Raw genomic sequence first — 71,819 nt, forward strand, 5'->3', positions numbered from 1 at the left:
CCAGATGCTCGAAAGGTTAGCCGGTCATGCTTTTTACTGTTTTCTTGATGGATACTCTGGATATAACCAAATTGTGATAGCCCCGGATGATCAAGAGAAGACCACATTCACATGTCCCTTTGGAACATTTGCCTATCGTCGCATGCCATTTGGCTTATGCAACGCACCAGCCACTTTCCAAAGGTGTATGGTAAGTATATTTTCCGATTTTGTTGAAAAGATCATTGAGGTTTTCATGGATGATTTCAGTGTATTTGGGAGTTCATTTGATAATTGCTTGGATAATCTGACCTTAATTTTGAAACGATGTGTTGAAACTAACCTTGTCTTGAATTGGGAGAAATGTCACTTTATGGTGAAACAAGGTATAGTTTTAGGACATATTGTTTCAGAAAAAGGAATTGCAGTAGATAAATCGAAAATAGACCTTGTACGTCACTTACCCTCTCCTACTTCGGTTAGAGAGGTACGTTCGTTTCTTGGCCATGCAGGGTTCTATAGGCGTTTTATCAAGGACTTCTCCAAGATGTCCAACCCTCTTTGCCGATTGCTTCAAAAAGATGTGCCATTCAAGTTTGATGAAGAGTGTAATTCGGCATTTAACCAACTCAAGGAGAAGCTAGTCTCGGCCCCCATTATTGTACCTCCAGATTGGAGCCTTCCGTTCGAGCTCATGTGCGATGCATCCGACTATGCATTAGGAGCTGTTCTAGGACAAAGAAGAGACAAGCGGCCGCATGTCATATACTATGCCTCTCGGACTCTCAATGATGCCCAATTGAACTACTCCACGACGGAAAAAGAACTTCTAGCTGTGGTTTTTGCTTTAGATAAATTCCGTTCATATTTAATTGGTACTAAAGTAATCGTTTATTCTGATCATGCAGCTTTGAGGTACTTGCTCACGAAAAAGGAAGCAAAGCCGAGGCTTATCCGTTGGATTCTTCTTCTTCAAGAATTTGATATTGAAATCCGGGATAAGAAAGGAAGCGAGAATGTAGTGGCTGACCATTTAAGCCGAATGATCCACGAGGAGCATGAACATGCCGTACCTATCCCTGAAACTTTTCCCGATGAGCAGCTACTTTCCATTGAGGTAAGTGAACCATGGTATGCAGATTTAGTGAATTACTTGGTGGCTAAACAAATTCCAAATGAACTAAACAAGCACCAACGTGATAAGCTTAAAAATGATGCACGTTTCTATGTTTGGGATGACCCTTATTTGTGGAAGTATTGCTCAGATCAAATTATACGTAGATGTGTGCATGATTCTGAATTTCACTCAATTCTAAGCTTTTGTCACACATATGCATGTGGTGGTCATTTTGGCACACAACGCACTGCCCTCAAGGTTTTAGAGTGTGGTTTTTATTGGCCGACTATATTTAGGGATGCTAGAACCTTTTGTATGTCTTGTGATCGTTGCCAACGAATGGGTAACATAGGTACCAATGACCAAATGCCGCAAACCCCTGTCTTTAATGTTGAAATTTTTTATGTTTGGGGCATTGATTTCATGGGCCCTTTCCCTCCATCTTATGGTTTCACTTATATCTTGCTTGCCGTTGATTATGTTTCTAAATGGGTGGAAGCAAAAGCCACCCGTACTAACGATTCTAAGGTGGTTGCAGATTTCGTGAAAACTAACATTTTTGCTAGGTTTGGAATGCCGAGAGTAATCATAAGTGATGGAGGGTCTCACTTTTGCAATCGGACCATTGAGGCGTTGCTAAGAAAGTACCATGTCAACCATAAGGTCTCCACACCTTACCATCCTCAAACAAATGGCCAAGCCGAGGTGTCTAACCGAGAAATCAAACAAATTTTGGAGAAGACCGTTGGACCAACAAGGAGGGATTGGAGCTTACGTTTAGATGATGCACTGTGGGCATATCGTACGGCATACAAAACACCCATTGGGATGTCACCTTTTCGGCTCGTCTATGGTAAGCCATGTCATTTGCCCGTAGAGTTAGAGCACAAGGCACATTGGGCCGTGAAGATTTTCAACATGGACATAGATGCAGCGGGAGTTCATAGGAAGCTCCAATTGAATGAACTTGAGGAGATTCGGAATGAAGCCTATGAGAATGCCCGGATGTACAAAGCCAAGACCAAAGCATTCCATGATAAAATGATTCGAACCAAGACCTTCACAGTTGGGCAGAAAGTGTTACTTTTCAACTCTCGCCTACGTTTATTTCCTGGTAAGTTGCGTTCTAAATGGATTGGCCCGTTTGTTGTTACTAATGTTTTCCCTCATGGTGCAGTGCAAATCAAAAGTTTAAGGACGCAGCAAGAATTCAAAGTGAATGGGCATCGATTGAAGCCCTATTACGAGATGTTTGAGGAGCATGTCGTGGAGGAGGTACCCTTCCATGCCGTGGAACCTAGTCAAGCTTAAACGGAGGTACCGTCCGGCTGCAAGACGTAAAAGAAAGCGCTTCATGGGAGGCAACCCATGCATCCGAATAGAGAAGAACTTGGAAACCCCTTTAAGAGACTTATTTTTATTCCTTTCTTTTTCTTTACTGCCTTTACTTTGCTTTCTTTCCCGTATTTGTTTATTTGCTTGCTCTGTTGTGACTTTCTGCTTAAAACATTGAGGACAAAGTTTGATTTAAGTGTGGGGGGGTAAACAATTTGTATTTGCATGAATTTCGTGGGATTTATTCACCTATCACTTAGAATGTTGTTTCTTGCTGTTTTAAGCATTTTTAGAGTGTTTTATAGTGTCTTGGTATAAAACTTCGAAAATTTGATAAAAATTAAAAAAAAAAAAAAAAAAAAAAAAAAAAAACTCTTCTCTTTGTTGCTATTTCGTTTCTGCCTTGTTAGGTTGTTTAGTTGTTATTGTTTGTTTGTTTATTAATTGTGTGAGTCTATGATTGTAACATTGAGAAAATGTTTGATTTATTGATAGGCACGGCTAAACAAAGAAAGATGGTGCTTCACAAAGGTTGTTTGCTTGAGGCCCCACTACGTGGCTTTACTCTTGAAGCGGAAGGCGTAGGAACAGAAGGCATCGGAGCGGAAGGCGTAGGAACAGAAGGCATAGGAGCAGAAGGCATCGGAGCGGGAGGCATCGAAGATAGAGCATTCCAGGCCTCAATACTTGGCCAAGCGCTGGATGAGCCAGGAAAAAGGTGCCTCTGGAGGAAAGACGAAAACCTTTGACGGTCACTGTGAATCCGACCTTCAGACTCTTGCAGCTCATCAAGCTTCCTCTTCATGCCCGACGAATAGTTATTTGCAAGCACATGCAAACTTCTATTCTCATACTTCAGCTGCTGGATCTCCTGCTTGAGACTTTCCACCTCTGCCATCAATGATTCCACCTGACGGGAGCGGGCAAGCAGGCGTTGGCCCATGTTGGACACAGAACTCGCACACTGAACACTAAGTGCGAGGGACTCTTGAACGGCCAACTCATCGGACCGTCCTGACAGCAGCCTACTATCTTTTGGTGTGAGGAGGTTCCTAGCTACTATTGTAGCTGTTGTGGCGTCCTGCATCACAGAGTCTTCACCTGAAAGAGGACCGTTAGAAGAAAAGAAAGAAGGACGCCATACGTTACCTTGACGCGGCGCGCCCGTATCACTGCTAAGGCTCAATTCCAAGCTAAGGTTCGATGAGTTTGCCATTTTTTTCAAAAGTGTTCAAAGAGAAGGGATGGAGTTAAATTTCAAAGGGCCGGAGTCGATTTTCAAGAATGGGAAATCTTCAGAGTGTGTTTGTGGCGGTGATCGATACCTCAATAAGAAGCCAAGGCGACGCGTCCACCGATTCAAAAAGCCGGAATTTCCGGCGTAATTTAGGCGACGCTTTCTCAGCTTTTCAGAAGACGTGTTCAACTTTGTCAAAAGAGTTCTTCTTTTCAGACAACACGTGGAGGCCATCATCGCAACTACACATCTTTAGCCGACAAGCGCAAATTTCGGCGACACTTTCTCAGCTTTTCTGAAGACGCGTGCAGCTTTGTCAAAAGGAGCCGCATCTGCACTACCACGTGTCGTTCAGCAAGCGAAGGGACGTCGTTCAGAAATCGAAGGGGCGCCTGCTCAGCAAGCGAAGAGGCGTGTTCAGAGATCGAAGAGGCGCCATTATTTCAAAAAGCCGGATTTGCGGGATCAAAACGTTTGTCGACAAAGGTAAAAAGTACCACCACTTGATATTATCTCTATATATGTCGACCTTCGTCTTTTATGGCAGGGTAAACCTGAAGAAAATGCCCAACTCTCTCTCACCTCTGAGGGCGCACTCCCAGCAAAGCCTTTCGAAATACTCAATTCTTTCTTCTTCCCCAAAGATGATACCAGATGCCTGGAGTACAGATGACCCAGGAGGAAGCAGCACAACAAATACATGTGCTGATTCATTCACCGCTTCTTCAAAAGCAAAGGTATCTCATATCATCAAGGTCAAAAGCAAAAGTATCTCATATCATGCTCTTTCCCTGTCTTTTTCTTTGTCCTTGTTCTTACTCGCATGGCAAAGTAAAACAAGCAATCAGCCGGCACTTGGAGTCAGTCTTCCGTTCTGGAGCCAACTGTCTGGAATCTATTCCTGATTGCTTACCTAGCGTTGCTCTCGAGTAGTCATCTTCAACGGTTGATACACTTCCGGAGAAGGGACCACTTCTGCAAAGGGGAGCGAGTAAGGCAAGTGCAAATGATACATTGAAGCATGTGGAGACAAACATAGGCTGAGTTATCCTCCAACCCTTTTCAATACGAATTGGAAAGATTGAACAAAGAAACAGATAAAAAGGATAGGCTCAGACCTTCGGGGGAGACCAAAAGAACCATCCTGCTGCCCAGTTCAAGAAGTAGCACAAAGGAAAATCAATGATGGGCAGAAACCAGTTCAAGAGTAAGCCTGTGGAATCATCAAGATCAAGCCTCAATGCAATCAACAAAGAGAAGATGGAATTTACACTCTATAACCAGATTTGCATCTCTAAACTCTTCTCTTTGTTAATTACATTATGCCATGTTTAGTATGTTTAAGTGCTTTTTGTGTATTTACTTATGCTTTGTGTGAATCTATGCTTAAAACATTGAGGACAATGTTTGATTTAAGTGTGGGGGGGTAACTAAGTATATTTGATGCAAATTCGTTGGATTTTATCATCTATCACTTCACATGTTGTTTCTCACTGTTTTAAAACTGTTTTAGTGTGTTTTGTCTTAAAAATTCGAAAATCCCATAAAAATTTGAAAAATTGTTTTGAAAAACCCAAAAAGAGTTGTTTTAAAGTTGTTTGTGTGTGTGTGTTTGTGTCTTAGGATACCTTCCAACACAATGATAAGGATTTGGTTTGTAATTGCATGACTGTTAAAAAGAGTTATTAACATAGAGAAAAGTTTGATTTACTCTTGGTATATGCTTGGTTATGGTTATAATGTATAACTTCACATGCAATCATAAAAGAAAATTTAGTTTTTGTAACATGCCTGAAGGAAGGAACTCAAACAAATGCTACAACCCTGAGAGACTTGAGCCTATAACGTTCTTTGGAGAGTATAATCTGTGATTTCTTGTTTTCTAAAATCGTTGCATGATCTCATTATTCTTTGCTTGGTTACTACTTAGAAGGCGTTTCATCATATAGTTCCAAATGCTAGAACTCATGCCCATTTCATTCAAAGCATGTTATTGATTTGCATAACATATATCAAGATGAAGTTGTGTAGTTGCCACCATAGCCAAATAGCCTCGCTTCCCATATTTCGTATATGTTGTAAGTTTTACCCCCGTTGAGCCATGTTAACCCATGTTCTTTGTTTACCCACTTTATCTTCACCTAACCTAGAATATGACCGTCCTTACCCTTGTTCTTAAAAGATAGTGAGCATGACTTAATTGAATTCCTTTTGAGTTACATTATGAAAGAAAATAAGTGTGGGGGAGAGAATGTTTAAGTGTTTTTGTTTTGAGATTCAAAAGAAAAAAAAAAAAAAAAAAAAAAAAAAAAAAAAAAAAAAAGAGAGAAAAGAATAAGTGATTGAAGAAAGGTTCCAAAACACCAATTCTGGGCGTAAATTGTCTAAATTCTCCCTTTTTGTTCAAAAGTTGAGTTTTCATTCAAAAGTGAATTCTAAGTTGATTAAAATGCTTTGCTCACTATTTCTTTAAGAACCTTTGTTTTCCATATCCCTTCTTTATCCACATACCCCAAGCCCCGTTACAACCCTTGACTTCTATCTTGAGTGTTGTGTATTTCAATTTGTGGAGTTTGAACTTGGTATGAGCTTATGGTGTCACTGGTTCTCGCGTCTAAGTAGTAGCATTCCATTCATGAGATCATATCTAAACTTGATTATTAACTCCAGAATTTGCGTTCTTTGTGATACATATATGTGAGTGTCGTTTTCATGTTTACATCAATCTTCTCACATATGACTAGATTAGGGTGTGTAGTTAGAAAATCTGAGTAAAAATTGAGTGCATATCTTGAAAGGAATTGAGCAAATTCTCTAAGGCATGTTACTACATTCAAAACATGGTTTTAAATGCTTAATTGTGAACTTGTATATGGTGAATATGATTAAGAATGTACTTAAATGTGAAGATGACTAAAATCTGTGAGAATGATGATTTTTAACTTGTCATGTGCATTGGAAATCCCTAAGACGGTTGTTGGAAGGTTTAGGTTGTGTTTTACGTGTTTAGTGTCGTTTTGTTTATTTGTTTTTATTCTGTTTTGCTCGAGGACTAGCAAAAGCTAAGTGTGGGGGTATTTGATAGGAGCATATTCATGCGACTTAAATGGCTTGTTCTCGTGAATTTACGTTATGTTTCTCTCGTTATTTTAGTCCTTTATGCTTCTTTTGTGTGTTTTCAGGTTCTAAGGGCCTAGGGAGCAAGAAAGTGCATTTTGAGGCCATTTGGAGCATTTTTGGGCATGGATTGGATAGCTTATCCATGGAGCCAAGAGGATGGACGAATTTGAAGGCCTTGTATGCACTTGAAGACACAAAACAATGGCTCTAGCCCAATCAAACACATTATGCCATACAAACCAACCTATTTTAGGCCCATTCTATGTACTTAAACCCTAGCCCTTTAAACTAATTCATTTATCACTTATCAAACCATTCACTTATCACTCACCACATATCATTCACTTATCACTTAACATATCATTCATTTATTTCACTTCCATACTCCTCTTAATTCCACATGCATTCTCACACATGCACATCATTCACTCACATTTCCACCATTCATTCTTTATTCCTTTCCAAACATCTCACATGCATTTCCACCTTCCTACTTCATCATTTCACCACATTCTCCCTCTTTAACTCACATGCATTCATCATAATTCACAACACAAAACAACTTCATTGCCGTGGGTTCCCATTTCCTTTCCAAACATCTCACATGCATTTCTTCATTATATCCTAACCCTACATGCATTATTTATTGCATCTTCACATGCATTCACACACACTTTACACATTCAAACCGTGAGCTCCCATTCCTATATGCCATTTTCAGATTTCCACCCACTAACCTAGTCATCAACACATGCACTTCCACCTTTCATCCACAATGATTCATGATTCATTCACTTTGCATCCTTTAAATCACATACTTTTCCATCATTAATTAGCCACTTGCATCTTAAACAAACAACCATATGTTCCCTCCACTACTCCTATAAATACCCTTGCATTCATTCATTCAATTCATATCTCATATTTCCATTCACAACACTTCACACAACACAAATACCATTCCATTGCCGTGAGTCCCACTTCCATTTTCTGCATATTTTCTCTTCATTCTTCCATCTCCAACCACTCCCTACTCCATTCCACATACACCTAAAGCCCTTAAGCTCACCTTAGACTTTGTGCTACAACAACGAGGAAGAAAAGAGTGCTTAAACGTTCATACAATTCAAGTTTGAGTTGTTGGAATGTTTAGGTGTTTCTTTGATTTCAAAGTTTAAATTTAATTCTCTTTGTTTTGTACGTATGAGAAGGGAAGAGAAGAGTGCCTAAACGTTCATACAATTCACGTTTGAGTTGTTGGAATGTTTAGGTGTTTCTTTGATTTCAAAGTTATGAGGAACTAAACCCCCTTTAGCTAGGGGGTGATTCGAAACTATGTTTATATTTGCAATTTGAATTGATTACGTTTGGTTGGAATTTCATAAGTTGTGGATTCAATTCGTTTAACTGTTTGATTGATAACTTATTTATGTATGTTCATTGAGATTGCAAGCTTAATTTTCATGCATAAATATGACGCTAGAATATAAGTGCGTTAAACGAATTCTTGGCATAAGTTTCATGCGTATTCCATAGTAACGAATGCCTCGTCGATGTTTATGATTTCCGTTGAACTTAATGATCTTTGTTGAATGTCTCTATCATGCGTATTCCATAGTTAGGGACTTTGATTAAGAATAATTTGGTTGTAATGCGTAGTCCATTCAATCCAACGAATTTAGGGAAATCTGAAAGTTAATCTAAGCGGATCTAATTAACTTGGAGCATTGAGTTTCACAACTTATCGAAAGACCAACTGAGAATCAATTTTGTTTGCAAGTGTAACATGTGTGGAGAAGAACCCCTTGGCTATTCCATCATCCATATTTTTATCACATTCATATTTACATTTTGCCTTTAATTATATTCTGTCTTTTTAATTTAATATCGTCCAACCACAATTCCCCCCCCCCCTATTTTGTTAAGTCTTAATCATTCGTATTTGTTTTATTTTTGTATCTTTAAGCTTTTGGAGTCATAAACAATTGCAAATTCGTTTAAATCAAGTTCTAGCTTCTATTTGAGTCAATTTGATTGTTTTAGACAATTTGAGTTTTTCAAAGCCATTCTGAGTCATAGTAGTCTTGTTAAGAGTATTTTAATTTAGTTTTTATGTTTTTAAGTCAATTTAGAAGGTTTTAGCAAGCCCTCCTAATCCCCGGTCTAGAACGATCCCTCACTTATCCATTCTACTACAATTGTCAAACGAGGGTTTAATTTGAGTGTCAAGTAAATCTCGCATCAATATCGACCAAGGTCCATCCTATGGCTGTTTTGTGCTCTTTCAACACTCGAACCAATTTCTCCTCCTTCATTGCCGTGAGTGATGAAGAAACAATGACGGGCAACGTTTCTTTGTCTCCCAAATAGACATACTTCAAGTGACTTGGCAATGGTTTAAGTTCAAGAACGGGTGCTTAAATCACTGAAGGTAACAACTTGTTAGTAGAAATGGGAATTGAAATTGGGTTTGGGGGCTTACTTTGATATTGTGGCGATGATTCAAGTGCAGCCACCATCTCGCTAACTTCATCATCATGCACGGCCAGGTTGGGTGTTAAACCCAATCCTTCGGCAATTGTTGTTTCAAGTGGGTCTTTGTCCAACGAATCAAGAAAGTCCTATGCCAATGAATCAAATATATCAATAGAGAAACAAGAATGATCATCTTTAGGATATTTAATAGTTTCAGAAAGATTGAAATCAATAACTTCCCCATCAAATTCCATCGTTAAAGTCCCTTTGAACACATCGATCTTGGTGCGGGCTGTTTTCATGAAAGGTCTCCCAAGTAAGATTGGCAATGGTGTAGAATGGGTTGAATATTCCATGTCAAGCACGTAAAAGTCTACCGGAAAGATCAAATTGTTAACCTGCACCAAAACATCTTCTAAAACTCATTTTGGATAGGTATTAGAACGATCGGCCAATTAAATAATCACACCATCGTTTTTAAGCTCCCCTAAATTCATAGATGCATAAATTGAGTAAGGCATGACATTAATTGAAGCTCATAATGTTCAAACTTAGTATTTCCGATAACACAAGGAATTGTAAAACTACCTGGATCTTTGCATTTAGGTGGTAGTTTTCTTTGTAACACTGCCGAAACATTCTCACTTACCTGGACCACTTCTTTGTTCGAAATCCTCTTCCTTGTTGTGCCTCTTTCAAGAATTTAGCGTACTTTAGAACTTGCTTGATTGCATCAAGGAGAGGAATATTGACTTGAACTTTCCCAAAGGTTTCCAGAATGACCTTCTCATTCTCTTCTTTCTTTGATTGCCTAAATCTGCTAGGAAATGGCACATTTAGTGGAATAGAACTTGACAAAGTCCAATTTGGACTTACCTTGGTCGTGTTGGACGGTTTTGGGATAATAGGTGGCTACGGCAAGGTTTGTTCCACCCTTGCCATGGCTTTTGCTCCTTGTTCATCCTCTTCTTGTAGCAGTATGTCCTCTTCTTGGCTTGTTTTGGACGGTTTTGGGGTGGTTCCAACCTCCTTACCACTTCTCAACGTGATTGCCTTGGCGGTTTCAAAACCTCCCTTCGGGTTGACGATTGTTGAACTAGACAATTTACCTTTCTCTCTGAATTGGCCCATGAATTCCGCCATTTGCCCTATTTGTTTCTTCAATTCTCTCATCTCCTTTGCTTGATTTTGATAGCCCTGCGACAAGGTAGTTAGTAATTGAAGAACATTATCATTATTCATTGACAAACTTAAATTTGGTTGAGTATGTTGAGATTGTGTCCCAGGGGGTGGTCGAAATCCTCCTCCATTGTCGTGAGTTTGGGGTTGTTGAGGCTCCTAAATTTGGGTGATCTCTCCATCACGGATTGTATGCATTTGAGTATAGATCATTCTTTTGTGGATTTTGGCCTTGATAACCTATGGCATTGGCACTTTCCCATCCTCCATTCTCTATCAATTGAGGACATTGATCATTGACGTGCCCTTGCATAGAGCACACACCACACACACTTGGTGTACTTCCTTGCACTTTGGATCCTTCAACAACCTGAGACACAAAATAAAGTACACACACTTGGTGTACTTCCTCGCAGGTCACCTACGAGTCGAAACCACATAAAGTGGTCTGTACGATAAGACTATGCACCTAACTTGGATCCAAGGTGAGCATATGGTACGGGAGGTGAACATCACGTGAAGGACTGTGCCCTAACTCTCGGCGAGAGCACTAACATCAGGGTGCAGGTTTATGAGTTCTCAACACATCTCACATAATCATCAATCAACATAAACAATATACAACTCACCTGGTACTTACTTGAGCGTCCACAGCATCAAATCACATTTATGCACATATCATACAAATTCATAGTCTAAGCATAAATCAATAAATATGGCATTTCAACATAATTTCATTTAAATAGATTTTCTGGGAAAAATCTCAAGTATATAGGTAAATACAGAAAATCAAAAGTCCACTCACTGATATGTGGAAGGTTCATAGCCCCACAAGCCTCAATTGATTGCGCTCGTCCTGAGGATAGGTTTCACCTATATGCAAAACAACTAAATAAACGTTAATTTAAAGCACATAAACGAAACTAGCTAATAACTTCTCATACATTGCTCAAATGGGGTGTTTGAATATACTAACGTGACCTACTCAACACCACGAACATCCCCATATTTTTAGAAAAAAATTTTGACCATCTACACGCCGGGCACGTGCAGGCATGTGCCTGGCACACGGACGGAAACCCTAACAGCATTAGGGAATATTCCGTCCAAAAATGGAATATACCGTTATATATACCTGACGCCATTAGTATATTACGTCAAAGTTGACGGAATATTCTTCGTCTTCTCCGGTGATCATCGCCGAAGCCGCCGCCAGCCGCCGTCTGAGTCACCGAAAACTGGAAAAACTTAGAACTTCAATATCTTCTTCATTTCTCAACCAAGTTCCATGAAATTTGTACCAAAATGAAGCTTACAATGAGAAGAACATAATTATACCACTTTGGGGGACCTAAAACCAACGGAAAGTTGCCTGAAAAACCTTCGATATTCCGGCCAAACCTGTAACTCGCTAAACATGGGCTTCCCGACATCCAAATCACTTCAAAATTACTCCCCGAGCTTTGTGAAGATGTTTTAAGGCTCCCTATAACCTTAAAACTCCTTGAAAACTTCACGATCACGAGTGCATGAATAGTACTCCAAATCGGGGTTCTTGGTTTCTCGAGAAAACGAAGGTTTCACGTCCAACCAAAGGTGTCAATGGGTTCCTGAGCTTGCAAGGAACTCAAAGGCAACCTCCTCGACGTCAATCCATGGTTTGAGAGCTGAGTTCAAAGAGTGACCGTACAACTTGTACGGACAGTGGATGGAAGCCAAGAGAAAGAGAAAGAGAGAGAGTCAACAGGATGCTTGGGTGTGTGAGTATGTGTGTGGTCCAGTTTGCAGCCAACCAAAACAAAGAAAGAATAAAACCTAAATCCTAAATAGTTCCAAAAGTCTAGGAAAACTAGGAATTGGACCACAACCAAAAACATATCACACATAACACGTCTCAACATCCAAGGGCAAATTAGACATTTCATATCGTCGATAAAAATAATTCGGGACAGGCTATCACAATATACAAATAAGTTTGACAATTAAATCGTTGAAACTAGTTTCATAGAATATATATCTCCGTTAAATTTGTGCCTAAATTTTGAAGTGGGAAAAGTAATTTGTGCTAAATTTTTTTTTATATTTTTTAAGTATTGATTAGACAATATTTAGTTTGTGTGATGACATTTTCATTGTACAATTATCTTTTTGTTTCTTTATCGCATATTTTACATGGGTTATTATCTATTAAACCAAATAATTTTTTTTTTTTAAACATATTCTATTTAATACGTATTATTTATTAAACCAAACAATTATTATTTTATTTTTTTAAATTGTGACAAAGTTTTGGAGGGAATTTTGGGTGGGATATTTCCCCCCATTCTTTACATGGAAAAGAGTGTTGTTGGTTATTTCTGACGGCAATAGGAAAGTGTGTTGGATAAATTTTTTTTATATTTTTTACAAAAAAAGATTGATGTCAATTTTAATCGACAATACTACCAATTCTACGTAATTAAACCTCTATCTCTTCCTTGCGATGTTGCCTTCTCCCTTCCCCAGTGTCTTCTCCTTCCCGATGTATTCCTTCCCCATTTCCTTCTCCTTTCCTCCTTATTTCCTTCTCCTTCTCCCCTTCTCCTACTCGCTTCATTCACCATGGATGAACAATTTGAGGAGCAACATTCTGAAACCAGTACGTTTTAAATTATTTGTATTACATTCAGTTTGTGTTTAAATTTTGATTATGTTATTAAATCGAGTTTGTATTTTGAATCTTGACTTGAGGTACCTTATCAAATATTATGCATAAATTGAAAATTGATCTTTGTTTACAGCTTTTATGTAGGTTTTATTTTTGTAAATATGCATCACAAAAGCAATACCTCAACGGACAACTCGGAGTTGTGGAATCCCAAAATGGATAGAAAAACATAATTGTTCATTTGATTCCATCGGAAAATGCATAAGTTTGGATAAAGGCCATTTTTCAAAGTTTATTGCTTTTGAGGTCAACAATCCTCAAAATATTCCTTTGACGAAGGATTGGTGCTTGATTAAGGAAGATGAAATGGAAGTCAAATGTAGGTATATTTTTTTTTTCTTACAAATTGTGTAATCAGTAAAAGATTATAAACATAATTAACATATATATATATATATAGGGATTGGATCAAGGGACAAACATTGTGACGAATATTTTTACACTTTTTTTAAACCTTTAGATTACAAAACATCCAAAGGTTCATATTCATTCATTAAATGACATGGATGCTTAAGTGGATTTTAACTAATATTAAACATAAAAATAAAATTCAAAAAGCATAAAATATGGAAGGTAATTAAAAATAAAATTAAAAAGGAAGAAACCCTAGTTTTAAGCGTGCAAACAAGAAATGAGGTAGAACTCTATTGATTCGAAGTATTGTAACCTCTATCTCCCTCTTTGCCGATGAGGTTTGCAACTTTCATAGGATTGATATGAAATTTCGATGCCTTCTACAACGAATCAAGCTATTAGTCTCTTGAATCTTCATTACGTAAGCAAAACATACAAAACCCTAAACCGTACATTATTGTTCATATATGTAGGGTGATTAAATTAGGTTTTGCAAAATCTTTTTAGTTTTGTCGATTTAGGTCATTGATTATTTATCTACTTTTTTTACTTTTCGAATCAAACAAACAACTTGATTTCATTCGTTTGCGCTTTCTTTTTTTTTCTTTTTTTTTTATATTATAGGGTTCATTTTTTAGATCATTCGTTTTTTGTTATTTATTAGGGTTCATTTTTTATAAAATGAAAGATGAGATTTCATTCAAGGCATTGCAGAGAGGGAGATGGAGGTTACAGTATTTTCATGTTTTTGTTTTTCTTTTTTTTCTTTTTTTTTAATGCTAGGTTCAAAGTTCAATTATTGGTTTTTTCAATTTTATCCTATTAGATATTAATTTTTAATTTAGATTAATGTTTTCTTTATTAGTTATAATCCACATTATCATCCAAGTCATTTAATGTTTAAAACTCTCCCTATCACTCTTAATCTAGACTATTGAATGTTATAAAATCTTAAAGCTACAAGGAAGTGTAAAAATGTTTGTCAAAATATTTGTCCCTTGATCCTATCCCATATATATATATATATATATATATATATATATATATATATATATATATATATATATATATATATATTATGGCGGATAATTATTAGTTTTGTTTATGTTTATTTAAATTGTTGTTTTTATATTTTTTTTATTGGTTAATCTCAGTTTACTACCCTCAAGTTTCTTGGTTTTCAACATTTAGTACATGAAGTTTTTTTCATCCCAGAGTGGTACCTAAAGTCATGATTTTGGGACACTTTCATACCCCCGTTAAGTTGCTGTTAAATTTGTCGTTAACTGGTGACATGGTACTCACGTGGATATTAAAAAATTAAAATTTAAAAATAAAACAAATTAAAAATAAAAATAAAAAAATCTAAAAACCTGAATACATCGATCATTCCCCTCCCTCTGTCCTCCCTCCATACACGACTCACCTCTCCCTCACCACCATACCCCAACCCCAACCAACCAATTTTTAGATTTGACGGAGGTGACCCTTGGCGCCGACTTAAAGGCGTTGGGGTACACTGACTATGCAGGAAAAGATCGAAATTGGGATGATTCTGGAGCGAAGATGGACAAACTTGGATACCATGGCTGCCTGCCCAGTTGTTGTTGGCGGAGGTCAGCGGGGATGAAGATCGACAAACCAAATCTGAAATGGAAGTAGGATGTATCCGTGTAGGGGTGGCTGGCTTTTGAGTTTTCACTATCCACATTTCGCTGATTCAATTATCTTTCATCATTAATCAATCAGTTTTCCTCCTTACAGAAATACATATTCTGGGTTTTTGTATAAAAATTCGAGGTGGATTTTTTGGTAGGGGTAGATGAGGGAGTTGGGGGTTGGGGGTTGGGAGGATTTAGGCGGAGGAGGAGGAGGAGGGGAGGAAAGGAGGAGGGAGAGAGAGTGGTTGCGAGAAATCTGCAAAATATTAATAGGGAGGAGAGCAGGGAGGTAGGAAAGTGAGTGTTCTATGAGGTGGGGTAATAGATCATGGAAACTGCGAGAAAACAATTGCATAATTAGAGAGAAAACAATAACTGTGACAGCCCGTCCCAGAAACATTTTAACGTACATGTGAAAAGACGAAATTGCCCCTAGTTTGATTTCTTTACGTTCATTTGTTGTTTTTGAGTTTGGTTGGCATGTTTGGAGCCACACACACACTCCCATACTCCACATTTTTCTGTCCCTTTCCCTGTGATCCTCCCGAGCCCCATTTCCCTTCCCTTTCACCATATACGTACGGACACACGCCCAAAACCCATCAAACACCCACAGATCGAGGAAACCAAGGCCATATTCGAGCTCGTGAGGCTCATGGGAGTCCAACCGTACCATTTTCAAGTAAAAACACTACCGTTTTCACGTTGAAACCATAACGTTCGATTTCGAACACTGTTCATGCACACGTGATTTTTCACGTTTTAGGGAAATTGAAGCTTGTAGGAAGCTTGGTGAGGTCCCAAGGAGGCTCGGAGTGGTTCGTTTGAAGGATTTGGACGTCGGGATCACTGGTTTCGAAGTTGGCCAGAGTTAGATTGTTTTGGCAGGTGAGATTTCGTGGTTTTTAACCCTTAAAAGTGGTATAATTGTGTTCCCCTAGTTCTAAGCTTCATTTTGGTACCAATTTTGTCAAATTTGGGTGAAAAACAAAGGAGATATAAACGTTTGAAAATTTTCCAGTTTTTCGGCGCCGGAGAAGGAAACGGAATATTCCGTCAAGTCTGACGGAATATTCCTGACACCGTTGACGGAATCTGTCAAAACTGACGGAATATTCCCTACGGCGTCAGTTGATGCCGTCAGCGTGCCAGGCACGTGCCTGCGCGTGGCCAGAGCGTGGGGGCGCGTGCGGCGGTGGAAAATTTTTCTAAAAATTTGGGTGTGATCCTGAGGTGGAGTAGAGCACGTTGGTATATTCATTTGCCCCATTTGAGCATTGTATGAGAAATTATTACGAATGGTGGGTTACGTGCTTTAAAATTAACGTTTTTATAGTTGTTTCGCATATAGGTGATACATATCCCGAGGACGAGCGTGGTCACTCGAGGCAGGGGGGCTACGACCCTTCCACATACCAGTGAGTGGGCTTTTGGTTTTCCGTAAATACCTATATACTTATATTTTCCCAGAAATTAATTTGAATTGTTATTTGCCATATGCCATGCATTACATTATCGTTATTCATGCATCGTTGGTAGCATTAGTAGTTGCATATATATATATATATAGACATATGCATATCAGGTGCTGTGGACGCACAGGTAAGTGCCAGGTAAGTGTTATTCATGTTTACATTCAGTAGCGATTCGAGATGCTTAGAGAGCTCATAACCTGCACCCCCGGTGTTAGTGCTCCCGCCCAGAGTAGGGCACAGTCTTTCACGTGATGTTCACCTCCCGCACCACACGCTCAGCTTGGATCCAAGTTAGGTGCACAGTCCTGTCGTACAGACCACATTAGGTGGTTCCGACTCGTAGGTGACCCACGATTATTCGCACAGCCTTCACGTGATCATAGCACTAGAGCGTTTATATGTTACACCCAGGCCTGTCGTACAGACCACTTTAGGTGGTTCCGACTCGTGGGCAGGTTTAGTTATTGAGATTGAGATTTGAGCTCTAGATTCAGCCGTACATGTCACGTTAGGTGACTCCGGCTGCCAGATTATGTGTTATTGACATGATTTATACCTAAGCACTTGCATTTCATTATGAGGTTCCGACATGGCATATTATTGAGCATGATTGGTATATTTATATACGTATATATGTTTATTTTCTGGGAAGTATACAGGTTTTACGGCGAGGGGTTAGAACTTATTTATTAAATGGTTTTCGAAAAGCTTTGTTTTTGCCCACTCACGCTTTTGTTTTGCGCCCCTCCAGGTTCTAGTTGTCTAGCAGGTTCGGTGGTTTCCCAGAGGGCTTTCCCGGCATTTCTGACAGACGATCACCAGCGTAGGGTCACATTCGGGTGTACTGTTGTCGCATTATTTTTCTTTTGGACTGCTGTAGACTTATTGCTCTGAATTTGTGTCTCACTTACGCTAGCACTTGTTTCTATTACCTTATGTATGCTAGTTTTTATTTATTCGTACTATTTATATTACTATTTTATTAGCTTCCGCACCGTGCACATGGTTACGTCACTCTCACGTGACGGCCAGCACGCCCTGGTCTCGATCGGGGTGTGTCAATAACTAGGTTCAATCAATTAAAAGAGAATTGCAAGAAAAATAAAAGGAAAACTAATGAAAAGGGCTTGAAAACTTTGAGTTTTAACGATAAGGACAAAATAAAGGGTAAGGTGAATAGTACCAGGATTGACTTTTTAGTGTAAAAATGTGGTTTTTCGTTAAAGTGAACAATATCGGAAGCTTTTTGTTAAAGTTCTAAAAAATAAAAAGATGAGGGAAGAACAGAAGAAGGGGGTGAAACCTGGGAAGAACAGAAGGACCCGGTTCAGACGAAGGAGTAAGAGAAGACATACCTGAAATTCAGATAAGATAGTGCGCGTGAGAGGCAAAGAGTGCAATGAGATGACCCTTTTCTATTGTACTCAACTAAATAATACATCGCTTTTGGAGAGTATAAGTAAGTCGACGTATACCGCATAAAATAGGTGAGGCCGAATTATTTATTTCAATGACTATGTAATACAAATGGACACCAAACACTAGGCTCTGTATTATTAGTCCTATCCATTGAGTTATACGGCGTACCAAACGAGACCCTAAAATCCTACTATAATCCAAACTCTCTTGCACAAAGAGACAATTCCTTCACCTACATCACCTTCTCATCTCTGCCTCACCCCTCTACCATAATTCTCTACATTCAACTATTGCTAGAATTCAGAGTTCTTTCTATCTTTGTTTTATTTAGTTTCAATATTTTGTTATGAGTTGCTTTTCAATTATGATGAATATGTGTAAGTAAGTTCTTTTTAGCTAAAGGTGAATTCAAAGCTATGAAGATATGTTTTATTTGAATTGATTACATCTAGTTATTGTCTCATAAAATGTGAATGTGATTTACTTTAATGGTTTATTGATAACTTATTTTTGTATGTCTATTAAGGGTGCACACTTAGTTTGCATGCTAGAATTTGATACTACAATATAAGTGAATTTCACCTAATTATTATGAACTTGTACTCACAAGTAGTAAAAATCAATGGACGTTGATTAAGTTACTTTAAATCCTTTGCAAGAGTATGATGACATTCATAATTACAAATGCTTCATCAATTCTTATGATTTTCACAAAACTTAATGATCTTTGATATGTGTTTCTATCTTTTCATAGTTAAGGAACTTGAAAAGAATCATTTGGTTGCGACGTTGAGTTCAATTTAATGAACTTAGAAAAATATGAGAATTAATTAAAGTTGTTCACAATTAATTTGGAGCAGTCATTTCACGGTTCGTAAGAAAAATAATTGAAAAATCAATTTGTGTGCATAAGTTTCAAGTGTGCAAGACAATCTTTAGCTAGCCTTTCATCCATATCTCACTCACAACTTAGTTTACTTGCTACTTTTGTTTTAATTTCATTTTAGTTTAGTATAATTCATTTGAATCCCCCATTGTTTCATTGTTTGTTTAATTTAGTTTTTTAGTTTGTGTTGATTAACAGCCATTTTAATTGCCGCAATAGAACGATCTATATTTACTCGTACCCCGGTCACATTTTCTACAGGGTTTAATTTGTGAGTTAACTTTTATCACATCAACTTACTATCTCCCCATTAACCACATATTTTTGACATTTTTCCTCCAATTGTATTATGATATGTGAAATACCGTTTAAAATAGATACTTGGAAAAGTTTCTTACTCACTCACTATTTTTCTCTCTGTATTTAATTTTTCTCACATGACTTATTATCTTTACTATTAGTTGTCATCTATTTTCATGCTTTTACAGAATCCTTGTATCTTCTCTCCGTTGAATTGCTCCCATTTAATCAATTTCAACTCCTACTAGATCAAAACTTCCGTCCACTACCAAGCGGTAACTTCCCAATTTTCACGCACAATTCTATTTTTTCGTTTCTCTCCAATATTTTATGTACACTTTATCATTCCCATATATAAATTCAAATGTTCTAATTTCTATGTGCTCCATTGTATCTTTTGGATAAGTTTCTGTTAAGTTTTTCAAATTTTAATTGCACTTTTTTTAGTCTCAATTGTTGATGTTGCAATACATGCAAACGAAATCTAACATTTTATGTGATTTAAAAATATATATTTCAATTGACGTTTGTACTGTTTTCTTCAAATTGTAATTTCATGTCAAATGACTTTCATCTATAAAAACTTGTGCCAAGTTGTTGGTGCTTATGCAAATTGCTTGCAACCCTTATATCTATGATGGTACATTATAGTGCATTATTCACATCTTAATTAGTTAAACTTCTTATTTTATCATTATTACTTGCAGATTAACCATGAAAATTTGAAACATCAAGTCCAAACAAATGGGCGGCAAGCATAACTTTGACATCACAAGTAGACGTTATGTCATGTACATATTGTTCATATCTTTTTTTGCTTGATACATTAAAACATACCATGATTAAAGAGAGCATGATTTGGTAATGGCAGCATCACGTCGCAAGTAGAATATGTTTTTGTATGTACATATTGTTCATCTTTCATTTTGGATTCATGTATCAAAACAGACCTCATTTGATCATGATAGCTTGAAAAAATATGAAGTACGTTGTGTAATTAAATATTAACGCCATTTTGTTTGGTCATGGTAGCTTGAAAAAATGTGATAAAAAAAGGTCTTTTAGACACGCGTACGTGCATGCAAAAATGCTAGTAAATAAGAAAATGCATGATTTTTTAATGTAAAAAGTTATTCTTCTTTAAAATTATAAATATTGTTTAACACATGTACAAAGGTAATTCAATAAAAAGTTATTCTTCCTTAAAGTAAATAATACTGCAGATTTTTCGTTAAATCTTCCACTTTTACAAAAAAATTAAAAAAATTAAAAAAAAAAAAAAAAAAACCTCTACCCCAAGAGACTAGGAGGATTTTTTTTCTTAGTACATTGATATTTTTATATTAAGGGGAGGAAAGTTTGGCAAAACTACACAATAAACAACCTAATTTCATATCAAATTCGTCATCCATAAGATTCGAACTTAAAATCTCTCACTTTTAACTACCAGATCATAGTACTGAGAGACAAGAGTAGGAGGATGTTAGGTATAAAACAAGTAATTCACCCATCACTAAGTTCACTGAATTTAAGACAAGATATAGATATGATCTGTCTCCTGATGGAGTCTTGAACTCTGGAGTGGAATGGATAAAATCATAAGTAAAAAAATCACAAATTAGAAAATACTTTTCCGAAAAAAGGAATCAGATAAATACCACCAAAAACAAAAACAATCTCTCTCTCACACACAGCACAAGGAGAGCTGAAGGAAACACACACTCAGAGAGAGGAGAGCGAGAAGGGTAGATAGTTGGATTCACGAGCTGTATCCTAACGCCTCTGCAACACCAATCAGTGTGCTAAAACATCCAGAAATTTTTTGACATAAATCAGAGAAACCCCCATTTCTGAGTTGGGTGGGAGCTTCACGGGGACGAACACATCTCAGTCTTTTTCTCCACCCACCAGCTTTTCCCATCAATCCAGTGGTCCAGGCACTGCCACCTGACCTCAACTACCGCCCCTTCGGTTGGTTTGATCACTGCTTTGCCCTTCCCATCTCTCTCTCTCTCTCTCACATTAGAGAGAATCAGAGAAAGGGAGGGACTTAATTGGGTTTTTGTTTTTTGGGTTTTTCAGAAGGTGTTGATGTATATAGAGGGAGGGAGGGAGGAGATATATGAATCGGTCTGTGCTCACAGTTGGGCCAGCCATGGACATGCCGATCATGCACGACAGCGACCGGTACGAGCTGGTTCGGGATATTGGGTCGGGAAATTTCGGGGTTGCACGGCTTATGAGGGACAAGCAGACTGGTGAGCTTGTTGCTGTGAAATACCTAGAGCGAGGTGAGAAGGTTAGTCTTTCAATTTTTCTCTTCCTTTTTTTTAGGAAATTGTTATTACCATTCCAAAAATCACATTCTTAACTCCAAAATTTTTATATTAGAAAAGAAAAATACACTTGTGATGAGTGTGTAGATAGAGATTTTTGAAGTGTCAATAACACTTTCCTCTTTTTGTAATGTATATATATATATGTATATATATATATATGGATATCATTTTTGAAATGGGTTTTGAGGCTTGAATCATTTGTTGGAAGAATGGGAATCGAATTGAGCAGATTGACTTGGGTAAATCGTACCAGCGAGATAAATTTATAGAGAGACTGTGTGTTTTCTGTGCGTTGCGTGAAGGGATACGTCGGCGTCTTACAAATTCAGAATTTTCTGTATTTTAGGAGTTGATTGCTTTCTTGGGCATTTTTTATTTATAAATTATTTGGTTTATAGGTGAAGGTTGATGTGTTTTTTAGTTTATGGTTGATTGTTTGGTTTGGTTTCCTCTTCTGATTGTTCCCAAATTGTTTTTGGATTTTATTAGTATTTCGATGGGAGTTTGTCGAAGTTGATTATCTACTCTTTTCCTACTGAAGTGTTTTTAAACTAGTTGTTTTTAGTTGGATTTAAATTCAAGTGCTAAGGACTGTGTTTGGTGAAAAGCTGAACTCGACAACTTAATGGAGGATGGAAGAAAACAATCACGCGCCGTCTGTTAAATTATTGAATAAACCAAGGAAAAGGAATAAGCAGTGAATTTTAAACTGCGAATTTTTTTACCTTTTTGTTATGGAGATTGTCTGCTGAGTGGGAGGACTTGTTGTCATTGATGCCATTTGAGGACTGCAGACTAATGGTTCTCATTAGTGAATCAGAAGCAGAAGGACTTTGGCTTGATGGGTTTTAACAATCGCATGCTTGCATTTTTTTTCTAAACCGCTTAATAACAATTTTATTTTATGTTCTTCTTATCCATAGTGTGAATGAATCTTGAATTTGATCTTAAAATTAATCATATAGCAGCAAACATTGCCTGATTGAGATCTTTTCATTTATGCGAAGATAAGATTTTACTTTCATATTATGGTTTGTATTGGCCGTTGTAGGGCTTGGTAATTCCAATTAATATTCTCCTTTTACCGTTGATTTACCCTACGTCTATGCTTTTGTCTGACAGATAGATGAAAATGTACAAAGGGAAATTATAAACCACAGGTCGTTGAGGCATCCGAACATTGTCCGGTTCAAAGAGGTCTGTTAAATATTAACATCTAAACACACATTAATTTCACCATGGAACTCAGTTTCGTTACTTTATAATTTTAGGTAATATTAACACCAACTCATCTAGCTATTGTGATGGAATATGCATCTGGGGGAGAGCTCTTTGAGCGGATATGCAACGCTGGGCGTTTCAGTGAGGATGAGGTTCCAAATTCTAATCCAACACATTGATTTTGTTTATAGTAACGAGGGCGTTTCAGTTAGATGGAAGTCCAGCTCCTCGTTTAAAAATATGTGACTTTGGCTACTCAAAGGCACTACTCTCTCTCTCTCTCTCTCTCTCTCTCTCTCTCTCTCTCTCTCTCTCTCTCTGTGCATGCACAGAGGCCTTCATTTTGCAGGAGTCCGGTGCTAAATTATGACAGATCTCTGGTGATTAAACTCAAAACAGAAATGTGTTTGGAAAATGCATGTTCTATGTTCTTCTTTAACTGGTAGATACTGCACAGCAATTTGTCTGCCTCTTTACTCTTGTGATAATGGTTAAGCGTCAGCTATCTTTCATTGCTAGTTTTACTGTCTATATTTATCATATCCATCTAATTACGCTCGTCTCTATTCTCCAGTCCTCGGTGCTGCATTCACAACCAAAATCGACCGTTGGCACCCCTGCATATATTGCACCTGAGGTGTTACTCAAGAAAGAATATGATGGAAAGGTAATAGTACTTTTCATCTACATCGATGAATCTATTTAAAGTCAGGTAGGATAATTTGTTGGTTAATTGGTTATATTTGTTCCACTTTGATTTAATTTGTTTCACTTTTTTTCTTATTCATATCTGCATATAATAAACTAAGCTTAAGACATTCTGGAATATAAGTTAGCTTACAACTTTTAATTGTTTTGTCTAACCGTATATACTCCCATCCTATAGTTTGAGCATATAAAGCTGTGCCATTTCTCTCTCGAAACTCTGAGTACTCCAACCACAACCGTAATCAGTTCCCAGTCTGGTAGGTACCCCATGCAGCTCAAAACAAGTCCACCATTTCATACACGGAGTCAGATATGAGTTCATCTGGCAGAAGTCTAATACACCATGATCCATGGATGAGCAAGAAAAGATTGTATTGAATCCACAATTATAATCTTTGGGTATCTGAAATTTACATCTAGATATTTGCCAACCTTTTTTGCTTGTTTAATCCTTGTTTTCGGTGGAGTTGCTACCTGAAGCAAATGCAATTTCAGGGAAGCGAAAAATAAAACAGTTTCATGCTGGCAATTTGATTACTCACCAGTCACCACTCCCACGAAGTTTCAGCGTTGGAATTCGATCCTGCATAACTGATTCTATACTGTGCAATGATATTTTTTTAGTGGCATAAATACTGTACATTTCTGCACAATCACACTAACAGTCTCCGTTTTGATCTACCTTTCCAGATTGCAGATGTATGGTCTTGTGGGGTGACCTTATACGTCATGTTGGTGGGTGCATACCCATTTGAAGATCCTGGGGAGCCTAAAAACTTCCTCAAGACAATACATGTAACTTTTTGAACCGTATTTTCTACCGAAACTTGGTAGCTATGATACTTAAGTCTAAGGTTTTTCCTCTTGTGCAGCGGATAAGGAATGTCCAGTACTCTATGCCTGACTATGTTCATATATCTCCAGAGTGCCGCCATCTAATATCAAGGATTTTCGCAGCTGAGCCTGAGAAGGTGCGTGATATTCTTCATATTATACTTTCATTAATGCAATAAATGCATTGCCGGACAAGCGGCATTTGTGCGTAATACTATATTTCTTTAAGCTTCACTAGTTGTGCCTTCATTAGCTTGCTTCCCCGTATTTGATTAGGGGTTAAAGAAGAATGTTCTGTTTCGATTTTTGTGTGCAACAGAGGATAACCAACCCCGAGATTAGGAACCACAAATGGTTTCTAAAGAACCTTCCTGCAGATCTAATGGTTGAAAACACCATGAACAACCAGTTTGAAGAGCCGGATCAAGCCATGCAAAGCCTTGATGAGATTATGCAGATAATTGCCGAGGCTAAAATACCTGCGGCCGGGGCCAACAGTCTCAACCAGTATCTTGCTGGCAGCCTGGACATAGATAACATGGAGGAGGACCTCGAGTCTGATCCCGACATTGACACCGACAGCAGCGGAGAGATAGTCTATGCAATTTAATTGGTACAATGTCTTGAAGCAACGGAGGGTTCGCCCTCCGCCTGTGTTTCTGTCTCTCCTTTTTAGTGGCATGCTTCACTTCATCTGTATTGTTTTGTTGTTACAAACAACAAAAAAATTTACTTTCATAGCTCATACGGTGCCACTCCGTTACAAATATTTCATGGACCTCCGGAACTGAGAATATTACGAAATTAGATTCAACGTAAAACTAGTGATCCCGAAAACAGCGAATCATGGACAGCCGGTTGACGGCTAACCATCATCACATACGAACATAATAAACGGCTGTCAAGATATTCCTACATTTTATGACTAGAAATAGGGTTGACGGCTAACCATCATCACATACGAACATAATAAACGGCTGTCAAGATATTCCTACATTTTATGACTAGAAATATAATGTTCTGCAGCCACACAGATGGCATGTGAGAGCAAGTATCAAAAATCATTCCAAGTTAGAAAAAGCAAGAGAACATATGGGAAAACTGTAAGAGACGACATCCTTTACCAGCTATAGTATCAGCTTTCAGAACCAACGGTCTCTGTTGCTGGGGCCAACGCCTCTCCATCTGATTTCTTGTCACCGGTTCTTTCAGCTCCGTAACCTGATGGCTCTTCGTATCCATTGGTTGGAAGCTCTGAATGGCCTTCTTGCTGATGCTGTGACTCTCCGTTGTTTGTAGGAGGATTCACTGCTGGGGCATAATGTGAAGGGTCTGGCTGATGGTGCTCACCGTGTCCATATGCTGCGGGCTGAGATGCGGCAGAAGGGTCTTCGACCCCCTGCTGCCCTCCATAACCTGCTTGGTAATAACCAGGATGTGGTTGGTGGCCTGTGCTGCCTGGATGAGTCCAATACCCAGCTTGAGGGTTTGCCATTGGCTGGCTGTAAGGAACTTGATAAGCAGTTGAAGGCTGGGTACTTTGGGAAGCAGTTGCATCCCCAATGGATGGCACCGCAGATGGTCCATACCCTGAAGTTGCATATTGTTGCTGGTAATCAGATATTGGAGCTTGGCCTCCATAACTTGGTGGCTGCTGAGCATACCCCTGATCATAACCATGGCTGGCAACGGGAGGTGTCTGATTGTAGTTATAGCTAGGATTTTGAGGTTGTTGTCCATAGTAATTGTATCCACTACCATCCTGAGGTGGTTGAGAGGTGGCTAATTGGTTTGACTGATCCCAACCTGCTACCTGTGTAGGATAGTTGCCGTAGTATGAAGCAGGAGGTGCATAACTTCCTGGTTGTGCGTACCCATAATGCGGCTGCTGTTGCTGTCCTGGTGGGGCCCAACTACCAGGGGGGAAAGACTGCTGGACATAACTATTCGTTCCAGAGGAGTTTACCATATGCTTCTGCAGAAGTGAAACCAAGGTGTTGAAATAAGATAATATTTTGATTAGTTTTGAGGAAGGACATCATGAGAAAGGTAATGGGAACTGGATGTTTCGAATGCTAGACAAGCCAGTACGAGCAGAAGTTGACCAGAAACCCAGGTTCGAATTTAGGCCATGATATCTGACATTCAATTATATGTTCACGTATATAAAAGAAAGATTATAAGCAAAAATTAGTGAAAAAATAAAGTACAAAGTGATGGAAATATGATGAGTAGCCCAACCAAACATACGTATGGCTTGAGAAAAAAATCATTGAATTACCAAGTGTTCCTTTTTGCCTTCCCCATTCCCTCCCAAAGGAAACTTGTGATTATTTCAATTCTATCCACCACTTTCTTTGGGATTTGAAACAAAGACGGACAATAGGTAGGAATGCTTTCAAAAAAATTTATCACCTCTCAATTACTCAAACCACAAAACAAATCAGTTCTAGGGTTCTCCCACATTTATAACCACAATAAGTTAGTCGCCAATCTTTCACCACATCTAAACCTATTTGACAAGCTGTGCAATTATCCATCTCTTATGAAACCCTATTTTTTCTTCTTTCCCATAAAACTGGCAAAAGTTGCTAGATTAAGTACAAAGATTCAAATCTCACTTCAAACATGGCAGGAGTGCATAAAATCGAGATTCATGAAGACCATAAAACTCCTGGAAATCTGACCTTGCTAACCCAAACAAGATTTTGTTCATCAGATTAAAAGGTCAATTGTTGGAAAAGAAAGAAATGCCAGTTCTTTATAGGTTTGTGCATTTTAATTTTTATTGAACTTAGGAAAGGAAAAAGGTCGAATACTGAAAGAGGTACCAACAAGCACTGATGACTCACCCCGCTGATTACTTCATTGACCAATTCTTTGGCTGCTTCAATTTGCTCTGCCGTTCCATTTATATGTACTGATCTTTCAGTTGACATATCACCAGGAGGAGGATGCAATGGTACCACCTGAAACAAAATTATGTCTTAAATATAATGGAGATAAGATACAAGAATACAAGAGAGAAATAGCATGCGAGACTTGTTCCATGTGTGAGACGATAGCCATCCTGCAAAAATGCCTATGCTGTTTTTACTGAAGACCATAATCTCCAATATGATGCAGAAAGGTTCAAGTCATATGACAACTTTAGGATTAAAAATAGCAGATAAACATTTAACATAAATACAAACCTACAACTAAAAGAAGCAATGCTAAAAGCTAGACCAATCATTGAGCAAAAATAGAAAGAGGGTCAAGGTTTAAGGTTCAACCATGGTCATACATGGGCTATAATAACAGTACAATTATATTTTTTTTATATTTAATTATCTCATGAAAATTAAAGACAAAACTTAAGAAATAAGGTACTCTGTAAGTCTAAAAATTAAGGGTTTTGAAAAGAATATGTATTTGGAGTAAATGAACTCAACTATCTTGTATTTCTTTTCGAGTATAAAATATCACTATGTAAACATACAATCCACATTTTTGTATTGCATAATTCATGTCATTGGGTTTAGCTCTTTTTCTGTAGAGCTTATATGTGTGGGTGCACGGATAAAAAACGAACATATTTACATATTTCTTATTATGGTTTTCGTACTTTTCTTTAATGGACCTTGTCCCCGAATAATTGGAGGTTCAGTTTTTTTAAAACAACATATGATCATTTCCAGGATTGTTTCAAAAAGAAAAATTATACAAGAGAAATGAGTACTGGAATCTAGTAAATCAATTCACACCCAAAAAACCAGCAATCTTGGGCCCCATACCAAATTTTTAGAATTGGGGCCAAAAAGCCTCAATTTTCGAAAACATCAAATTGACCTTAACACAGTAAAGAATGCAAATAAGAACCAAGTTTCATAATTGCATTTACTATTTTGAGAATGTTGTTATAAATTCAATTTGAAAATAAAATGTGACCAATGCCAATGGATTTGTAAGATAGTATAAGTGGAAGTCCATATTAATATCACTTCCAATGACTTGTCCTCCCCCCCCCCCCCCCCCACCCCCCCTCTCTCTCTCTCTCTCCCCAACAACCCCCTTCTCTCCTTCCCTCTCTCCTCCTTTAAAGTGAAAGTGCTCACCTGAATACGAGCTCCTGACTTGCTTTGCATAGTCCTGATCGTCTCACCTCCCTTGCCTATAATCAAAGCAACCTACGACAATCATGAAAGCAAATATGAACATTAGTACATTACCATGTGCATCAAATATAGAAAAATAACTACTAATGATCTAACCTTATTAGTGGGTACTTTCATTATAAACTGTTCTGATCCAGGTTGCATTGAGTTGAATCCCTGATTTGTAGATGGAACCCCTGCATCTGCCTGTACATCAAAAATATCAGAACGCCTTTTTAGAGACTGATACCTTTTGGATTTATGAAACAGCAAGAACATCAATGCAAAACAAATATAAACATCAGGTTTTACCTCTGCTAGGACATCACTGATAAGTTGTTCTGCCCTACTGATCTGCTCAGGCGTACCGGTCAAGTCCACATCCCTCATAAGAGAAGTAGGATCAGCTTCTGAATCCCGGGTTATCTGGATTTTGGCCCCTGACTGAAGTTGTAGACTTTTTATCGTTTCTCCTTGTTTTCCAATAATTACCCCAACCTAAAGGTAGAATTACCAAAAAAACAAAAAGAAATATCATCAGTGTTATGCCATGAAATAATTCCGAGCAGCAAGAAACCAACAAAGTACCTTCCCATTTGGTATAGTTATTTTCTTGCTTGTGCTTGGAGAGCCATAAGACTGTCCTGATTGCGAAGTAAAAACTGGACCAATTTTTTAGTTAGAAAGGCGAAGACCAGAAAAGGTCTCAGGCACTTCTTTAAAAAGGGATAATTGTATAAAAATAAACACCACGAATTCTAAAAGCAACGGGAGAGGATCTGTATCATGTATATGAATTACAAGAAACAGGCAGATACCTTATTTTTAACTACTGTATCATATGAATATAAAAATGAAAACTTTAAGCATTTCCTTCCACAGAATAATACAACAATTTGGATACGTGCACAACGGTCCCTAAGTAAACAAGAGGGCATTGAGCACTCGTGGAAACCGAGGCCAATTATCTAGAAGCAACATTACTCCTCGAAATCTCAAGAAGTCATGGAGCAGAGTGTAGACATCGAAATTTCAATTTCGTGTTTACACAGAGTAGTTAACTACTTAAACTTTTGGGGTCATAACAGGGAAAACTGAAACTAGTGCGAAGCCCGAACCCCAAGTACTCACTATCACTGAAATTCCCTAAACCTAAAGTTTTAACGACCTTGCTACTTAATATTCGGTCTGGTATTCCTCTTCACCCACATTCACACTTAATTCAATCCTAAAATCTCCAAAAATATTGAGCTAGGGATTACAATTATCTTCCTTTCAATTTTTGTAATTTTCAATTAACAATGGAAGAAATAATAATAATAATATATTAATAATTAAAATAGAATATTAAAATAAATATAAAAAAAAATCTAAAACCCTAGAAAGTAGAAAGTATAGGGATAAAGAAGTAGTACCAGGGTAAGGAGGAGGGTTGTAGACGGGGCTGGGTTGGCGGTAGGGATGTTCCTCCTCCAGTCGAGGACGCTTTGACTCGGCGTCGCTAACAAGTCGGGCGGCGATTTCCTGAGCTTTCTGCTTGGCCAGTAGGATGCTGATGCTGCTGTCTTCCAGCTTTCGCTTTTCGCCGGTAGCGGCTTCTCGGTATTGGTCTTGGTCTTCTTTCATGGCGGAATAGCTCTGTGACTCGGTGAATGACTCGACCACAAATTAGAGAGAGAGAGAGAGAGAGAGAGAGAGAAGGGGGCAGCGACGAAAGGAGGAAAGGAATTGGGGAAGGAATTGGTTAACGGTTCACCCCGCGATCGGGACCGTTGCCTCTCCAGGTAAAACGCACCGCTTCACAGGTCTCCAGATATGTGCAATTTCGGTATTACGCTATCGCGGATGCACACGTTATGGTTCGGTTCTTGTAAACTCAAAACCGAAACATAAATAAATAAATTAATCAGTTGGGTTTGGTTTGGACTTTAACCCATACACATTGGAGGCAGTTGTCTCCGCTCAACTTTTTTTGTCTGAAAAATTAAATCTTATCCAAATACTCAACTCAAAATATCCTTTGGCGTTTCGATTTTTCTTACCCCTCATCCTTTTCTAATCATGTATTTTCTCTATTAGCTAATAGTTTACAATTTTATCATTCCAAACACCAGCTATTCAAAATTATGTTATTAAGTTAATACCATTATATTAAAATTTTAATTTAATCAATCATTCAAAGTTACCGCAACTAAAAATTATTTCTCACTCATGCCTCATTTGATTTTAAGCTGAAGCCTCAAACACAGTTTCACTACATGAATTTATTAACGAACTCAAAGAAATACCAAAAATAAAGGAGACGAGGGAGGTTTTTTTTTTTTTTTTTTTTTTTTAATTAACAATTTGCATTATTTTATTACTGAAATTGGTAAAATGCGCATGCAACAAGTTAACAATTGACGGAAGGAGGTAACGGGAGACAGATACAAAGATGAAAGCATAAGGAAAGCGTTACGGTAAAAGCACATAAGGTGTTTAGATAAATAAGTCTAACATATAGCTCATTTGGATGTACTTTTAAAATATCTAAAAGCACTTTTAGAGAAAATGTTTTTGGATTCCAAAAATACTTGAAGTGTTTTCTGCAAGAATCACCCGCTTGTAATTCTTCCAGAAAGCACTTTAAGTGCTTTTCCAGGATTTACTTGCATTTTTACTCATGATTAGTTCTAAAAATCTTTTCACCAAAAGCGTTTTCAATCATTTTAAAATCACATCCAAACGAGCTCATATATATTTCACAATCCCACCAAGGTTACAGCAGGAGAAAACAATGTTATTCCCTAATAAAAAGGGGACCAACTGTGGCTTCACCACGGCAGTCCACCTTTTCGGAGACCAGAAAGACTCACAAAGGCAATCCAACCTCCCCCAGCCTCCCCCAGCCACCGTTGTGCGATTCACCAAGGGCAAGAATCAAACCCAAAACATGTCATTCAGGCCTAGAATTCGTCTCCAACTACTAAACCACCCCGTAGGGATTGGGGAAAGTACCTTTTTTTTTTTTTTTTTTTTTTTTTTTTGAGTAAAAGCATACCATTTACGAAAATTTTGTTCTCCGGAGTATAGGATACTCTAGATAATATCCCTGCTCTACAACTCCAAGTTGACACGGTAATCATAGTTTCCTTCACTTATTTAATTAAACCAGAAATTAAAATCAGCATTAAAAAACTCTACCCGCAAAATTACAATTTGGAATTAAAATCTGCAAACATTGGAGGTCAAAAGGTAACTCTAAACTTGTGTAACCAAAGTAAAGTCCTAGATATAGTCATGCAGCTCTTGCAAACAACTTTTTCAACACTTTAACTACCTGCAACAATCAATGGACTGCAACTTATCAGCCAACGTAATGTAGAAGCCCAGATACAATCATAGAAGTACCAAAAAAAAAGACAAAAGCATTCCATCTCAGGTTATATGAATATGAATGAGGAAATGAAAGTCGAGATATTCTCAATAGCACTATTTTTTGGGACTCTGACAACGAACGATGAACGACAGAGCCTGCCCAACGTTGTTATGGTATTATACAAGATGTCATGAAGGAGCAAGCCAAAATGGTGATGGTGATCATACTAATGCAGAAGAGAAGCTACTAGGATAACAAGAAGCCAAAAATGGAGGGATGGCGGTAAACAATGGACAAGAGCTAAAACCCGAGATGATAAAATTGAGTTTAGCTAGCCAAAAAGGAAGTCGTAGTTTAGACTCGTCTGCTTACTCATGTGCGATGAACTTATATGCTAAGGAAACAAGGGTTGATAAAGAAGCCCCGTGTTTTCTGGAAATCCCATCATCAGATTAAGATTCTGTAAGGCTTGGCCTGAAGCTCCCTTGACAAGATTATCAATCTGCACCAACAATTCAAAAGCTTGACTGTCAGCTGATAATAAAATACGATCAGACTCACATGGAACTTGGAAGCCTAAATTTTCACAAACACAAGGATGGAGAACATAAAACATACAACAGAAATGATTATTGCTCTCCCAGGAATTCGATCAGGAAAGACATTGATGAAACAAAAGTTAGACCCTCGAGTGTTATGAGTACGAGGAACAGCTCCTTCCTCCAATACAACTACAAATTCTTCATCCTGAAAATGGAAAAAAGTTAGAAAAGAATAACCAATACTTTCATCCATCACACCAATACGAGTAGAGAAAAACATATATGATACAGGCATCTAAGCAATATATACACAAGAATAAAGTGCTTCCTACTGCTACCGCTACACTGCAAGGAGATTAAGGGCCAAAGGAAATATACGACTTATGTGCTATTAATCAGATAAGTACAACTAGGAGTCCCACACTCAATATTTTGTGGTTTGGCATTGGCTGTTTACACAAGAGTGTTTCAGCCAAAAGAAAAAGTAATTCAACCATCAATCCTAGTAACCAGGTAACACATAACTCCGGCAGATAGTTAAGCCGTGATAGTCTAGCTACTAATGCAAATAACTGCTAACTAATTCAGGTAATTGTTATCTAAGATCTCGTGGGAATTTATGGAAGGAAAGTTCTTGCTTGACAGGAATATCAATTACTTTTAATTATTAAACCAAACTACTGCAAGTGGTGGATAAAAAAAACTTTCTGATAGAGTGCCTGCATTTAGAGCTCAATGCAGTGACCTTAATTCACCCTGATTATCAGAGACCGATCAGATAAGTACCCAACCAGCAGAAGAAAAAATTAACTAGCATACCTCATAGGATAACTTCAGCTGTTGGTTTAAGTCCTTGAAATTTACCCCTGCAGCCAGTTCCACATAGATAGTTGATTGCATACCACGACTCTAAACGACAAAATACAATAGTGCTTAGTCCTTTATTAGCAAAGAATGAATCGGAAAATACGGATTCTCTAAGTGCATATGAGTGTAGTAGTTACCATTGGCATTAGGTGTGGAGTAAAACTAACGGTTACTTTTGAATTTGCAGCATCAGATAGTCCCTGCTCAATTTCCGGAACTGAATTTCAAAAATGATCTGGGTCACTACCTTATGCAATTAAATAAAAAACACACATGATCTTTAGTGTTTAAAGTTTCTAGCTCTTCATAAATTCATGAGAATCCTTCCACAAATAAATAATTTCATGTAAGTACCAAGAATATCTAGTAATTGTTTTTTCTGTCAGAGAAGTTAAAATATAAATTTTTTAAAATTCAAAACCTTACCATGACGGTGACGAGTAACACCATAAGAATATATGCCCTCGGCTATTTCAGTGTACAAGTTTGCCTCCTTGGCACCACGTCCTGGACGATTAACAGGTTGTAGAAGTCAACAATGGAGCACTAAGAGTATATCGAGTAAAATTTTGCATGGAAATGTTTCAAATTGCAATCCAATCCTAACCTGCTCCACTAACACCAGATTTCGAGTCAATAATAATATTTTTAGATTCAATGAGATTGGCCTGCGAGGAAAATGCAATACGAGAACCATAAGGCATACTTGATTATGGTTTCTAGAGTGTAGAGTCAAGACATAGCATTTGGTATTGCCTTTAAAGATTATCAATGAGTGACAGTGCTCTCCTATCTGTATATAGGTTTGTATTTCAGCCACATTCTTACATCTCAATTAGCAGAGCAAAACGTGGAAGTTGACAATGCTCTCCTATCTGTATATAGGTTTGTATTTCAGCCACATTCTTACATACACACACCTTGATCAATGGAACAAGTGGAAGTTGAACAGAAGTTGGATAACAACCAGGGTTCGCAACTACGCGCGCACCTTTTATCTCCTCCCTCAAAATCTCTGTCAAACCATATACAACTTCTTTCTGAAACCAAGAAGATAAACACTTTTTACAATTAGCAGAGCCAAAAGTTCAAGAAATAAGGGCAAGATGGTGCCTGAGTTTTATTAGTATATACATTTTCTACGAAACCAAAATGAACTTTATGACAACAAATTAATCATGCCAATATTTGTTTTTTTTTATCAAAAGTTGAGGTTTCAATTTATTCCTAGAGTATTGGTTGGTGGACTTAGTAATTCCATATAAGTTTTGATAAGAAAAGGAGACTATCCTACCTGCAACTCTGGTGCGCTATGTGCCTGACCATACCATTCTTCATACTCAGATATGTCTCGTAGACGGAAGTCCTGAAAATACCATCACGTAAACATTAAAATGAGAAAGTTTGGAAGCTAAATATACAGTAGAATGCCAACAACAAATTCCAAAAGCACTGTAAATCATCCTATGCATACAGCAGACAGATCAACAATCTTTAAACTCTTGGGAAGGCCTTTGATAATTTCCTGCAATTGAAACATTAAACATGTGCAAGTTAGAAATTGAGGAGCAGATGCAGATGAGAAAGGATTGACAACTATAGAGGAAAGGAGAAACAACCTGTGTGGTTCCATGTGGCAAACAACAAAAAACAGCATCCACATCAGAAAAATCAGCATCCTTTATAGCAACCATTTTTGGTAGATCCTGCAAACACAAATAAAAGTCCACCAAAGTAATTCTGAAGCATTAAATATTATGCCATGATAAAATGTAACACCATCAAACGATTGAAACTCCATTAATTGACCATTACAACATATAAAACTAAAGGGTTGGATGTCATATGAAGCATAGGTTTATGAGGATACAAGGAGAACGAGAATGACAGCTACTAATGAATTACCCCAACCCTCATCATATCTTAATTCAAGTCTTTGCCCTAAGAGAAAACACATTAATCATAAGCAAAACTTACTTGGGAAACTAGATGCGGAAACACCGACCCTATTGACTGTCCAGCTTTTCTATCAGCCGTCATCAAGGTAATGCCAAAGTGAGGATGGTTTGCCAAAAGCCGAACAATCTTCCAAAAGAAAGATAATCTCAGTTCATTACAAGGCAGTTTAAAAAGTATCTCAGTATCTTACCCAATTCAATTCTCATACATAGTTAACAATATATTAAAAAACAAGAAGGAAGGAATGATTTAAAAAGGGCCAATTAGAAGCAATAAACATATTTTGACATTTGGTTTGAATATCATTTTTCAATAACGATATATCTACCACAAAACAAAGGCATAACGACAACACAACAATGATATGAGGACGACTGATCATTTCTGCTCAAAAATGTCAAAATATGTTTATTATAGCTAATCACCCTTAAAAAAGGGTTTATACCTCAGAACCAGTGTAACCACTGGCTCCAAGAACACCAAGCCGAACTTCCTTTTCTGCTTTCTGGGTTTTCGTATTCACATAACATTTAACAAACACCTTCCCTGCATTGCGCGTATCGGCCTTCAAATTGTTCACCCCGTCCTGCAAGTCCTGCAATTTCAAAACTTCAACGATAAACTTCAACTTGTAGTCTTGTACGATGAAAAGCACTCAACCCAACAAATCAAAGTTTCTAATTCACAGAAATTTTACAGGGTTTAACTATCGTACACTCAACCCAACAAACCAAAGTTTCTAATTCACTGAAATTTTACCATGCAGGGGCTTAACTGTTTTTTTTTTTTTTTTTTTTGCCGCATTTCTGGGACAAACAAATAGCTAGTAGGTTGAGGAGTAGAGACCTTGCGGAGGCAGCCGGTTCGGAGAAAAGTGGAGCTGAAAGTCGCAGAGTTCATTCTTCTGTCGGAAACTTGCTACAACGCAGCAGCCTTGAAGGATTAGATGCTCAGAGGATTGCCAAATTCTACCAAAACGGGTTTTTCTTAGAGCGTTATTCTGATATTAGTTTTTTTATTTATCAAATTTCATGTACTAATTTCATATAAGTCATGAGTATTTTCCTAATTCAATGATGGCCGATCATGGTGGATTTTACTTATTATGTCAACCGAATTTATCGATTTTGTGTCAATTAATAATAGCATAGTATTGTACAAAATCGAAATTTTATGATACGATTTTGGTATTCAATATTATTACTATAGTACTATCGTATCGTATCCAAAAATATAATCATATGTATAGAATTTATAAATTATATAACACATAATTATACAATATATATGTTTCTAATATTATTTATAATATTTGTTTGGTTCGATCCCCACCTGACCAAACCAATGACACTAAAGAAAAAAAAAAGAATAGAAAAGAAAACCCTTCAGCAACTCAGGTGCCGTCGACTCCACACTCATTCATCTCTATTAATTGCTTTTGTTTTAAGGTTCATTGTGTTTATAAACCTTCTTGTAATATGGAAAAAGTAGTGCGATCTGGATGTTGTAAGTAAAAAATAATTGGATTCACCTTTGCCAAGCACCATAAACATGTCTTCAAACCAGATGATGTTATCAGTTACCATGCCATAACTATGTTTAATGTGCTATAAATATATATGTTTAACAAAGTGGTAATTGTGATTACCATACCATGTCAACCGAACTATTTAGCATACCAAATTTCAATATACCGAAATTTTGACATGATAAACCAAAAATTTGGTACACTAATAGGTATGGAAGTTTTGGTACGATAACCATACCAAACCTACCATTACTTCAGAGTAGACTAGGCCATTGAAAAAAAAAAAATTGGTAAGTCAACCTTCAAAGAAATCTAATGGTTTGAAGTTGTGTCACATATTTAATGAGATTCATTTTAATTTCTTTATTGCTTTTGATCCTTCATCTTCTCCACTCATGTCTATACCACCATTTACCCTCCTTTTGCACGCCAACATGGTTGACTTCTCTGGTCGATCTTCACACCGTAGCAAAACTTGACAACTATTTTGAAGGTCTCAGAGAGGAAGTTAGAGAGAATTCTTGGGTTTCGTCGTTGTTTTCATCAATTTGTCCAACAACTCTTACATGCATTATGCAAGAAGGAGATGAGATGGGAGGGAAGAATCGATTTGATATACTAATTTCTTGCGACTTCATCCCACTTAAAAAGTTTGATTTAAGGTGAAGTCAAAAGCTAAATGTGACCCAATTTCTCTCCTATATTTTTATTGGTTTTCGCTATAGGTTTGATCTTTTCTTTTAAGGTAAAGAGAATTGAACGCTTAACCTATCTTAATCTTAACACAAAACATCGTCAACCTCACGACTCGAGTGGTTGCAAAAGATGAAAATTTGATTTTTGTAATATCAACTTAATGTATCAAATTCACCGATATTATAACACGTGTAAAATCTTAATCCAATATATATGTTGATTGTTGACTGTGAAAGTGTGAAGTACATGAACAAATTATCCAGTATATTAACTCATATGTTCACAGCAGCTTTATTTACAAACACAAAAGAACAATGTACAGCAATTTTGTAGTCATAGAATTGTTAGCAGAAAGCTAACCAGACTCTGATTCTTTACATGAAGAACACAGTCATCGATCTAAAGCAGAAAAGTACGGAGCTTGTTGGGACGTTCTTTTCGGAGTTTGAGAATTCTCATCCTTCCTTGAGCTTAATGGTGAAGTTTGCGGCATGAGCTCCGACAATCGAATTCTTTCACTGCTTATTTTGTTCTGTGGAAAACAAAATATTGGGATCATGCATGCAGGTTATGTATATCTTTCTTGTGTATACAAAACACTGGGAACTCAGAAGCAATACGAAAAACAAGCTTAAAGATTAAGTTTTATATACCTTAAACTTCAAATCCTGCAATTCTCTGTCCATTGAAGTAATCTTGTTCTTGATTTGCTCGAGCGCCTCTTCAGCAGCAGACGGGTTTATATGTGTCGATTGCTTTGTTATTCCAGCAGCCTGAAAGTTATTCCAAAAGGAGATATAAGTCCGGGTCCTGGATTGACTTTTTTATTTTACAAGAGTGAATGGTTATTAAGTGCCAAATGACCGTTAACATACCTTCAAAACGCTACTACAGAGGCCTAACAATTTCTGTGCTAGTTGCAACTTCTCCTCCTCAGTTTCCTGTAGCGGAATCACTTGTATTGTTAAGCATCAAACTATGGGTTTGATGGCACCTCTCTCTCTCTCTCACACACACACACACAGACACACACACAAAAGACAACACTAACCTTTAGTTTTGCACCCAATCGTTGCTCTTCATCAAAATTGACACAAGGGTTCTTCCCACAGGAAGCACGAAAGCAAGCAAGCTCTTCCTTGACACGTGAAAGAATAACTTCTGTCCTACGGAGCTTATTGCTAAGTTCTTCATTTTGTACTTTTAACTTGTGATTTTCTTCCTGTTACATTATAGACAACCCACTCAGATTGAAATGGAATAGAATGATAGGTAAGGTAATACAGAAGCAGAGGTTAGCAGGACTTCGTTAGCAAGAATATTGGTAATGTCATGCCTTGATTTTTGCATGATGATGAATTCGCTGGTGGAGGTTTTGCTGACCCGACAGCTTATCTACTTCTCCTTCAAGTTCCATCACCCTCATTTTATGATTTACATTCTCCGCCTACACAGTAAATGTAGTAAGCGAAACAATAAAAAGGATGAACATTCACTTCAAGAAATAATATATCAAAAACGCAGTCTCAACCTTCAGCATTTCATTTTCGGTTTTAAGTAACTGATCTCGCTGCTTAAGTTTTTCCAAAGCAATTTGCACAGCTATGAGTTCAGCCTGTTTTCGGTCAATTTCCTCTAGCCACCTGGAATATCAGCATGCAGAAACTTAAATATATGAATGATAGAACAATCACTAACTCGATTCAGAAGTTTTGAGTTGCTCACCCTTGTCTTTCCTGAATGAATTCACTCAGCTGTTTTTTCAGCTTAGCTACCTCTTGCTCCTGAATGAAAGACCAAAACCAAACATAAGAAAACACAAAACAAAAGTATCTATCTGAGTATCAGTATAATCAAAGCTGAATACCTTTTCTTGAGATTCCACACTATGAAGCCGAGCCTTCTCCGTTATTTTTTGCACTTGTTGATTATCCAATAGTGACTAGCATTAACAAAAAAGATAAGGGTCAGTTGAGCATCATAGCAGTTTACATAAAGTCCCAGTTGCAAGTGAAGATTCGGATACATTTTTCCTTTTCTCATTCTGTTTTCTCGGTACTGGCAGTATCATGTACGAACATCGAACACATAATATCCTTTTAGAGGAACAGTAATATAACTCTTTGTTATATTGTAAGCGATACAATAGTAATGACATTATTGGTTAGGATAACAGCTTGGAACTATGTAACATACCACGTAACTAGTCATATCCAATTTGACTCCCAGTAAGTCCCGAATCACATCATGTGTCATGCTTTCAGCAGCAGCTAATCTAGCATTCAAAGCAAATATCTGCACCACACGAAAAAGGACAAACAGAATCATTTTGTGGTAGAAGAATGCACACAACAGCTTGTAGAAACCAAGTAGGACATTAAAGGCCTACCTCTTTTTGTCGACTGAACGCTAAGGATTCAAGCTCTTCAATGCGCACCCTTGCAGCTGTAAGATCCTCATCCTTCTCAGATTTTATCTGCTGTGCCATACCCAAGCCAATGCATTTAAATGGGGAACCAGAGCCTCTAGGCTTTGCAGCATGTTTCTCTGACTTGTTTGATGAAGAGCTTGTGGCATGAGTTGAATGGCTTTCAGGTCTGACTTGTTCGGCCATAGATTCCAATACTTTAAACTGTTTCCACATTTTATAGTACAAAATTGAATAATTAGAAATTGCATATTTGAAACAAATGTAAGCGGAAAACAAAAATTATGTCAAGTCACATGTAAACTGGCAATCTTTCTACACTAGACAATGAAATTTAATCTTTTAGGATACCTTCTGTTTGTACTCACAAGCCTGTGCTTCTGCATGCAAATTCAGCTCAGAGATATGTGCTTTAAATTGGGCAATCTGTCAGGAAAAAACAAAACAATGATACTCCAAAACTATATCACAACAGATGTGACTCGATCCTCACTCCATTCATTAGAAAAACCCGCTGTTTAACAAGGCAACCTCAGATTAAGGTTGGAATTAACTGTAGTACAGGTCAACATACCTCTGCATCCTTCTCAGCTAATTCCTTCTCAAGTATTTGTATATTGTGTAGGGCTTCTTGAAGGGCTTTCTCTTTCTCACCTAAATATCTGTTTTAACAAGAAAATTACAGTTCATGATATAATGTATATTTATCAAAACAGTTGAGTGTGTTTGTGCATTTGAAGAAAATTATGGGAGGATCTGCTCTATACCTTTTCATGTCAGCATTAGCATTTTCAACATTCTGCATCTGGTGTTCTACAGCATGAAGTTCCAATTCAAGCTCTTCCCCATACAATCGTTGTCGTTCAGCCTCTCCCTTAACAATATCAACCTACGAAGGAATACAAAAGACATGGTGTTGATATGATGAATCAGATACAAAACTCCAACAAGATTCGCAATCCAATTGTTACCTTATTTTCCAGCACATCTACAGTACGTTCAAGCTCCTCAACGGACCTCTCTAACAGCTTCACCTCTGCCTCTTTGTCGTCAGCATAGATTTTTCTTAATTCAGCTATCTGAAATTATTGAAGCATAGTAGAATGAGGAGAAGTAAAACAGATTTAAAGAAAGAAAAAAAAGAGTACATAAAATGTTTGTGCAAAACAAGCATATACCTGTTGTGCTTCATTAGCAATTGCTTCAATTTCATCAGCTCGTGCCAGTTCTCCTTCAAACTTTTCCTTCAACTGAAGCATCTCAGTGTGAAGAAGATCCTTTTCATTAGCGAGTTCATTCAAATTGTCCCTCAAGGATTCATTCGAGTCATTCATTTGGTCAAGAGCATTACTCATTTCAAGGACTTCCATTTTCAAGCTCGCAGTAATCTTCTGTTTCTCTGTCAACTCCTTCTCAACAGAAGTTCTCGTGGCCAAAGCATCTTCAACTTGAGCTCTCAGTTCCAGGTTTTCATGGGACAGAAATTTTAGAGACTCGCGCTCTTCCAATAAACCCTGCTCAAGAGCGGAGATTATATCTCTTTTCTCCTGCAATTGAGTTTCAAGCATTTGGCTATTAGCCATGGTCTCTTCGAGCTCACATGATTTTGCTGAAAGCTCATCCTCTAGAGCCTCCAAAGAAGATTCCATTTCCGCAATTTCATCTTGGTGATCCTTATTATTAGATGCAGATTCCTGCAACAAACTCAGATCAAATAACAAGCCATTAAGAACATCATCCTTCCTCAGTAACTCAGCCCGAAGAGAGAAATTTTCAGACACCAGCTCCTTAGCCTGACACTCTAAGCAGCCGACCTGTTCTATGAACTGAGATATTCTCTCTCCAGTTTCACATAGTTCTTGAGACATTTTGTCCACAATCATGAAACCTTCTTCCTTTATAATATTACATGATCTGTTATTCGCTGAATCCAAAGTTTCCACTGAATCAACACACCTTTTAGCTCTTGCACTTGAAATGGTGAGGAGTTCATCCAGTTCAGCATTTTTCGCCCTTAGATGAGTCTCCAGATTAACAATGTGAATCTCCAAAGAGAATATTTCATCTTGCAACCTGCAGTTTTCTTTATCGAAGACACTTATACGGCTTAATGAAGATGAAAACTCAGAATTCTTCTGCTCCAAATGTTTAAGAGCCATGCTGTTTTCTGTATTTAACTTCTCTATCTCAGTTTTAAGCGACTCATTTTCCGTCTCCAAGCAGTTCAATCTGCTCAGCTCTGCCTTTTTCTTCTCTAGCACATCTTGAAGTCCATCTGATGAGGTTTGCAACATGAGAATATCATTTTGCAACCTTTGGTTTTCCTGTTCAAGGACAGAAAACTGATGGGCAGAAATTTCTAAATTCATTTCCTTAGTGTTTAAATCTTCCCGTAGTTTCTGGTATTCAGCTTCTAGAGCTTGAACCTGGCACAAAAGCTTCATCTCTGTTTGCTTAGCTTCACCAAGTTCACCTTTCAAGGCATCATTTAAAAGAGAAACATTCTTTAGCAACATAATTTCTTGTTCAAGAGCCTTCTTTTCTTCATTCATTTGTGCAACCCTTAAACTGCTTTGGTTCAGCTGTGACAATAGATGCTGCCTCTCCTTTTGTGCTTCCGTTTGCAGACAAGCAACTTCAACTTCCTCATCCAGTAAGAGCTGTCCTTTCAGTAGTGTATCAACCTTTGAAAAAATTACTTCTTTCTTGAAGTCTTCGAGCATCGCACAACATGTGATATGCTCTCTCTCCATATCAGCTTTGTGCTTAGCCATAACTTCTAACTCTGATGCCAAGATAAGTGACTCAAAGTCTTTCGAGCACCACTCTATCATGAAACACTCAACTTGAGATTCAAATGCCTCCTCTTTTCCTTTCAGAAATTTCTCTTGCTTCAGAAGGGATGCTCCAAAATTGGAGTTACTGTCCAACTCTTTCATTAGAATAGCAAGCTGAGATCCCATATAATTAGACCTCTGTAGCATTAACTCCTCTTGAAACTGAAGTTCTGATATTTGTTTCTCGAAAGTGTTGAGCTTTGTACTAAGCTTCCCAGCTTCCTCTTCTCTCCTTGAGATATGATCATAACTGTTCTTAATGTCTGCCAGTAATTTCCCCTTAAGAATCTGACACATCTCAAGCTCCCTTTGGGACCTAACGTTGTGTTGTCTCAGATCAGCTATTAAAGTACTTGATTCACAAATTCCATGTTGAAGCAGACCGTTCTCTGCATTCAGCCCAGTCACTGTTTCCAGAAAAATTCCCATGTGACAGAGGTGTAGCACTGACACTGCACAATCCTTCACAATTATCTCAGACCAGATGTCCTCGACGGATGAACGGATTAACTTTGAGGAGTTTGAAAGGAGAGACTTCACACTCTGAAAATCAGAGGCTAAAAGAATGAAATTTTCGTTGTAATGAGCCTGGATCCCTGCTAGTATACCCTCCAGCTCTACAACCAGAGCCTTTGTTTCCGTTATATCCGAGGTAAGCAAGTCTTCAACTTCTGCAAATCGTTGACTGCTCAGATAATTGATCGACTGCAAGCTCTGAACCTCATTTAGTAACATATCCTTATCACTGATTAATGAGGCTTCCAGTTTCTTCAACCTTTTTATTTCGAGCTTCATTGTTTTATTAGATATCATCAGCTTGTTGATCATATTATCTGCTTCCTTTATAATATCCTGAGCCTCCTCAAACTTAGGAAGAATGCAAGAGACCTCAGCAGTTTTCTGGGCTGCAACTAACTTTGCATCATCAAATTCCATTTCCATCATCTGTGAGAGGAGAAACAAAAGTAGACGGTAAATTCCTTGAATGGATAAATATACATACGAGTGAGTTTGACATAAATTTACAATTACGAACAACATGCGAAAACAAAAGAGGTTGGAAAAGGACAATGGATTCAGGAATCAGCAGAAGTTATCACTATCTTATAAGGTTGTTTTTGCTTTTCTCGTACACATATGATAAGCAGAAGTCTTCGTCAGAGAATAGGGTATAGCTTAACAAAGAAACAACAAATAATTGAATTTGGAAATGCAATGGATTACCTCTTTCGTTTGGCACCATTGGGAGCCAGCTTCCTGCACCATCTGTTGACATACCTCCAGTTTATGATCTTGAGCTTCCAACTTCACTTTCGATTGCTTTTCTAAGTTTTTCATAGTTGAATGCAGATTAATGATCTGTGTTCTGAGATATTTCATGCTTTCGCGACTCTGTTGCTCAGACTTGCACATCAGTTTGTTCTCTTCACGTAGCTTGTCCATCTCAGCTTGTACCTCTTTTAAGCTATCAAGGGCAGTTTCTATTTCCTTTTTCAAAAGTAAAATGGTAACATCTCTACCACTCCCAGCCTTAGCCTTGGAAGGTCTTTCAGACTTCAAATCTTCTCGAGTGCTATTGGCACACATACTCTTCCGCACTTTGAGAGTGCACTCAGACATATCAGGCTTACCAGCTGTCAGGTCTTCAACAAACTGTTCGTTTCCATTCTGGTCTAGAATTGTTTCCGTAGCTATCTGCAACAATATTTAGGTATAGCAATTACAAAACAGAACACTCTTCCTCTACAACATAGACCCGAACCTCAAGATCAAGCTATCAGAAAATAAAATGCTAACTTACCCATCCACCACCCTCTCCTTTGGAAGACTTAGAAGATAATTGTGAATCCTTCCCTTCAGAGCTTGTATGATGCTCCACATTTGTATTCATGCATGACCTCAATGTGGATACGCCAGTTTTTAGCTCAGCTAGCTTCTCCCTTGCCATCAAAATGGTTTTCTCTTCGACATCTTCAAGCTTCTGTCGTATAGTGAAAGCACATTCCCGCTCCTCAGAAAGCTCCTGTCTTAGATCAGCACAGGTTCTCTCCAACTCTTCAACTTCCCCAGATAAAGAGTGAACTTTTTTCTCTGCTTCTGCTATCACAGTCTCCTGATCACTGAGAATGGCAACCTTTGTGGAGATCAAGTCTTCTGATTCACTAAGCTGAATATTCTTACACTTTAAAGCATCTTCGTTACTACGATTCATCTCTGCTAATTTATCCACAACAACGAAAGCAACTGTTGCACAAACTGATGTTTTCCTGATCTGATCTTCAAGCAGCTTCACTCGATTCTCAAGCTTTTCCACTCTAGATGACTTTGCATTCAACTTTGTTGTCAACATGAGCATTTCTTTCTCCTTTTCACAACACTCCTGCTCATGTGCTTCAGTAATAGCCAGTGTTGCTCCTCTCATAGACTTCAGCATGCACTCCACTTCATTTTTCTTGTTGTTTGCATCCTCCAAACATCTCCTAAGTTCTTCAATTAAATATTCCTTTTCAGAGATGATTCGTACAGTCCTTCCAACTTGTTCTGAGAGCCAAATCCTTTTCTGTGGAAAGGAATTGGATATAAGGTTAAGTTGATCAGAGGCACCATCTAGTTCCTCACACCCATCAGACAGAACTTCTTCAATCTCACTAGACAATAATGTCCACTCTCGTGACAACGTTCTTACTTTCCCATCTTTCTCCTCAAGCTCTTTACTTAACCGTCCATTATCTTCGTTCAACATGTACAACTTTTCTCGCACCTCCTTCAGTTCCGTTTCCAAAATCATTACATTTTTGTTCATCTCCATATCTTTTAAATGGCTATTTTGAACTTGCTGCTGAAGCATGCCAAGTTCTTCCTGCATACAGACGATCACCTCTGCAGTTTCAGCCTCAACCTGCCTACGAACTTCATCCATTTCTTCTTCATTTGACACTTGAAATGCACGATCACTTTGGTACCATGTATTCAATCTCTTGGCCTTTTCAAGGGAATCATGCATCCTCTTCAAATTTCCCTGTAATGGTGAGTCATAGTTGTTTGAGCAGTTCGAAGGTGATAAGTCTCTAAACTCCTTAAGGGTCCGTTGTTCCTTTAGAGCCCTCAATTCAAGCTCCCGTTCACTCAAAAGCTTCCTCAGGTCCTCAAGCTCATTGATTGACAGAAGTTGCTGAGACTCGAGAGCTTCAATAACCGATTTAGCCTCCTCCAATTGGCGGCTTGCATCATCATGCTGTTTGCTTATCACAAAAATTTCTTCATTTGCCAGATGAAGATCTTTATTTAAGAAATATACCCTCTCCTCTTGAGAAGTCCTCTCTTCTCTCAAAATGATATTCACTATATCCAATTCCAGCTGTAAATTTAAAATTTCTTCTGCATGTTTTATTCGAGGGTCAAGCTTCGGTTCCACCTCCTCAATGGGAACAGCATTAAGCACCTGAAATCAAAAGGTGGACTTAGTGAAGCCTTAAAGTAAATTTACAGCTTCCCTTTTCTTTTTTCCATAGTGTTAAGGAACTCAAGTCAAATATTATTTTTAAAACACAAATACCTTTAAAGCTACACAGTCATTTTGATCAATGGGTGTAGACTTGAGCTTGTTAAGCATTGTATGCAGATCTTCAATATCTCTGCAAAATACAAAAAAGAAAAAAATCGCATAAGAAAAAAGATGATTTTACTTCAATAGTGAGAAATAAGATGATATTACTTCTATAGTTAGGGATGCTGATATAAAGGAGAAAACAGGAAGGCCAATTTTTCTAACCTATTGAGTTTTGCATTTTCCTCCAAACAAGTATTTAAGCTGCGCCTGCATTCCTCTAACTCATGGAGAGTATTTTTCAACTGAAACCACGAAAATGAGCATGTGAGTATAAGTAAAATAATGAAGGGGGCTATTTAGATGTCTTGTAAGGCACGACTGAGTTCAACCTCCATATTAAGGGGATCACCATCTCTGTCCATGCACACTGTTTCCTGAATCAGTAAAGGATATATAATTAGAAAAAAAAAGAAATAATATACCAAACACACGTATATTAATATCTAGCCTGCCCTTAAGGGAATGCATGACGAATCGCCACCATATATTCCGTAGTGAATGAAACTTGAAACATAAGGAACCACAATATAGAGCTAAAGGAACCAACCTGAGGTTTCATACTAATATTTGGGTTGCTATGCTGCTTAGAGTGTCCATCAAGAAATTGTAGCAACTGAAAATAAAAATTGTATTTATTTTGTTATATTGCTTGCCTCTAAACAACATCTCAAATGGGGAAAAAAATTATCTTAGTTGGATCCATAAGTACCTGATCTCGCAGTTTAGAAACTTCATCCAAGAGTATCTCTCTCTCCCCTTCTTCATAAAATTCTTGAAACCTATGAATTCCACAGTGGAAATATCAATTCAACTGATAGGATAGTCAAAAATTGATTAAATTACGAAAAAACTACCTTCTAAGTTGGTCCAAAAGCCTTATGTTCTCCAATGCAAACCGAGTGACTTCAGGATTCTTATCAAGTTTTGATTTAAGTAGCTGAATCTCTTCAGAGAGTGCTCTGTTCTCATCCTGTAAATAAGACTCCACGGTAATAGAACCACTAAGAAGTGACTCCATTTTCTGAATTTTGTCTTCTCGAAACCTTAGCATCATTTTAGTCCCCCTGGTGTCTTCCTCTCTTTGACGAACCTGTGAGCAATAAGAGCTAAGGAGTTCAGCCACAATTTACAGGAGAAAAAAATAATAATCTTAAGAAAAGACTCCTCAAATACCAAACGGTTCAGCTGCTCTTTTTCAGCTTCAAGTTGCTTGAGTGCAGCTTCTGCCATCTGCTCCCTTCTCAAGGCACCCACAAGCGTCGTCTCCAAAGATTTTAACTGATTTACCATAATTTTCAGACAGTGTGATGATTCGCAATACAAAAGACAATTGGTGACATGGCTCATGGTAAACTTAGCAGTAGTACAGCAGTCTCAGAAGTTAGAACTAAAATGGGAAAATTTAAATCTAAAGATGATTAATAGTTTTTCTTTTTGTTTGGGATGCTTGTAAACAAAGCAATTGATAGTATGTTCACCCCGTCATGATATTAACATGAAACACCAGCTATTTAACATGAAGCTAGAGATGAAACAGCCATAGAACAAACATAGGTTCATTCAACTTTCCAGTCAATAATAGCAGATACTTCTAACCTACCCAAACAAACTAGCATGGCCATTTCTAGACAGTTAAAAGGAAGCGTACCTGTTTGGTGGAAAGTCTCACAGTTCCTTTTGTTTCAATTTCAAGAAAATCATCATCGCACTCTAAGTCCATATCACACACGTTTTCACTACAATCAATTTTTCGTACTTTATGTGTGTCTTCAAAATTGGCCGAACAAAACGACAAAGATCGGGAGACATTATGGCGCTTAAGAATGGAAAGCTCCTCCTGTTCCAAAAAGCATGCCATGATTTGAACTATTAGTTATTTGGTATAAGAGAACATAGAAGAACAAAGATGATCAGTACCACCTTTAGGAGCCGTATTTGGTGTTGTAGGGCCATGACATTGCCTGTGGCATCCTCATTCACCACAGCCTGTACAATGAAAAAGAAGAAATATATAGGTCAATAAATTGGATGATTCCATTAAACCATACTGCCTAGTCACCATTGCTTATAATATGAAACTTACGTTGTTTTGAATAAGTTTTGCTCTCTGAGCAAACTTAAGGGTATTCAGTGTTTCAGCCGCACAACTGTAACCAAAAGAACATCATATTATTAAAAGTTACAAAAAGTTTCATGAAAGTTTTGGGGCTTGATGTGATTCTAACACTAACTAAAATAAAATCGAGCAAAAAACGAACCAGATAGAAGGGCTGACATTTGCAATGATCATTGTTTTTGAGTTTCCACCAAGTGAGTCCTGCATTTATTTGGTATGCAGATTAACAATATGTCTAAGAAAGTTAACAGTTGATTAAGGCATAGAAGATGGAATTACTATTAACCTGTAGTAGGAAGGTTAATCTAGAGTCTCTATAAGGTACATGCTTCAGCTTCCCATGTGCCATGTCCACTAGAACCATTATAACATGACTACACATGATATATTAACCATTATCATTAAGAAGGCTAGAACAAGAAACACATGAATACACATAGAACCCAGAGAGTAAAAAATTACCCTAGTGTAGATAGTGATTTATTAATATTAGCAGCTTCCTTCAACCGCTCACCCTCCGCACCAGAACTTTTCTGCCTGCAAAAAATTATTGGGTTGGGACTTGGATTAATATTTAATGCCTTAAAAACCGGTTCGGTAGAAGGATATTTATGTAATTAGATATATACACACAAAAACACATATATCGACAACTGTGAGCCTGATACCGTACCTTTCTGAACCAGCCAGATCAACTAGGTTTAGTCTAGCAAACCGTAGGTTAGTTGTGGAATCTTTTTCCCACCTACTCTCAATTACACAAGTAAAGACACTGTGCGAACGACTACTTTCTCTGTTCATATTTGTTGCAGCAACTCTCCTATTTGAAGAACCCTTTGTGCAACAAATAACAATTTAAGTCAGTGACATGATTTCATACGTACATTTATGAAGAGAAAAAACTCTGGCTCTAACTTAGCAAGAAAATGATCGATTAGTGGGAACCTGGATGAGAAGCCTGAGGATATCGCTCACAGTATACACTTCAAATTCAGAGAGATTTTCTACGTAAACACCCTGCTTAACATCCTCCCGCAGCTTAAAACAAAAAATAAATAATAACAAATGAGAAATACTTCAAGATGGTTTAGGCCATGCACTTGTAAAAGAATCAGCTTACAAGCAAATTGGTAGATGACGGATCAAGGAGATCCGTAATTTGTTCATTGTAAATCTCTAAGAAAGAGCACTTGCAATTGTATTTTAATTTCTCATCCCTCCGAATTTCCTCTTCCTGGATATACAAAGATGAAGTAAAAGCAGATAGTGAGAAATTTAAGCATTTCTCACATATAACCAAAAAGATAAAGTGGAAATAGAAATTTAAAAATTAAATAATATTACAGCTTGGATCCTTGCAAATAAAAACTCAAAAATGCGGGGTGTCATTCCACGATGTGGACTGGGCTTGGTTTCTAAATCGTCAATCTCCCCAAGCATTGTATGTGTTTTTCCACTTCCTGTCTGCAAATCGAAGCCCAAATATTATTAACACGCTGGTTTGAGCATTTGAAGCAAGAATAGGAATTATATACTAGACAGAATGAATGGAGAAACTAGATTAAACAAACAGGACTAGGTAAGCATCAAAGAGATATCTCCACCTCCATCTAGTTGCATGACAAAGAAAAGTTCAGACATCAAAGTGAGAAAATTAAGAAGGATTTAAGCCTTCTTAATTTTCTAATACAAGATTTTGCATAGCTTTGACAGTCTTTATGTAAATCGAACACAATAACAGGCAAATGCAGCAGACTCTGAGCATGGTTTTCATGGTCGCATTAACTTCACATTACAAACAGTTTTTTATGATTAAACAGCTCCATGCTATTACCTGACCATAGGCAAACATGCAGCTATTATATCCCGACAAGCAATTCTCCACCATGGGGAGACCGGCCATCCTGAAAAGCATTTCCTACAAAACTCAAAAAGTTAAAACCACAGGTAACTAGCGCAAATGAGTAGAACAGTAAGAAAAAGAAGACAATAATACCATAATTTGGTCCCAAATCACACCTGGTCAACGGTTTCACAGGCTACATGATCAAATGTAAATCGACTTTCTGGTTGCCCAATCCAGGAAATTGTTTGAGCACTTTCTTGCTTCAAACACCTGTTGTAACCGTGTAAACTACGCTCCATGCTGTTGAGAGGACGCACACGAATGAGAACCTGAATAACATTTACAATCATGTTAGTATAACTTCCAAACTGCTGAAAATTGGCAAACTCAACGTGTCCAGTTCACTTTTTTCAATCAGCCAAAACGAATAAGCATTGAACCCTAAATACCATTAAACAAAAACCCACTATTGAAACAATAAATGTATGTCAAAATAGGATTAAAAACTGAGCTTTTTACCTGTACATTGTGATCCATCCAGAAAGATGGATCTTCCTTGAGATCAAAGTGAGGCACTTCGACTGAATTAACCACCGTGGACGGACCACAAGAAATAGGAATCCCTTTATACAATGAAGCAAAATTCCCCACTCGAGGACCAACACTTCCATCAGCCTTATTCCGAAAACCCGAATTCGGAGGCTTAGAAACACTCTTGGTCGGTGTTGTCTGCGTCGAGTTACTCTCCGAATAACTCGAAGCAGCTCTACCAGCTGTCCTCGTCACCCGAGGAGTCACACTTCCCAAACCCCCATTTCCAGCACCACCACCTCCTCTACTCACTTGGGTCGAATAATTAGCCCCGTCCTCGTGCAAATCGCCGGCGGTCGTACTAATAGGTTCGGTCTTCTGGGCCCACCCGAATCGCTTCCGGGAACCATACCTATCGGGAGTCCGAAGAGGCAACGCCGGATCGGAAACTTTGGCCTTGGGAGCCTTTGTTGGTGTCTTTTCAACCCTGCTCCGAATACCCACCTCTTGTTCCGGCTTGGGTTGCTGGACCGGATCTTGAATCGGGTTAAACGGAGCTCTCGACTCCGAGCCAATTCGGATCGCCGATGAGTCCTTCGGGTTTACCGGCACGTTCTCGGCCTCTTCTTTCCTCCCGGAATTCGAACGCAGGAATTTGAAATCCCTTAACATCCTAATGCCCAGAAATTCAACAAATACAAGAAAATGGGGTTTGGTCAGAGAACAGATCGATACATATAATATTTATATGAATTTATTGCTGAAATTATGTAAAATTTTACCTGAACGATGAATTAAAAAACAAAATCTGAAGCTTCCGAATTGTGAAAACTGATTAGACTGACGAATCTTTGGAGGGAAAAACAAGTGGGTGTTGATTCAATAGCTCATTTGGTTCTGAAATCGAGCATCTTTCGCCCTCTCTATCTCTAGTTCTCTACTGTGAAATTTTGAAAGGTGTTTGAGATTTTGAACTGAGTTTAAAAAAGCAGAAAGGGTTCGAAGGTTTCGAGGGACGGCTGAGATTTATCTTGGATTTGAAATTGGGGCATCCTCGCGGTTTTGGGATTTGAATTGCTGGGTCTTTTTGGTAAAATGGAATATGAGCGGGGTCGTTAATTATGACAGCAAATTTAAATTTCAACGGCTACGTGCGGCGTGCCACATGCCCCTTTGACCGTGAGCTTTGGGATTTATACGGTTGCTTTTTTCTTTTTTTTTTGAAACAAGGAAAAAAGATATTAAAGGGAAAATCCCAAACACAACCATTCCCTACATAATTAATCTAAATAGAATGAAGAGCAAATGAAGGAATGCAGTGATCCCAAATATGACAATCACGAATAAGAAGGCCTTGGCGAGCTAAAGCATCCGCCACAAAGTTAGCCTCTCTAAAAATACGTTTCTAGTCAATGCAAGCAAATTTGGTCGTTGTCCACTTAACATCTTCAATAAGAGCACTTCCACCAGAAGCAAAAGAGGCCGGCACCCAGTGGAAAAAATAGGTTGAGACTCAGCCAATCCACTCCAGCCCGTGGAATAGACTGGCACCTAGCCCAAGCCAATCCACAGGCCGACCTAAAATCAACAGAGGAAGGAGACGGCTCATCTGACGCCATGCTAACGTCATGGCTACCGTCTCTCTCATCTGGAACCCCATCCCGATCCCTGGAACCCCATCAACCCCCTTCCCCTGATAAATCCATATATTTAACACCATGTCCCCCTTCCAAATCGTGATCTTCCTGCAGCTCGAATTGTCGTCGATCGGTTGATTAACTCGGATCTTCCTGCAACTGAAATTTTTTTTTTCCCGTTTTGTATATTTTCGATGAATTTTTGAATATGTAGGTGTTGATTTTTGGGGGTTTACGGTGTGCGCAGGTCCAGGATGGTGGGTGTCCATGTTCAAAGTAGGGTAGGTTCGACGGCGCAGTGTACAGAGAGAAGAAAAAAGTGGGAAAAGTGGGAAGAACAAGAACAAAAAGAAGACAGGAGTCAGAGAGAAGAAGAAGAAGGGAGTCAAAGAGAAGAAATCAGAAATTAAAAAAACCAAATTATTATTTTATAATAAAAAATAATAATATTTTAATAAAATTGACTAGGCTATTTTTTGTTAGGGGTGGAGATGTTTTGGCTTATTACGGTTCACTAGGGTCTATTACTGTTCACTTGAGTAGATAAATGAGATGGGTGCTGGCGCAAAATCTTTAAGGGTGGAATTGCTCTAATAAGAACCAGATTCCATGACATCGCACCCCGGTCTAACGCTGACTGAGTGACCAACTTAGGGCTAGTTTGGTATTGATGTGCTTTAAAAAAATAAAAAAAAAATGTTTCTGCTGTGCTGTGAGAATAAACAGATGTGAAATAAAGTTGTTGAGTGTTTGGTAAACTTTGTTTAGTTAAAGTGTCTAAGTGTTTGGTAAACTTGTTTAGTTAAAGTGTCTAAGTGTTTGGTAAATTTTTATATAAATTGCTTTAATTATGTTAAATGACTAAAAAGGATATGACATTTAATGTGATATAATAATTGTCAAAGACAATAATGTTGGGACAAAGATAGTAATTTTGTAAAACATGTTGGGGTATACTTGCTATTTGAAAATTTCATTAAATAACCATTAATTACTACGAATAGTGGAAGCAAAGGAAATGGAGTTAAAGAAGTCACTGGATACTGATGAGGTTTTTATGGAAAATGAGGAAAGCGAGTTTGAGCAAGTTCAAGCTGGAGGTAATAGGAAGAGGATTAGAAATGAGTATAAAGGTGGAGCGGGTCCTAGCTACAATTTGGAGGATGTTGATTGATGAAGTCACTATTATGGAACTGTAGGGACTAGGATGTTTTTTGTATTATCAAACCTAGATCCAACCTTGATAGATTGCTTAATGCTTTATTGTCTAAGAGATTCACGAATGTGTTTTTTGCTAGTGGGAAGGGAAGGGCAGGGGGTCTTTGCCTTTGTTGGAACAATTGTAATATTAATATGAATGTGCTTGCTCATAACTCTAGATTTATTCACTGTGATGTTTTAAATAAGCAAACAAACATTAATTTCTTATGTGCCTTTGTTTATGCTTATCCTCAAAAACATCTTCAACCTCAACTATGGAACAATATCCTTGATCTAAAGCCTACAAATATCGGAATTAACCCTTGGCTTCTCTTTAGTGACTTTAACAATATCATTAATATTACTGAGAAGGTTGGAGGTAATAGAAGTGTCCCAACTCACATGATAGACTTTAATAAGTTCTTAAGTGATGGCAGTTTAATTTCAATCCCTACATTAGAAATGCCTTTCACTTGGTGTAACGGTCATAAAGATAGCACCATTATTTATGAAAGATTGGACAGGACCATTACTAACTCTGATTGGCTAAACTTACACCCCATTGCCTCTCTTCATAAGTACCACATTTTCAACTCAGATCATAGCCCAATCTTATTGGATACTAATACCTTATGTAACACTAATGTTGTAGGTAATAATAAGTTCAAATTTAAGGCTATGTGGTTAACTATATGAATGCTGTAAGTAAAGCTTGGAGTGATGGCATGCCTAGTAACTCTTGTGATAAGGTTAGGGGTTACTTAGGTAGATTCAAATTTCTTATCAAGAAATGAAATAAGGATATATTTGGAAACATCTTTGATAAGAAAAAGGTTCTCATAAGTGAAATAGATAAAGTCTAACAAGATAGTATAAGCATGCATGATTCTAGCATTTTGTTAAACAAGGAGTGTGCTATTAAAAGGCAACTTTATCAAGTTCTCAGAAATGACGAAACCTTATGGGTAGAGGTGGAATTTTTTCTTGAAAATCCCGAACTGTCCCAAACCCATCCTGAAATTTGATAGAAAAATGCCTAAACCGAATTTCCTGAAAAATTCGGTACTTGAAATCGAACCGATCCCGAAAGTTTCGATTTGGGATTCAACCACATATTTGAAAGTGTTCGGTAATCCCGAACCAAACCGAATATTATATTTATTTATTTATTTATAATTTATAATTAGAAATTACTTTGACCGTTGAATTGGTTAAAATCTAATCCAACTGACCATTGTGAGTTAGGTCTTTTGTATTCCTCTCACTTCCTCAGACTCTCTCAGTCGTTCACTCTCCCTTTCTCAAAAAACTAGTTCGAACGCTGCTCTCGCCACTCTTTCGTCCACTTCAATGGTGCTCATCCGACCACACACAGAGAGATGTAGGAAGACGTGAATCCGCAACCAATTGAGTCCCAAAATCTAGGTAAGGGTTTCTAATTTTCACTAGTTTTTGTTCTTTAGGGTTTAGGGTCAAATTTCATGTTGATTAACTTGATTGATGAGTATTTTGTTGAATGTGTGAGGGTTTAAGGACTGTGGGTTTCAGATTAGGGTGGTTGCAATACAGGACCTGCTGCCTTTGGGAGGGTGGGTGCACGAATTTATGGGTTCATTCAGATTAAGATTAGGGTGGGTGGGTGCACGAATTTGTAGAATAAAATTATAAGGGATGGAGAGATAGGACCTGCACAAATTGTAGGGTGTTTCAGATTAGGGTGGGTGCAGTGCAAGACCTGCAGGCCTTTGGGAGGGTGGGTCACAGGTGGACGAAGTTGTCGGTTCATCGGATTAGGCTCAAATTAAGATTAAGGTGGGTGGGTGCACGAATTTGTAGAATAAAATTATAGTGGGTGGGTGCACGAATTTGAAGAGCAAATGAAGGAATGCAATGATCCCAAATATGACAATCACTAATAAGAAGGTCTTGGCGAGCTAAAGCATCCGCCACAAAGTTAGCCTCTCTAAAAATATGTTTCTAGTTAATGCAAGCAAATTTGGTCGTTGTCCACTTAACATCTTCAATAAGAGCACTTCCACCAGAAGCAAAAGAGGCCGGCACCCAATGGAAAAAATAGGTTGAGACTCAGCCAATCCACTCCAGCCCGTGGAATAGACTGGCACCTAGCCCAAGCCAATCCACAGGCCGACCTAAAATCAACAAAGGAAGGAGACGGCTCATCTGACGCCATGCTAACGTCATGGCTACCGTCTCTCTCATCTGGAACCCCATCCCGATCCCTGGAACCCCATCAACCCCCTTCCCCTGATAAATCCATATATTTAACACCATGTCCCCCTTCCAAATCGTGATCTTCCTGCAACTCGAATCGTCGTCGATCGGTTGATTAACTCGGATCTTCCTGCAACTGAAATTTTTTTTTTCCCGTTTTGTATATTTTCGATGAATTTTTGAATATGTAGGTGTTGATTTTTGGGGGTTTACGGTGTGCGCAGGTCCAGGATGGTGGGTGTCCATGTTCAAAGTAGGGTAGGTTCGACGGCGCAGTGTACAGAGAGAAGAAAAAAGTGGGAGTGGGAAAAGTGGGAAGAACAAGAAGAAAAAGAAGACAGGAGTCAAAGAGAAGAAGAAGGGAGTCAGAGAGAAGAAGTCAGAAATTAAAAAAACCAAATTATTATTTTATAATAAAAATTAATAATATTTTAATAAAATTGACTAGGCTATTTTTTGTTAGGGGTGGAGATGTTTTGGCCTATTACTGTTCACTTGAGTAGATAAATGAGATGGGTGCTGGCGCAAAATCTTTAGCGGTGGAATTGCTCTAATAGGAACCAGATTCCATGACATCGCACCCCGGTCTAACGCTGACTGAGTGACCAACTTAGGGCTAGTTTGGTATTGATGTGCTTTAAAAAAAAAAATGTTCCTGCTGTGCTGTGAGAATAAACAGATGTGAAATAAAGTTGTTGAGTGTTTGGTAAACTTTGTTTAGCTAAAGTGTCTAAGTGTTTGGTAAACTTTGTTTAGTTAAAGTGTCTAAGTGTTTGGTAAACTTTTATATAAATTGCTTTAATTATGTTAAATGACTAAAAAGGATATGACATTTAATGTGATATAATAATTGTCAAAGACAATAATGTTGGGGCAAAGATAGTAATTTTGTAAAACATGTGGGGGTATACTTGCTATTTGAAAATTTCATTAAATAACCATTAATTACTACGAATAGTGGAAGCAAAGGAAATGGAGTTAAAGAAGTCACTAGATACTGATGAGGTTTTTATGGAAACTGAGGAAAGCGAGTTTGAGCAAGTTCAAGTTGGAGGTAATAGGAAGAGGATTAGAAATGAGGATAAAGGTGGAGCGGGTCCTAGCTACAATTTGGAGGATGTTGATTGATGAAGTCACTATTATGGAACTGTAGGGGCTGGGGTTGACTTGATTTTGCCTCGCAATTTAATTGTCTTTGTTGTTTAGATGTTTTTTGTATTATCAAACCTAGATCCAACCTTGATAGAAGGCTTAATGCTTTATTGTCTAAGAGATTCACGAATGTGTTTTTTGCTAGTAGGGAGGGAAGGGCAGGGGGTCTTTGCCTTTGTTGGAACAATTGTAATATTAATATGAATGTGCTTGCTCATAACTCTAGATTTATTCACTGTGATGTTTTAAATAAGCAAACAAACATTAATTTCTTATGTGCCTTTGTTTATGCTTATCCTCAAAAACATCTTCAACCTCAACTGTGGAACAATATCCTTGATCTAAAGCCTACAAATATCGAAATTAACCCCTGGCTTCTCTTTGGTGACTTTAACGATTAAAGTGGAGGGCAAAATAGGCATTTTACCATTAATTTGGAAGGCTCCAGAAAATTTGGAGCAATGGGATGATGCCACGTGTGTGGATGTGAGGAAGAGAAGGTTGTGGAAGAGAAAATGAGGGAAATGATGGACTAAAGGTTGGTTTGGTATTGTTGTGCTTTGAAAAAAAGTTGCTTCTGCTGTGCTGTGAGAATAAGCAGCTGTGAAATAAAGCAGCAGAGTGTTTAGTAAACTTTTTTGTAAAAGTGCTTTTGAAGAAGAAAAAAAAAGCAGTATTATAGTGTTTGGTAAAATTTTATGTAAAACAAATGTGAAAAAAAAGCTGGTTTTTCAAAGTTAGGTTTTGCAGCTTCTTGTTTTTGGCTTTTTTCACCCAAAACTATGAAAAAAAGCTGAAGCTGAATGTTTACCAAACACAAAAACAGTTCATAGCTTTTTTTTATACCAGATTTTTTTCAGAATTACCTCAGTACCAAATCAGGCCTAATAAAAGGGAAGAACCGAAAGGGAAAGGTAAGGAAGGAGGGAACACCGAATCACTTGGACCCGACGACCCGACCCTATTCCTTTCGCCTTCTTCGGCGATTTTTCTGGCGAACCACGTCAAACAACCCTTGGGAAAACACTCCATGGCCTTCCCTCTACCCATTCCACCCCAAAATTCGATGGAATTTGGCCTTAAAAATTATGAAACCGCACCGGGAAAGGTGCAACGGAGTTCGGGGTGGTGATCCACCAAACCTAAATAAAACTTCCACCACCACCATCAATGAACTCCCCTCAACCTAAAGTACAAAGCCATGCATTAGTTGGGGCAGCAGAGCACCGGAGGTGACGAATCGAAACCACCCATTTCTAGGGTTTTCGGAGGGTTTGAGTGAAATTAGGGCTTTTCCCGGCCAAATTGGACTTCGGCCCAAGTATGAAAAATGTTCCTCTCCTTGATTTGTACATTCTTGCAAATTTAGGTAATTTTTGGAAATAATTAAATTTTCCTACGAGTTGGGGCGACGGCACGTGGCCAGTGGGCCAACGCTGTCTTTTCATGCAGGTTTTGATATTTTAAATCTATAATTGGTACCCATTTGGTGTGCTTTGATTGTGAAAACTAATGTTAAATATTCCATTATTAGAGTATTTTTGGAAATAGATAAAAGGTTGAATGGTGAACTACGAAAGGCTTGATCTCGCTCAAGGGTACATAGGTAGTCTAACAGGGTTAGATGCAACCTTAAATAATTGAAATGAATCTTTTTTTGGGATTTTGAATTAAGAAAAGGAATTTGGAGATTAATTGTAAAATTAAATCTTATGTTTTAACGCCGCCCATCACTACCTCTGCGACCACCCATTTCAAGAGCATCTACACCAAGAGGAAGAAGGGTTCAATTATCAACAAGAGGAAGGGGTCCACCATCAACAGCAACGAGTCATTCATGAACAAGGGGAAGGGGCCACAGGGGCGAAAAGGGATGAACTTACTTAAGCTTCATTTTGGTTGCATGCACTTTTTTGCTTATAAACTATGTTTTGCTTTTGGTTTGTAACTTAATCTAAATTCATTGAGAAGTTTGGTTTGTAAAACTTAACTTATTTCATTTTGGTTGCATGCACTTTTAATTAACTAGTTTGGTAGACAATTGTGAACTTAAGTTTAACTTGTTAGTTGTTGCTTCGTATGAAAATTGAAATTATTATGAGATGAGATTATGGTGAACCTTGATTGAATTGAATTCATGTGATTGTGAAACAGGTGGGCTGCGGGCAAATGGTTGCAAGCCTGCAATTGTGAACTTTTTTTTCTCCTTTTTTTTTCCTGAAAAAAGGGTGGGCTCACTGTTTAAAGAGCTTAAAATTGCAAAAAGTTTAAAAAGCCCAACATTTTGGGCTTCAAGGCCTAATCCTGAAGTGACCCGAAATCCCGAAACAGTTTCGGGTATCCTGAATTTCGGGAATTGCATATTTTCAGTTCGGTTTTGGGATATAAAATCTCATCCCGAAATGTTTTGGTTTGGAATTCAGGTTGGGGGTTTCGGTTCGAGATCCCGACCCGAACCAGCCCTACTTCTGGGCTCAGAAAACCAAAGTTAATTGGCTTCAACTTAGAGATAAAAATACTAGGCCTTTCCAAATTGCAACTAATATTCGAAAGAAAAGGAATGAGATTTCCAGAATTAGAGACCGCCATGGTAATTGGTGGTGGAAAGATGAAGGATTGGAAAATATTTTTGTTGAAGATTTTAAACCTCGTTTCACCATTTCCATCTCCTCTTCTAACTCAGGAATTACTAACTTTGTGAATATTATTGAACCTTGTTTAACTGAGGTTCACAATTCCTCCTTAAATAGCCTATTCTCGATGGTGAGATTTTTGAAGTTGTTAAAAGTATTGAGGCTCTTAAAGCTCCTGGACCTAATGGTATTCATGTTGTGTTTTATCAAAACTGTTGGGAACTTGTTGGCCAATCTGTTACGAATATGGTTAAAGATTTTTTCGACACGGGATCAAGTCTAAGGCTGATAAACCATATGCATATTGCCCTTATAGCTAAAATGGATAACCCTGAGTTGGTTTCCAATTTTAGACCAATTAGCTTGTGTAATGTTACTTGTAAAATCATCACTAAGATTATGGTTAATCAGATTAAACCTTTACTAACGCATTGCATTTCCAGGAATCAAGGTGTCTTAGCTCTTGGAAGATCAATTCAGGATAATATTTTGATTGCTCATGAAATCTTCTCATCATTTAAGGGCAAAAAAGGTAAGTATGGTGGTATGGCTATGAAATTAGATCTTAAGAAAGCTTATGATTTTATTAGCTGAGATTATATTAGAGTCGTTTTAATAAGATTCGAATTCAATACTCATTGGATTAACCTCATTATGGAATGTATTATGTCCACTTCCTTTTCTGTGTTAGTTAATGGTAAAGGTCATGGCTATTTTCATTCTTCATGGGGCATTAGACAGGGTGACCCCTTCTCCCTACATATTTATTTTATGTATGGAACCCCTGATAAGACACTTAGACAAATTTGGTGGGTCTCCTAGAAACAATGTTGGTCTGCTAACTGCTCTTAGAGGGTTTAGAGTTACAAATATGATGTTTGCGGATGACCGCTTGATCTTTGCTAAAGTTACTAATATTGCAGCTAGGAATATTGCTAAAGTGCTTAATGACTTTTCTCATGCTTCTGGATAAACAATAAATTTTCATAAGTTGTCACTTTATTTTTTCCAATAACACTCAGAATCATACTAGAAATGACATTGTTAATATTCTCCAAATTCAGCATAAAACCATTATAGGTGGATATTTAAGGATCCATAATATAATTTTCTGGAAAGACCCTGTTAATGGTAAAGAGCTTATTATTAAGGTCCAGAACAAATTATCTGGTTGGAAGGCCAATACTCTTTCAAAGGCAAGGAGGCTTACTCTTATTAAAGCAAACCTTTCTGATGTTCCAAATCATACTATGGTCTGCTTTAAATGCCCTAAAAAGATTACTAAGGCTATTGATAGAGAGTAGGAAATTTTTGTGGGGAAAAGACTCCAAACTTAACCCCATCGCGTGGGACAAAATTTGTTGCTCTAAAAAGAATGGAGGGTTAGGCATTAGAAAGAGTGCTCACTTTAACAATGCTTGCTTGGCTAAATTAGGGTGGAAAGTCCTGACTGAGGATCAAAATTGGTGGGTCCATATTGTTAAAATTAAGTATTTAAAGATTGAAGAGTTTTTAATAATAAAATTAGACAAAATTATTCATGTGCGTGGAAGGGTATCCTTAAGGTCATAATGTTATTAAAATGGGATTGAGATGGGTAGTTGGAAATGGAGAAAATATTCTTTTCTGGACCCATAATTGGGTTTTTCCCTTCCATCTCACCAATCTCTTATCTAGCACCTAGCTTTCTAATGTTGATCATGACATGAAAGTGAGCCAGTTTATTGCTAATGGTCAATGGAATAGACAATTGTTATCTTCTATGCTTGATGTTGATGCTGTTAATTCCTTTGTCTTTAGCCCCTCAAAGTGATTCATGTTGTTGGGGTCCAAATGCTAATGGTAAATTATCTATCAAGTTTGCTACTTGGTTACATAATTCTATTAATAACTATGTTAATTCTAGCAAGATTCTGAAAAAGATATGGAACCTTAACTTGCCTCATGAAGTAAAAAAAATTTAGTTGGCTTCTCGTTATGGGGAAACTCCAAAACAGAGACTGTTTGGCAATATATATCAATAATATGCCTACTATTTGTCCCCTTTGTAACTCAGAAAATGAAAGCATTAGCCATCTTTTTGTTAACTGTGTTTTTGCTAGACATGTGTGGAATAACCCTGCTATATCTAACTCCTTAAAGATGAATCAAACTCTTAAGTTCAATTATTGGCTTAAAGCTCCCTGGACAGCAAAAACATCGACGATTTGTGTGAGTTGAATACGGCACTCCTTATTCGTTGGCAAATTTGGAAGGAAAGGAACCTTGTTGTTTTTCAAAATAAAAATTCGAATTACATTAGAATTGTGATTTCAACGTTAAGTATGGCTAGAGATTATTGTGCAGCTAATTTGCTGATGCATAAAGGGTCGTCTGGTAACTAGATGGCGAAGCCGGACTCCATTCGGTGGTTCCCTCGGAAACTGGTTTTGTCAAGCTCAACTTTGATGGCTTGGTGGTTAACCAGCAGGCTGATTTGGTTTTATGATTAGAAATGAGAATTGTTCCCCTATCATTTCCGGGGCACGCAGTGTTGGACAAAATACCATTAATGTGGCAGAATATTTGGCACTTCATGATGGTCTTTGGATGGCAAACTTGAAGGGTTTTAAGCGCATCATCGTTGAAGGCGACTCTAAGCAGGTTATTGAGGCTATTCATGGTGCCTATCATGCTCCCTGGAGACTGAGGTCCATTCTTGCTGATATTCGACGATTGGCGGGCTTCTTTGAGGATGGAAGCATGTATTCAAAGAAGCCAATTTTCTAGCGGATGCGGTCACAAATGTTGGTTTCTCAGTTAATGACTTCCATGTTTGGAATAAAACTACTCCGTTGGCTGCTCGTCCAGCTTTCCTATTTGATTGTGCTCAAACGGATTGCCCTAAGGGCTTTTCTCTTTAATTTAGTTATTTCCTTTTCTAGCAAAAAAAAAAAAAAAAAAAAAGAAAGAAAAAACATTTTTTTTAGAAGTATGGGAGACCCTGCTTTTACTTTTCTATGTTTATCTACTTTCATTAACAACATTGAAAAAAAAACATTTTTTTTTGTTTTACCAAACACATTTAATGTTCCAGATTTTTTAGTAAGTTGTTTTTTTAAGCACTACAATCCCAAACCAACCCTTAGAGTCACCTTCAACCATAATCTTTGTATAGCCCTTTCTCTGAGCAAAAAGAAGGCCCTCTCTAAGAGCATAGGGTTGCACTTGAAAGACTAGTTTTGGGGTGTTGGCACTTTTAAAAAAGGGAATTTTAATGAAAAACTCTCGGTACTATTCACTTTAATGAAAAATCACATTTTTACACTAAAAAATCGATCCTAATACTATTCACTTTACCCCAAAGTTTTCAAACCATTTTCATTAGTTTTCCTTTAAAAAAAAAATATTTTGGGCTCTTTATAAGAATATTTTTCTTTCTTTAGAAATTTTATAGTGTACAATGACTTTTTTAGCATCTCTAAGAGAGATGTGAAAAGATAAATATCAAATGTTAATCTAATGATTGATGTAACAATATCAATTTTCTCTTCTGGCCAGGATCCTGTCGGATCCATTCCCTAGGGATCATGCAATCGTGTCCGTTCACCGTATATCGTACGGTCATAAATCATTTAAAATTTAAAATTTAAAATTCAAATATAAATAGTACCTAACGAAAACTGGCCGTACGATATACGATAAACGGACACGATTGCGTGATCCCTAAGATCCCTAGGGAATGGATCCGGCGAGGATCCTGGTTCTTCTCTTCTTCCAACACATTTATTTTTTATTTTTATAATAATATTTGTATGACTCATTTTTAAAAAGAAACCAACTAAAATAAATTTTTGTAATTTAGAATTGATACATTAATAAGACCCGTACAATAAAACAATTAAGACTTATTATATTAACACCCCACAAATTGTTAAATAAACATCACATACTTAATACACCCTACATTTGGTTTTTCAATTAAAAATTATCTTAATACACCCCACATACTTCCACATAATACCCTCACACCCCACATTCTTATTAATATACACCTTACATTTTCTACATGCACCCCCATATTTTCTATACACCCCACATTTCTCAAATCTTATAAAGCTTTTAATTTGGACAAAAAAATGCCGACTAGAATTTTGACAAAAGATGCCACTTGGGATTTAAAGCATATGTGGGTTGTTTTCAATTCCACCATTAAAACCCATGTCGTCTGTTTTTAATATTTGGTGGTAATTTTTTGTGTTTAATTCTTCATGTAATCCCTGTGATCCCTAAAAGATGAACACGAACATAGAAGCTTGAATAACGCATCAAAAGCAAGATTAAATCATTATCGATGTCATCAAAATCACTAAAACAATAAAAAAATATGAAGTCTTACCTCATGTGAAGCTTCTGAAACATTGATTTTGTGTTTCATTAGTCAAAAATAATTTTTTCTCAATCAACATGTTTGTAGTTTCATTGGTTAGGTTTTGTTCAACAATGAAGGGTCGGAGGAGTTTTAATAGTTGAAGAAGATAAATAATACGTTAAAAGTGATTTGGGGAGTATATAGAAATTTTTTTTTAAAACCTAATAAGGTCAAAATTGTCATTGCATAGTAGTGTAATAAGTCATTTAATATTAAATTTTAATACGGGGTGCTGATATAAAAAGCCATAATTAATTGGCATCACCTTTTCTCCTATGATAGAATTGGCCGCAAAAAATTCTTATGTCAATACACGTAAGATTGACATATCGGTTGGAGTTTCTTCCAACCTTCAAATTTAAGTTCTTGACATACCACTTAGGATTTAACATCTTCTTTAGAGATAGAGCATCTCTAAAGATATGTCAAAATTTTATTTGATTACTGATGTGGCCAATTGAATATAGATAATAAATCTTATTATTTTCCAATGAATGTGTTAAATATTTATTTTATCAATATATTGGCCCCCATAGTTACATTAAATTTTAAAAATAATAAAAATTAATTTTAGTTTTCATCTTTTTGGTTGTCTATGACCCATGCATTAAAAAAATTAAATTAAAGGTATTTGACTCTATCTTTGTTTACTATAAAAATAAAATAAAAAAAAAAAAAAAGACAACTAGAAAGTAAGGAGTTTGTCATGCCCCAAACCCAGCATCAATGGACAAATGCATCCCCACGCCCGGTTTGCGAATAAAAAATAAATAAAGAGAAGCTAAAACTGGATGGAAAATATAAAATTCCTCTTATAAAAGAATCAAGAGAATTCTTTACAATGCTAAAATAAATAATAAATACAAATGCTAGCCTCAATCTAATTCAATCTCATCTCATCAACCATTTTGATTGTCTAGCTCGTAAACAACAACAAAGGAGCGAGCATTAATAGCTCAGTAGGGACATAACCTTACCACAATTAATTGACTAAACTAAATTACGTGTCATAAAATCATGTAATCAAGTACCAAATCATTATCAATAACAATGCATGAGTGCAATGCAATACTCTTCATCTCTACCCGTTAATTGATATAATAAAAGGAAAACTAATGAAAAGGGCTTGAAAACTTTGAGTTTTAACGAAAATGACAAAATAAAGGGTAAAGTGAATAGTACCATAATTGATTATTTAGTGTAAAAATGTGGTTTTTCGTTAAATTGAACAGTACTTAGAGCTTTTCGTTAAAGTTCCCAATAATAAAACACGCAGACCTGGACGTCCTATAGCAGTGGTGGTTCGAATGTTCTATTATACAAATTAACCCTTGTAACTCAATTGTCCCAATTTCCCCTTTTGTTAGTCGTCTCACCAAAAATCTTCGTCGCCAATTCCGAATTACCTGAAAAGAATCTGTGTACTGTGGGCTCACCTAGTAAGAGTTTAGCTCAACTACCCTCATTTCCAATTTCTTTCTCAACACCGAAACTTCAACCTCATGACACATCATGAATGATTCACAAATACTTTCAGTTCATCATTCACATATAATAAAGTATTTCTCAACCAAGAGTAATTCAATAGTCAATAACAAACAGACATCCAACGAACGATATACACATATCTTAGTATCACCCAACAAGAGTAATCAACCAATGAGATAATAATATAACAATATTTCACGAAATTTAATATAATCAATCTCCGTAAAGGTCTATCGTATTTCCCCTACTTGGATTTCAAAGCATTGCACCAAGTTATTAACACCCAAGACACCACCACAATGGTCAATTCCTATTTCACAAGTATAAGCAAATCACAAATGCATGACATGAACTTTAATCCCAGTCAAAGTACTTGAGAGAACTAATTCAACAGCATCCATTTCAAATGCCCTTTTGGTTGATCTAAAATAATAACATGGTCATGACTGAACGTTTGAATTAGTTCAACTTTAGGAAACATGGAACATATGAAATTCCAATATAAATATGCATGCTGTCTTCTTGGTGTATAAGCTGGGTGATGAAACATAACTTTAGCCAATAGTCAAATAAAGCCTTTTATATGATTGATGACATTAAGCATATTTTGATGTATGATACAATCCTTTTCAACTAGGGGCAATTAAATTTTAGGGCCTATATAAGATAATTTTTAGATTATAACCTGAATGGGTTTCAAAATCTTATTTAAGTCCTTAATATAATATTCACCGCCACATCATATTACAAGATACCTCTATTACCTACCATATTTACAAACTTTGCCATTTAAATTGTCAACCTATTCTATAATTAAGTCCTAAATATATTTTGTTAATAAACCATTCAAAATTCAAAAACATTTAAATTTTGATACGAAAGTCAATAAGATAAATCCAACTAAGGTAAATTATACTAATTTATACTTGCTGACAAACAAATTAAGTCTATAGTAATTTTAGGTCAGTCAACTTAAGAAGTCGAAGATAGAAAAATCAACTACAAAAACAATAGGTTAAAATACTAAATAATAACCCTTAATACATATATATATATATATAAAACAAAAAAATAGTATAACAACTCCTTATTATCTATATATAGGAATTGGATAAGTGTCAGTACATATGCGTAGGTATATACGTGCACAGAGGTACGAAAGTATCGATATGGAAGTGCCGGTACATACGTACACATAGGTACATACATACATATAGGTACAAAATTATTGATACGTTAGCATTGGTAAGGAAGTATCGGTGCGAAAGTGTCGGTACATATGTACGTATAGGTACGAAAGTATTGATACATTAACATCAAAAGAAAAAATCAGTAGATTCGATGTATGAGAAGGTAAAAATAAATCATCAACACTAGAAAAAAAAATGGTAAATTAGATGTATAAGAAGAAGAAATATTAGATGTGGACAGTGGCCCTAGCCTTTTCTTCTTACACGGTTGAAGATAATTTTTTGGGTTGGACAAAAAGTTTCATTTTTAAGTAGAATTATTTATGTTAGCAATAAAATAAAAAGTTATAAATAAATTAAATATGATACATTATAATTCACTCAAAGATAATATAGAAAGAAAAAAATTACATAAAAGAAATTAAGTCTGACATTAAATATAAATGTTGACTTGGATATAAGTCAAGGGACTATAATTAGTTTTTTTTATCTTGGTTAAGGTTTTATTCTAAAGATAATCTTTTTCAAGGATTAATATCTAGTTTCCTGTTTCAAACTATTGACAGACCCTGAGCTATAAAATACGTAATAGCTATATATCTAAAACCTGATAAGATGGATACTAAATGCATACAACTAGCCCTATTAGTGGCTAATATTACTCCACTGAAACAGTCCATCATATCATACCAAATTAGGGTTTAGGTAATGTGCATATTTTGGTTCTGCATATAAAACTAGGTTTCCATAACAGCATTCATACAAATAACCATGAAAGGAAACAAGTTCTGAGAATAATTACCAAAGCCTTGCCAGCTGCAGATTAACAAAAAATGTAATCATGTTTGTTTCATGATTCAAGCCCCGCCCTTTTCGATGAACCCTCTCTCTCTCTCTCTCTCTCTCCGAGAGTTTAGCATGAAGGCTGCATCTCTATTTATACTAGAGGAAACGCAGTAGTTGAATGGATATTGGATGGACCATAAGAGTAACTCCACCTTTAAAAATGAGCTGGTCCAAAATTCATTTAATCCGTCCAAATAAATAGTAATTGACTTGAATGAACAATAATTGGTCAAATGCATCTTCACCTCTAAAAAATGAGCTGGCCCAAAGTCTAGTCAATTTGTATTAAAATATTATTAATTTTTTTTTATAAAATAATAAAAAAATAATTTTATTTTTAATTTTATATAGGATTTTTAACCAATCTTGTCAAGCCATGTGTTATTATCCGAAAGTATTATTTTTGTGAATAGATTTCCGATTAGATTTTGAACCAATCCCATCGCGAAATTTTAACCAATATTGTCACGCCATGTGTCATTATCTGAAAGTACTATTTTTGTGGATAGATTTCTAATAAGATCTTGAACTAATCTCATTGCAGATTTTTAACCAGTCTTGTCACGCCACGTGTCATTATCCGAAAGTACTATTTTTATGGATAGATTTCTGATAAAATTTTGAATCAATCCCGTCGCTCCATGTGTCACTATCTGTTTAGAATCCTTTAGAATATATTTTGATAAGATTTTCAATCAATCACGTAGTGTCACGTGGCATTATCCACAACCTCATCCTTTCTTCTTTTGTCCATATAAACCTTACATCCATCCTAATTCATACACCAAACTCAAACTAGCTTAGAATCCTTCTTCATCGTTTTAAATCTTGAGTTCTTACAATGTCTTCTTCAAGGAGATTGTATGAAATCGATGAGCAACAAAAAAAATTGTTGACAAAACAGGAAGAATTGTTCAAGCTCGAGGATGGTGGAGATAAGGCGTTTGTAATGGAAAAGGATGATGAACATAGAAGGCAAAGAGCCTCACATTTCTGTCATGTCATGCAAGTTGTGGTTCAGATCTACAAACCCAAACGTGCTGCAAACTTGGATAGAAAAAGGGAAAGACGAGGTAATGATCTCTTGCAAGATTATTTTATCCCCAACAGTGTATTCCTTGATCATATTTTTAGACATTGTTTTAGAATGCAATGAAGTTTGTTCAACAAATCATGATTGCTATTTGCAATCATGGTCCATACTTTGTGCAAAAAAAAAAAATCATGCTTTTCATGTTCTAGGTCTTCTTCCTGAGCAAAAAAATTACTGCTGCCTTGTGGATGCTTGCATATGGAGCATCTGTAGATCAAGTGGATAAGATAACAAGGATGGGAATTTCAACTATTCTAGAGTCCATAATGGGGTTTTGCTCCGCAATCGAAGCTCTCTATAGCAATGAGTGCCTCTAGAAACCGACAACAATGGACTTGTGAAGGCTTCTGAAGAAGGGTAAGATGCGAGGCTTTCTTGGCATAATTGGAAGGATCGACTGTATGCACTGGACCTGGAAAAATTGTTCAAGTGCATGGCAAGGAACTTATGGCGACAAAAAATGAGCCAAAAGTATCATTTTGGAAGCGATGTCATCATTTTGACACATGGATTTGACATGCTTTTTTTCAGTGTTCCATGAGCTCAAAATGACCTTAATGTCCTTGCCCAATCTCCAGTGTTTGACGAGGTGCCGCAAAGAAAAGCACCGAAAGTCACATATTGGGTATAAGTACGACATATGATACTACCTAGCAGACGACATTTACCCAAGGTTGACATCGTTTGTCAAAACAGTGCCACATCCACAAAATGAAAAGGAAAAACACTTCGCAAGATGTCAACAGGGGTGTAGGAAGGATGTGGAGCATTATTTGATGTAGAGGCTCTTCGATCCATCATGATGACGTGTATCATTCTCCACAATATGATTGTGGGAGATGAGTATGATTATGATGTCATCGATGAATACGAGCTGGACAGGATGAACAATTCCAAAACACGTATATATTGTGCTCATGACCATACTGAAGATCCCGTGCAACACGAGCCATTGGAAAGGGATGGATGTTACAGTCAATTGATCATTGAACGGTACACTTCAAAGCAACGACCATACATGCATTTGAGCCGTCAAAGTGACTTGATTGAGCACTTGTGGGGATTGAAACAAGGTGACGGAACTTAAAAGGAGCTTTTGGTCGAAGAATAAAGTTCTTAGTTTATTTGGTGTGTTTTTGTAATTTTATTTGGTGTGTTTTTTTAATTTTATTTGGTGAGTTTATGTAATTTTATTTGGTGTGTTTATGTAATTTTATTTGGTGTGTTTAAATAAAATACTAAAAATAAATAAGAAATTATACTAGAAATAAACAAGAAATTACATAAAGTACTAGAAATAGATAAGAAATTACATAAAGTACTAAAAATAAATATGAAATTACATAAAGTACAAAAATAAATTAGAAATTATATAAAGTCATAGTAGCTAGGATATGTAGAGCTAGGATCTTCGTTGCTAGGATTTGTGTAGCTAGAACCCCCTCCACTTGTTCCATCGTTTGTTGCACGCCTCTTTCGCACCACGTCCTCTTTTTCCAATGTCCAAAAATATTTAGAATTCAGAGACATTCATACTAGAGGCTTGTTCATAGTGTCACGATCTGCTTGAGCCATCCTTTCTTCTCTAAGCATCTCCATTTCTCGATTAAGTACTTCTCTTTGTCTCTCATTAGACGCATCACGTCTTTTAGTAGCTGCTAAGATTGCTTGCATAGTCGCAACTTTTGCCTCATCTCTAGCCGCATCTTCCGCCATGGTTAGTTTACCTTGGCAAGCAAGTTTGTCCATATATTTTGTGCAGTCATTCTTGGAAGAACTCCCTTTTTTCTTTTCCGCATTTTTACCTTGACGCCTTAGGGAACAACGAGTTGGCTTCGGCACTGCTTCAGGTGTCCTTTCCTGCTTTTCAAATGTGTCGCCTTCCTGTTGGTCCGGGTCTGCTGCTGACGAACTGTGTAGAGGGATGTTGTGCATGACAACTTCTGGACCAGTTGACACAAGTTTGTATTTGGGACAATCTTTGACAACAATATTCCAACATTCCCATCTGGTGAATGATTTTTTTTCTTCTTTTGTTTGCATTATAGCATGCTTGTGCTTGAAGTGTCTATAAAATGTGGGATAAGACAATATTATAAAATGCGGGTGTAATACAAATAAATAAATTAAAATATTGATGCAGGTGGAATACAAATAAATAAATAAAAATATTGTCACCTGATCCGCTGAACTTCTGCTACTACTCAGATTAGTGGAAGCATGAGAAATGGCGTTTTTCCAACAAGTAAGCAATTTGTTGAGTTTTTCCAACGACCTTAAAGACCTTGATTACTTCTTGCGTCTTTTCCAAACCTCTCCTAAAATGATGTAGTAATTCTACCCCAAAGTTCTCGCAATTGCATCTCATTACCCGTAATCAGGTCATGAGTAATTTGAACCCAACATTCACACAATGTAACATCTTCAATGACTATCCAAGTAGCTATTTTTTGCACACAAAAGTATATGAAAGCTTTCGTTCAAAGTGTTGAAAATATTGAAATATGGTGTAAGGTGGAAGATGATGGTTAGGTATTTATAGAAAAAAAAATTGTTTTATTTTTTCTGTATTTTTAATAATTTTATTAAGTTAATTAATTTGGACCGTTGGATTTGAAAAAGATTGAAATCCAACAACCCAAAATTGGACACATGGCCAACGGTAGGAATTCTGACTTTTTTTTAATGTTTTTTGGTTGAATCCTGGACCATTGATCTAGGAATCGGACGGTCTAGATGTTGCCACGTCATTAGCCGTTGGGTTTGAAATTCAAAAAAAATTTATCTTTGGAAATCCAACAGTTGAAGACGCACCACGTGGTCCATATCCCGTGCCCATTTAGTGCGCCTGTAGTGCGGGGCCTGCCATCAGTTTTTTGTCAGGAACGTTATCCCATGCGCGCGTGTTTCCCACACGCCTGACGCAAAAAAAAATATCAGGCATTTGCTGATGTTAGATAGGCCGATTCCTTACTCAGTCCATTTTGGGTTGGCCTACAAACTGTGGCAGACTTTGGGTTGGCTTATTTCTAGGGGTGGAGGGGTTTTTTTGGGTGCCAGCTTATTTTTTTAGGCTTTGGGCCAACCTCTTAGAGAGGGCTGGAGTTGCTCTAACAAACTGCTACGCGCAAAGCCAA

General features: G+C 37.2%; 4 protein-coding genes across 4 annotated transcripts; 1 reads left to right on the forward strand and 3 right to left on the reverse strand.

Annotated features, from left to right (window-relative positions):
- The first annotated feature begins 20,838 nt into the window (after positions 1 to 20,838).
- LOC103968005 (serine/threonine-protein kinase SRK2E-like) lies at positions 20,839 to 25,167 on the forward strand. Its single transcript, XM_048568563.1, is given in 8 exon segments — positions 20,839 to 21,543; positions 22,706 to 22,780; positions 22,855 to 22,956; positions 22,959 to 23,066; positions 23,379 to 23,471; positions 24,203 to 24,307; positions 24,385 to 24,483; positions 24,666 to 25,167. Coding segments are annotated over 8 exon segments (1,050 nt in total). The 5' UTR covers positions 20,839 to 21,366; the 3' UTR covers positions 24,957 to 25,167.
- A 149-nt stretch (positions 25,168 to 25,316) lies between these two features.
- On the reverse strand, positions 25,317 to 30,139 carry LOC103967991 (far upstream element-binding protein 1). The gene is made up of 7 exons (XM_009381320.3): positions 29,898 to 30,139; positions 29,071 to 29,144; positions 28,795 to 28,980; positions 28,600 to 28,689; positions 28,444 to 28,515; positions 27,199 to 27,315; positions 25,317 to 26,321 (listed from the first exon to the last, which is right to left on the reverse strand). The coding sequence occupies exons 1-7, from the start codon at positions 30,106 to 30,108 to the stop codon at positions 25,482 to 25,484; spliced, it is 1,590 nt and encodes a 529-aa protein (XP_009379595.2). The 5' UTR covers positions 30,109 to 30,139; the 3' UTR covers positions 25,317 to 25,481.
- Positions 30,140 to 31,591: 1,452 nt separating this feature from the next.
- Positions 31,592 to 36,314, reverse strand: LOC103967990 (probable N-acetyl-gamma-glutamyl-phosphate reductase, chloroplastic). Its single transcript, XM_009381319.2, has 14 exons — positions 36,055 to 36,314; positions 35,654 to 35,803; positions 35,227 to 35,334; positions 34,869 to 34,955; positions 34,724 to 34,774; positions 34,544 to 34,615; positions 34,170 to 34,289; positions 33,857 to 33,917; positions 33,676 to 33,756; positions 33,387 to 33,466; positions 33,202 to 33,291; positions 32,459 to 32,587; positions 32,213 to 32,342; positions 31,592 to 31,801 (listed from the first exon to the last, which is right to left on the reverse strand). Exons 1-13 carry the CDS (start codon positions 36,106 to 36,108, stop codon positions 32,235 to 32,237), a joined length of 1,191 nt encoding a protein of 396 aa, XP_009379594.2. The 5' UTR covers positions 36,109 to 36,314; the 3' UTR covers positions 31,592 to 31,801; positions 32,213 to 32,234.
- A 1,361-nt stretch (positions 36,315 to 37,675) lies between these two features.
- LOC103967987 (kinesin-like protein KIN-12D) lies at positions 37,676 to 51,804 on the reverse strand. The gene is made up of 38 exons (XM_009381318.2): positions 51,583 to 51,804; positions 50,789 to 51,473; positions 50,443 to 50,598; positions 50,258 to 50,341; positions 49,768 to 49,887; positions 49,544 to 49,657; positions 49,369 to 49,461; positions 49,097 to 49,257; positions 48,886 to 48,960; positions 48,710 to 48,797; positions 48,566 to 48,624; positions 48,391 to 48,454; positions 48,228 to 48,293; positions 47,956 to 48,144; positions 47,481 to 47,585; positions 47,162 to 47,397; positions 47,017 to 47,086; positions 46,855 to 46,920; positions 46,637 to 46,681; positions 46,470 to 46,549; positions 46,254 to 46,332; positions 44,499 to 46,139; positions 43,922 to 44,392; positions 41,039 to 43,642; positions 40,832 to 40,939; positions 40,628 to 40,749; positions 40,435 to 40,522; positions 40,212 to 40,286; positions 39,822 to 40,064; positions 39,629 to 39,727; positions 39,300 to 39,374; positions 39,158 to 39,216; positions 38,964 to 39,075; positions 38,769 to 38,879; positions 38,484 to 38,654; positions 38,308 to 38,373; positions 38,086 to 38,205; positions 37,676 to 37,964 (listed from the first exon to the last, which is right to left on the reverse strand). The coding sequence occupies exons 2-38, from the start codon at positions 51,470 to 51,472 to the stop codon at positions 37,824 to 37,826; spliced, it is 8,940 nt and encodes a 2,979-aa protein (XP_009379593.2). The 5' UTR covers position 51,473; positions 51,583 to 51,804; the 3' UTR covers positions 37,676 to 37,823.
- Positions 51,805 to 71,819: the final 20,015 nt, after the last annotated feature.

Source organism: the organism of the source record quoted next, unplaced genomic scaffold (genome assembly GCF_019419815.1).
Source record: "Pyrus x bretschneideri cultivar Hongxiangsu unplaced genomic scaffold, Pyrus_bretschneideri_v1 Contig10, whole genome shotgun sequence".
NCBI classification, from domain to species: Eukaryota; Viridiplantae; Streptophyta; class Magnoliopsida; order Rosales; family Rosaceae; genus Pyrus; species Pyrus x bretschneideri.

What these genes read in the sequence shown, in the direction of transcription:
- LOC103967987 (XM_009381318.2), bottom strand. Translation starts at nt 51,472, where the DNA reads ATGTTAAGGGATTTCAAATTCCTGCGTTCGAATTCCGGGAGGAAAGAA. An exon ending in AAATCACTATCTACACTAGG is followed by an intron (nt 48,798 to 48,885) that starts GTAATTTTTTAC and finishes TATCATGTGTAG; the next exon opens with TCATGTTATAATGGTTCTAG. An exon ending in AAGGAGAGGGTGGTGGATGG is followed by an intron (nt 44,393 to 44,498) that starts GTAAGTTAGCAT and finishes ATATTGTTGCAG; the next exon opens with ATAGCTACGGAAACAATTCT.
- LOC103967991 (XM_009381320.3), bottom strand. Translation starts at nt 30,108, where the DNA reads ATGAAAGAAGACCAAGACCAATACCGAGAAGCCGCTACCGGCGAAAAG. An exon ending in TAACTATACCAAATGGGAAG is followed by an intron (nt 28,981 to 29,070) that starts GTACTTTGTTGG and finishes TTCTACCTTTAG; the next exon opens with GTTGGGGTAATTATTGGAAA. An exon ending in AGTCAGGAGCTCGTATTCAG is followed by an intron (nt 27,316 to 28,443) that starts GTGAGCACTTTC and finishes ATTTTGTTTCAG; the next exon opens with GTGGTACCATTGCATCCTCC.
- LOC103967990 (XM_009381319.2), bottom strand. Translation starts at nt 36,108, where the DNA reads ATGAACTCTGCGACTTTCAGCTCCACTTTTCTCCGAACCGGCTGCCTC. An exon ending in GTGGTTACACTGGTTCTGAG is followed by an intron (nt 35,335 to 35,653) that starts GTATAAACCCTT and finishes TTCTTTTGGAAG; the next exon opens with ATTGTTCGGCTTTTGGCAAA. An exon ending in TTCCGCATCTAGTTTCCCAA is followed by an intron (nt 34,956 to 35,226) that starts GTAAGTTTTGCT and finishes TTGTGTTTGCAG; the next exon opens with GATCTACCAAAAATGGTTGC.